Here is a 59,180-nt window from a genome sequence, read left to right as displayed (position 1 = left end):
AGTATTAGTATCCGATGCGCGGTCAATATTAAAGAATATTAATCATATTTAAGTTGTGACCGGACTTGTTTGGACATATTAGAATGTATTGCTTTAATAAATTTTCAGCGTTTTTTTTAATCCTTCTTTGTTGCAACTAGTCCTTCTTTATAGCAACTACAAGGTCAGTTGTTGTCTCACGATTTTTATTTTTATTTTTTTAATGGTTCTTTTGGCTCATTCCTTATAGCAGTTTTTAGTGGAATACATTAAAAACTGGACGCGAAATTATTCATAGTATTATATTCTGGATTATAATATTTGTGTCCAACTGAACGAACTCTTGTATACCTTTTTTCCTAAGTGTTCATCCTTCTAAAACGGCGATGTTTCATCACTCTCCTCCATCAACACTACTTGCTCATCCATGAGATCCAAATGCATGCAGAACAACAATGGAACTTTATTAATTACAAGTGAGATAGAATGTAACTATGGATGAAAAAACAAGGACTAGACTAGCATTGAGATTTACAAGTGACTGAAAATTTCAGTTGATTTGTTGTTCCTAACTCTAGGTGAGCTGAAAATAGCCAAAAGGCTTAGCATCCAAGATACTCAATACGGATACTATTTGCGACTTTCTTATAAGATTTGATTTTGGTGTGGTATAAATGTTTAATAGTATGCATAATTTTCAGAAACTTAAATATGCAAACAATATTTCTAGTCCGTTACTTCAAATTTATCTCTCCGTCAAAAACAGGCATATTCAAGTGAGAACTAGAGAATGAAGATTCATGTATGTAGTTGCTAATTCGGCCTTTAATTTTAATAGACTCGTATTGCAGAATTAAGTTGAAAATAATTTTAATAATAATTTGTTCTTTACCTCTCATCTTGAAGGAATCAAAAGCATATTTTAAATTGTTACAAGCTAAAGCACAATTGACCAAATCTTTGATCGCATTACTAATAATACACTTTGTTATTATTATTCACCATCTTATAACAGTACTACATTATAATTCGTGCATAACTTGTTTGCTAACCATACAACACCTGAAAAGCTACCTTTTGTAGATACAAATCGCATCCAGTTCCTGGATATATTGTGTTTAGACATACTATGAGAAGGAAGAAATATTTAACAAAGTGTAATTTTATCCAAATTTTAATACAATCAGAAAAAATTAATGAATTTGGTAAATATATGTAGAATAGCCATCCAGCGATTAAGTACCACGGAAAGGAAGTTGAAGTAGTCAGAAATGTATTTTATGCTGACTTTTAGAATATCACCACTTGCATTTGCATCTATCCATAATTACTAAAAGTTCATCTCATCTCATTGTCCAACTTTTTTAATTTAGCGTTGACAATAAATTCAAAATGCATCAAAGTAGGTGGAACATACACACAAAATTAAATCAATCAAATACATGCATGAAAGTAGGTGGAACATATACACAAAATTAAATAAATTCACTATATCTGGGCCCTCAGGCTAGACCTGTCCCTATCCTGATATTTTCAATCAAACATGGCGCTTATCAAACCTCTTTTCTTAAATGGACGACAAATAGCAAAGAGGCAAATAGATAGGTTAATTATAAAAGTTAATTAAATTAATCCACAAATGTTTTTATGCAAGACTATGGATATGATATCTTAATATCTTACGTATCTCCTTCATTTTTACCTTCCAAAAGTTGGTACCTTGAATATTATATTGTGCTCGGTGTAAAAACAAGAGAAGGTTCCTCTAAAAACGTTTATCAGTTATGTAAGCGTTCTATTGGTTTATCATCATTGTATTCTAATAATAGAAAAGACAGTGATTGGCACATATAAAAATACAAATGAATGCACACGTTGATGTTTAATTTCTAGCACTATACTCAAGCATGTTATCTAATGTGAATGAGACGAACAAAAGACATTCAAAAGTTAATTAGGGAAAATACTTTAAGTCTATTACATAAACTATTCCTTTTCTCCTTTAAAAAAAAACACAATTTCTATTTGTGTTTCACCATCTATTCTTTTTTAAAAAAATTGGAAATGACTTGAGTTGACCTTACATGCAGAGAAATGAAAATTGATCACATAGCCGATTTTAATCTGCTTGAGAATGGGGACATAGTTTTATTGTCGTAGCATTGTCCAAAGTTCCTGAGATCATATTTTTCCATTTAGATTCTACGCAATTTTAACTACTTTACCGATGCATTTTAATGGCAACGTTGGAGATTTTCTAAAACAGGCATAATATTGTTATAAAACATGTCATATCATACTACTCCAGTAACTTATTTTTTTCAAGAACTTATATTGAGATCGCAAAATATCATATTCTTACAAGGTATAATTGCTGAAGGGTAACACTGAAGACTATGGATGACAAAATGTCAAACAGAGGACAAATTGCCGACAAAGCTTATTCAAATAGTAAACATACGTTTTGATTTTAAAATTACTTGAAAGTATTTAAAGTTATTGTTAACAAAGCACCATATTTGATCTATTTGGTATTTTTGAACCTAATTTTAGTGATCGTACTTGTTTGTACTACGTACTTGGCTTTATAAGGTTTGTGCATTTTGTGTGCCACTGTTTAGATGTGCACATAATACCCTATTTGTTTAGAGAATATATTATTTTATAAATAAATGGGACATCCTATTAGTAGCATTACCTTTTGGACAAAAAATGGTTATTTTCCTTAGCATCGTGAATCATATGTTAGCCTTTCCAAGGCTCCAACTTGTTAAAAATTACAATAAATAAATTCTACCATAGTACTCATATTAAACAAAAGGCAATGAATCATTAGAACCTCAATCGTAAAATAATATTGTTAAACCAAAAGATAACTATTCATTAGTACACAAACGAGGAATCAATTACTTATTTGATAAGACAAAAGATACATAATTATATTTTTAAAATATCAATTTGTGTGTGCATATTAGGTTAAATTTGGAGCCAATTGATGGTTTTTATGCCCTCTCTATAGTTTTAGACGGCCTTTAAGCCCGCAAAATGCCTACTAATAAATAGACTGTGTACAAAGACACCATGAAATGGAGAACATGATCGCTCTGAATTTATACAATCCGTCCCAACTTGCTAGAGATTAAGGCGTAATTGTTATTATATAATATTAAGTTTTTTTTTTCCGATATCACGTACACATTTCAAAAAAGTTGCACACAAGAAGCACGACCCCTAAAATAGCAATATACATATTTAAAAGCAAGGGAAAATGCACGACCTAGCAAATAGGTGCAAAATATACAATTTACTCTTAACCATGGTTGAAAATTAGCTCCACGGAAGATGTGCGTTTTTTATAACTAGCCGGTTTTTAAAGATTATTGGCGCTATTAATTTGGATTTTCACGAAGTAGAGCCCATGCAAATAAAGGAATCCTTACTAACATTTCCACTTTAGGACTCAAATCGAGATTTTAAAAAGTTGTAAAATCCTAGACATTGCACCACATTCCTCGATAAAGAGGATTCAAAAGTTAAAATTTATGGTTCCTAAGTTTTTTATAATAATAATAATAATAATAATTGAATTTACAATTAATTTTAGAAATATCTGATAAATCTTTTAAAATGATTATAGCCTGAGCAAAAATTATTTCAGTCACGTGCACCCTTAAGAACTTCCTCCATCCATGTCCATGTTTAACTTGATACGCCCATTAAGAAGCAATAAATAAAATGATAATTTTATTATATATCACCCCTTTGACTATTATAATTTCAAAGTGTTGAGAAATGCATTGAAATTAATTAGTACTTAATAATAAGGATAAAATAGGTATAAAATAATAGATTATCTTTTAATTCTTTAAAACTGAACAAGTAAAAATAGACATATATTTTTATTATACCGGATGAAAAATGGAGGAGGGATTAGTGTATGAAAAAACGAAAAGAGGAAAAAGGGAGACAAATAAGGGTGTGGAGATGGGGCACTAGTTGGCAAAAACGCGTAACATTATTATAAAGCGAGGAAAGGAAGAAAAGAACGCGGTTTTGAATCAAAAAAGTCAGCCTTAACTTTGATATTCACATGGTCTCCTCTCCTAGTCAATATGATTTATACTTTGCACATATCTCATAGCCTATCTTTTTATTTTATCACACTAATAATATCATCATAGTTGTTTATATATTATCATTCCAAAATACATAACTACAAAGTGAAAGTATTTCAATCATGACTGGAGGAAGAGAAATCTTGCACAAGATGAAGGTCTGTTGTCTCAATTCTCTGCTCCTCTATAGTATTTGACTGGAAAAAAAAACCCATTTTTGTGTGTGTTTCATGTTTTTGTTTAGTTCTTGTTGAATATTTATTAGAAGCAAAATTGGTGTCGAAGAGTTTGATTATCTAGACAATAGTACTAGTAGATCATAGTAGCAAATCAAAAATAGAAATAACCTACTAACTATTTGTTTGGTCACCCCAACTTATTTGGGACTGAGATGTATTTGTTGTTGTTTGATCAAATATTAAATTTAGGCAAGGAAGTTGTATAGTCAAGTCTATAAGATAATGGGCTGTGCAAAATTTTAGCTAAAACAAGTTTGGAACTTTATTAGATCAGAGACAGTGAGGACTGTATGTTGCAATTAAGCCTACTGTGATTTGAGTGGTTTTTAGGGATCAGGTGATTTGGGAGTGAAAGAAGTCAATTAAGTTCAGCTTAATGTTAGCTTAAGAAGCAAGCACTGAGTATTTAAAGCTATTTGACATTGTATGATTGACTGTGATGTGAATTGTGAGTGCCTATGTTGATTGATTATGTTATTAGAGGCCTCTTTGTCATTGTAATTTTTTTAAATTAATATGAGCAGAGAGCAAGGGGGTGAAAGTGAGGGAGGCATGATTAATATCTGATTGAAAGAGTCGCGTAGAATTGGAAAGAAGAGGGACTTCCATTTTTCGACAGAATGGATATAAAGCTTTTTCGTCTATGTTGTTTGTTTATTTATGAGTGGGTATTTAAGTGTACCTTCATCTGAGCTTAGTGCTAATGGGACAAGCTAATTCCAGGTCAAATTTAGAGAATTTTGAGAGCATTTTTCTCCTATTTTGGTTTCATGAGTTTTCGTTCCTTTGCTTTGCTGCTTGGGGATGAAGGACGAACGAACAAATTAAAAGCGCCTTAATTTTGTCTTTCTCTGTTCATTGTGTGAGTTCAGCTGCTATTTGCAGATTGTGTTATATAGTGTTATCAAAAGCCAAAAGCGCAAAAAAAGCTCTAAGGTCCCTCGGGGCTTTAAGCCTAAAGCGAAAATAAAGCATGGGCCTTTAATGAAAAAAGGCGCAAATGGAGGAAAAAGGTAAATATATATATATATATATGTTTAGTCCAACACTAATAATTATAACTATGAATAACAAATATAAGGACAAAGAAACTGAAAAAATGTATTAGAGCCTTGTTGATGACACCAAAGCGCACACTAAGCAAGGCGAAGCGCTCAACACATTTTGAGCCTTGCTTCAGGGCTTAAGTGTGCTTTAAGGGCTCCTTTGACAACACTGTTATACATTCTTCCTAATAAACAAATAGAGTATGATGAAGCAGATATTGAACTTGTATGCTCTCAATAGAAAAGCAAAGTTTGTTTTTTTCAGTATGAAGATATTTGCAGATAAGATGCATCTATGACATAAAGAGACTCTAATGCTATTCCCAAATTATAGATTTATCATGATGGCGTTTGTTGTGTACATTAGAATCATTTTCTGCTAGCTGCTTTTCTTCCAATTCGACAAATCCTTATGTTGAAATGTGTGGGATCCTGTATCTGTCATTATGCAGCTAGGAATTAAATTTTTATCCTGGCCACGAGAATTTAGGAGACAAATCATCTTCATTGTACTTTATCTTATACAGAATCATCTTTTAATTGTGCATTACAGAACAATCATTAATGCTTGCTGTTTTCTATTTTTATTTTTGTTACTAGTTTGGAATTTCCGGTCGTGCTTTTCTTTGATGAGTATAATGAGATGGATAACAACTGAATAATCAATTCATACGCCTTAGAGAAGATGATATTGCCATACCGCTGCCTATAACTGGAAACGTGATTTCAGGCAAAGTTTTGGTTGTCACTGGAAATTTTTCACTAATTTGAATATCTATTCTTAAATGTATCTGTCAACTGTCTTAATGGCTAGCTGTCGAGTCAATATCTTAGGACATTTCTGTATGTAGGACCACTGCAAACTCTAACTCTTACTAACAAATTTCCACATTGCTTTTGCACTTCTCTAGGTTTCTGCATGATCAGTTATTGCAATTTTTCTTAGAATTCATTTAAAAAGAGACAGTGAAGTAAGCTAGAGAGAAGTGTGGTGTTCCTTTGTGATTTAAGTAGCTCACTTACACCAGAATTCTCCAAAATTTCTTAAAAACTGATTTCTAGTATATGCTATCTGTATTTATTGACGAGGTACTACTTTCCACAATTACTTAAATGACTTCGTTTTGGTTGTTTGGCCTTCGCCATTTGCTTTTCTTCCTATTAACTCTACAAACTTTCAGACCTTTCATGCAGATAATTAATTGGTCTAATGGTCAAGGAGTCATTGTTCTCAAGCTAATACATTTGTTACATATCTTGCTCAGGAAAAGGCATGTTTTATTTCGTCCATGCCAGACTCACCAGATACAAGAGGCAAGGGTGGAGCATCAAAGCGGACCACTCACGGGTCCCACCTGGTGAAGGGAAAGTCTAATCATGCGATGGAAGATTGTTTAGTTTGTGAGTTTAAGCAAGTCAATAACAACGAATTGGGCCTATTTGCAATCTACGATGGACATATGGGCCATGATGTGGCTAACTACTTGCAGACACACTTGTTTAACAATATTTTGAAAGAGGTAATGCATTATTTACAAAAAGAATTTGAATTGGAGTGACTCTGCTCTTATTTTCTCTCCTGCGCCTCCCATTTTTCTTATTCAATCCTTTTCTCTGTAAGCAGCATGACGTTTGGACTGATACTGTGAGTGCAACTCGTAGAGCTTATAATACAACAGACAAAGATATTCTGGAAAAAGCATTCGAATTGGGAAAAGGAGGTTCAACTGCAGTTACTGCAATGCTGATTAATGGTCAAACGCTTATAGTTGCAAATGTGGGAGATTCTCGAGCAGTCATATCCAAGAAAGGTGTTGCCAAGCAGCTATCGATTGATCACGAGCCAAACAGGGAAAGGGACATAATTGAAAGCAAAGGCGGTTTTGTTTCAAACATTCCAGGTAGCTTATGTGTTAATGATTAATATGCAATTGATGTAATTTATTGTCTAATCATATGCTAGTGAGTCAGCCAATGTGTTGCTTTACACAAGCTGATATTTTGGAATTTTGTAGGTGATGTACCTCGTGTTGATGGACAGCTTGCTGTTGCTAGGGCATTTGGAGATAAGAGTTTGAAGAGACATCTTAGTTCAGATCCAGATGTGGCAATTGAGTTGATAGATAACGATGTAGATCTCATCATTTTGGCAAGCGATGGTCTGTGGAAGGTGAGTTTTCCCCTGAAATGAGAGCTAACGTCATGTGTATGCTTCTCTTTTAGTTCCACTACTTAGGATACTTCCACTGATAGGGGCCTTTATTCAGATGCGCTTAAAGATATTACTGGCTTTATTTGCATCAGATGCTCTAAACTTTTGCCTGCTGGTATACGTTCAGGGGTTGTTTGGTTGCTGGTTAGAGTTATGCAGTTATTAGTAATGTAAGGGTTTAGTTATTCCATCTTCTACACTGCATAAATAATACATAGATTCGCTCGTAACTTATACATGAATTAGTTATGCGGGATTGTGAATTAATAACCAAACGCCGTACTTGGTGTGCCGTACTTTATACAAAGCAACTAAAAAGCTACCAAATATGGTATTAGTTATGCTGATTTCAAATCATGAATAACTCCATTCCTAACCAGCACCCATACGACCCCTCAAGGTTTTCCTGTCAGTGTTAAATTTTTTACCCAGACGAATAAGATATCTTGAGGAGGATATTGTGTTCGCTCCTGTTAGTCAGTTTTTGACATTTGCTTCACCTATTTGTAGGTAATGTCGAACCAAGAGGCAGTGGACTGTATTAAGAACATGAAAGATGCGAAAGCAGCAGCTAAACATTTGTCAGAAGTGGCGATTTCAAGGAAAAGCAAGGATGATATTTCCTGTATAGTTGTAAAGTTTCAGTGAAAGGGAGTCCTTTTGCAAGTAAAACTGGGCTGTACAAATTTTTTTTGAAATGATAATGTTTTCCTGCTGAATAGCGCTTTGTTAAGTTGAACATATTTCCACTGTCCTCCAAACATTTCCCCTGTATAAGAAATCAGTGTAAAATGTATTCATTGTTAAGTACTGTATATTCATTTTCTCAGACAAATATGTTACATCTCCTCTAAGCAGAGTCTGCGATTGTTTTTTCTAAACTGTTTCTGTTACCTAAAATTATTAATGATTCAAATAAGTACTTAGAAATATAGATGCTGAAGAGTTCCTCCCCTAACTTCCTAGCTGAGCTAATTCATCTTTGTAACTTGGTTTGTCTATTGACTTGAGAGCACAAGTTCATCACTGATGATAGGGCTGATTTAGGCAAATCTCCCTTGATTGATTTAAATTGTCCCTATTTTTTAAAGTAGTGCGAATATAAGCCTTGAAAAATTAGCCTTTCTAGTAACAATGTTTGCTCATGTATTGTTAAACCAAATATACAAACAAGTTGACTGTCATCTAACGTTGGCAATAAGTTATAAAGTTTTACACTGTGATCTAATATTTTCTTATAAGATTTTCATTTTTCTCAAAAGTGATCTTTAAACTATAGTTTAAAAAGTCCATAAATTGCCCCAAAAAAATAGGACTATTTATTAAACAGTTGCTCAAAAAGCAAAGGACAATTTGCACGATTACCCTTATTCGGGGGTGGTCTTTAATTTTTGCCCCCCAGATTGGTGGTCTTTAGTTTTTTGTCTTTAGTTTTTGTCCTTCGCTAAAAAACCCTTGGTTCCTGGTTCGAACCCCCGCTCAGTCAAAAATTTAAAAAAAAGTTCGCAAGGTAGAGTTTGGATTCACAAGGCAGAGTTTTTCCTACAAAACTCTATCTTCAGATAGAGTTTCAAACTTTATCTTAAGGCAGAGTTTGCCTCAAACTCTACTTGATTTTGACTGCAAACACTCCCTGATCAGGCAGAGTTTGACTGCAAACTCTACTTAAGGAAGAGTTTTGACTTCAGGCATAAGGTAAAACTCTGCCTTAAGGTAGAGGTTTGCATGTTTGCATTAAGGCATTTTTTTTTTTTTTTTTTTTACTTAGTTGGAATTTTGCAAAACTCAACCTTAAGACCTAACCTTTGCCCAAATAGGCCTAATTTTGCTATGAAACTCTGTCTTGCGATTTGTTTATTTTGTCTTGACTGAGTCGGGTTTGAACCCCAAACCTCATGATATTAGGCGAAGGAAAAAAATTAAAGACCAGCAATTTGAGGGGCAAAAATTAAAGATCACTGCCTTTGAAGGATAATCCGCACAAAAAAATGAAAAGGAATAAACATCAAAGACTTGATAGTACTTACTTAGAGCCTGTTTGGATGGGCTTAAAAAAAGCAGCTTATAAGTTGAAAACAGCTTATAAGCTTAAAAAATAGAGAAAAGGACAACGTGTAGCTAAAACTAATCTCACATTTTTTGGGCTTAATCCCAACTAGGTGTCAATAAATTCGGCCAGAAATTAACGCCAAAAAATAGCGGGTTAAAATTTGAAAATAATGCCACAATGTTTGGGCTTATTTTAAGCACAAAATGGCTTTAAAAAAAAAAAAAAGACTTTTTGAAAATAGCTAAAGGGGCCCCATTTGCGGCAATATACATATGTTGGAATTATATATAAACTTTATATACAAGAATTATACGGGCCTTTATAGACATATGTCTCTTAATCCTACACTATACATAAATTATACGTTAATTATACATTTATTATACATTTTGCCCAATAATGATATGATATTTTTATTTTTAACATTGCAATAGTGATACATATTATAGACCACAATGATAAGGTTTCTATAAAAAAATTTTTATAGGCAAGTTTGATATTTCTATATAAGACCGACGGCATATACACATGTTGGAATTATATATACACTTTCTGTCGAATGATATAGTTTTTATACCTTGTAAATGGAATTATATATACACTTTCTATACAAAAATGATATAGTTTATATACATATGATATATTTTATATACATATACAACGGGGATACATATTATTGCCCATACACATATGATACGCTTCTATACTATGATATATTTATATACATATTATCTGGGATACATATTATATACACATATGATATAGTTTTTATACATCAAAGCTATTTTAGTCCCGCAATGGCGTCTTCATATGAATCTGCCATTTTCGTAATTCCTAACTCACAAAGACAATTATGTGTCCTTTCGTACGTGCTCCTAAAAAGTTTTGGTTTTTTATCTTTTAAAAGTATATTTTACTCAAATATTGTAAAAGTAATTATCAAATAAAATTGAAAGGCGTCCCGGCATCAAATAAAATTGGAGAAGAAGGTGGAAGAAGATAAGAGGAGGAGAAGATGGAGAAGAAGGGGAGAAGATCCGAAGATAAAATAGTAGAACAAAAAGAAAGGAAAGTATAACGACTGAAATTATTTTGGTGGCTATAATTTTGATTTGTAAACCTTGTCTTGGGATTTTTTTTTTAATTTATGCTTGGCGGGTCCTTTGAAAAATAATAAGTTGGAACCTCAACTTATTTTTTTTTTTTTAGGAAAGCTCAAAGTTGCAAAACGCGAAGGGCAAAAATTAAAGACCAACAATATGAGGGATAATTTAAAGGCTTATAGGCCAAATATGAGTCTTAAAATTTAAAGCCTTTTCAAAAGAAGGGTCACTCTGTTATGTTCCAACAAAAGCTCATATGGGGTGATTTACTGAAATGTCCTTTTCCATGCCCCTATTTAGATTTTGATCCTATTCTTAAAAATTGTGCAAATATAATTTTTAGGAAATTACCTTTCCAGAAATGTTAGATCGAATCTATTATTTGCTCATATATTTTATAACCTTACATACAATATTAAGTTGTTGTCTAATGCTTATAATAACTTGCAAAATGTTAGGCTGGAGTTTTTCTCATTAAAAATTTTGTTTAATCAAAAAGAATTGTTTAACAATGATCCAAAAAGTCCATAAATTATCAAAAAAAAATCATTTATTATGCAGTTATCTTAAAAAGGGACAAATGTTGACAAACTATGAGCTCATCTGTGGAGTAGCGGGTCCAATCCAGTTGCATATTTCTTGAACGGTCCAATGTTTCTATGTTGACAAAATAAGGTTTCTATCTTCTCAGCAAACGAAAAATAATGTTTCTATCTTCTCAGCAAACAAAAAAATAAGGTTTCTATCTTCTCAATTTGAAAAAGAATCTGTTTTTGACTTTTCATTCAATATTAAATCGAAATAAAAGGGTCCAAAATTTAGTGCTTCTAATAACCAAGACATTTGCAGGAGTTTTTTCAAAAGTAGGTTCTAAATTTACTTCAATTATTTTGAAATATAATTTTTCGCATCCAAGGAAATTCGAACCAGAGTATAATTCTTGTCGCGTAACATCATTTTATTTTAATAAGAATACACATGCGCGCGCACAGACACACACAAAAAATATCAATGAAGGGGTGTGCGTTGATTATGCAAACTCCAGATTATGCAAACAAATAACATCAAATGTAGAGAGGAGTTCAAAATTTATACTAGTAAACAAAATCCATATGTATATGATTATATATGTCTGAGTCTTCTAATTTCCATTGCGCGCACACAATAGAAAGTGATGAATTTAATCTCATGTGTTGTCATCAACGACAAATTCAGAATTTAGAATAAACGAATGGATAAGTATATATTTTAATATTAAGCATTCCTTATTTGGAATCGCAAATGAATTAAACTGAAGAGAAGTCGTGCTAGTTGGGATTCTCAAAATGTGTCCAAGTTCGTCCAATAGACACCTAAGACCAATAGACTACGGTATCATTTTATTATATTCTTTGTGTGGTTATTTTATTTATTTATATATAATACCTTTTTTTCGCAACGAAGAGAATAGATGGTAACGCTTAAGCCTTAATGCATCCACTCTTGACTATACAAACAAATAAGATCAAACACAGAAACGAGTTCAAATTTATACAACAAGCTCCAAGACCATGTATATGATTTCTCTACGTTTTAATCTTCTATTCTCTTCGTGCCACACACATTAGAAAATGATGAATTTAATCTCATATGTTGTCATTAAAGTCGAATTCAGAATGTAGAACAAATGAGTCGATAAGACGATAAGTACAGATTTTAAAAAATACTTTACGATAATATGCATTCCATATTTGAATCGCAAAATAATGAATTAAATTGAAGAGAAGACGTGCTAGCAATCAATGAGGATTGTGGTTGGATAGATGGATAGAGTCCTCCCATCCTTAATCAGACGTTCCGAGTTTGAAAAATTTCAGTTAAGGAATGTCTTCCCTTAAATGAGTCTTACGCGAAGCAAATTTAAATTAATCAAAGATACTAATGCTAATATCAGACATCGGATCAGAAATAAAAAAGCCGTGCTGGCAGGGATTCTTGAAATGTGTTCATGTTAGTCCAATATAATTAGGCACTGCAAATGCCATGCATGAGACCACTTGTTTAGCATCGATACGTGGCAGCTAACCACGAATCCTTGATGATCCCACGTGAGACTCATATGAAGCTATAACAGGTGGCACCATTTAATGGGCAATTTGTTGAAACCAATTCCAAGCGATTTGCATAAAACGAGAAACCAACTCTGCTATGAAAGCATTTTTAACCTTTACTTGACCTACAAAACTTTGATTACATCACCCTAACTTACTAATCGACAAAATAGGCACTAACTTTCTTTCCCAAAAGCGTACAAAAACAATTAACTAACCCAACCCCTTCTCTATTCATCATTACCGTTCGCCATGTGTTTGCTAGAATGATTCTTCGGCTTTAATTTACAGGATATAATTAACCAAAACTTATAATTAAAAAGAAATTAATCTTAAATGTATCATAGTATTTGTATGAGTCTAAATATTGTAGGTTTCAATTTGTTAATTAATCTTAAATATATCATAGTATTTGTATGACTAGGTAAAAAAAATTAAAAAAATTAAAGAGAGTTTTGAATATTGTAATCTAAATAAAATAGTATTTAAAGTGCATTTGGATCTTGTGATGTTGAACAAATCATGTAGAGTAGTAGAATGAATTGACTATTGAGAATTACTTACCAGATATAGAATGAGATATCTTTTTTAGAAAGATTAAAAGAAAAGTAAGACATCTAAATTTAAATGAACAGAATATAGTATTTGTGTGATAATTCTTTTTATTAGAAATAGTATAAAGTTTAATTTATTGTTTGTAAATTTTTGTTTGTGGAACGAACCGAAGAAAAAAGGGAGTCACTGAAACGGAAGGAGTATTTATTTTGTAAGCTAGGAGGCTAAAATCAAAAATGATTTGTAACCTATATATATTTATGAACAATGGACAAGATGGATGCATTACTTGTTATTGCTATATTTAGGTTATGTCCAAGCGAGAAGTGTTAGGGTTTTAGGAGTCGTTTGGACATGATTTGAAATCATGTGATGAAATTAAGTTTGGACATGCAATTTGGATTTATTAAGTTGTATTTTTCTTATAGACATAAAAACCCCACAAGTTGTGAAAACTATCAAAACTTTCCTAATATTTATGCAATCTTACCAAATAAGCAAGTCATAGTTCATAACAAAATTAATACGCTACTAGAAGCCTTTTCTAAAAAATACAACATCAATTGATCAAACTTTAGTTCAATAAAAAGAAAATTTTAACACGAATAGTAATGTAACTACTCTTTAATATAATCCTCCCACATGGTACAAACATAAATAACAGTTGGTAGAAGTTAATGAGGTTGGTAAATGGTTGATGGAGTAATTGTTAAAAATATCTACTAATTTATGGGTCATACAAAATATAAACTTATAGGTCAAGTTTTACATTTAAAATTTTTGAAATCATGATTTGAAATCCCAAATGAGATCATGAGATGAAATCGCATGTCCAAATGCTGATTTCATCTCATGACATGAAATCGCATGTCCAAATACGACTACTAAAATTGAGAACTGTATACGGTAAAAACCGGATGTATGCAAGACCGGTGAGACCGGGGACCGGGGATAAGAAGAGACAGGCATGAGTGCCGAATATTTCCTTCGGACTGGTGGAATCGCACCAGCTGCGGCTGATATGAGAAAAGTGAAGTAAATCTGTTTAGTCCAGTTTCTCCATGACCGAGTTGATCGTGGCCGTTAGTCCGGTTAATCAGTTACAAAATTGCCACGCGTCAAGACCGTTCTGTCACATTGTACCGACAGTATATGCGGTGTCGACCGTCTTCTTGCCCAACCTTATCCTTTTAGGGTTTTCTTTATTCTAAAAGGGCTTTATGATGGTATGCAAGGCCCATAAGGCAAAACTATAAATAGGGGGCATCTCCCTACTTTTAAGGGTTGGTTTTTTGAGATCTATAACATTGTAATAGGAAATATATGCATTGAAGCTTTCTCTCTCTCTCATTTTCTAGTCCGAACTAGTGGAGTTGGGTTTATTCATTCAATATAATTTTAGCTTAATCATCAATATTTACGTATTTATTCAAGTTATTAACACATATACATACCATTGCACACGAATCCATATATACATTCCACATAAACCAAAAATAGATTAAAGTTTATCCACATATCCTATACCTCACTTACAAATTCAATTGATTACCTAAATCCGGGGTAAACAAGAACCACAAACAAAATTTTATCATTAACTGACACAACAAACATCTTTCAAGATAAGTACAAAACCTTGCTGGTATTCTGATTCAAGCAGGAGTTGAGAGGGGGCAAAAAAAATAAGACTTTATATGTACACTTTGTGCAATCTTAAAATTTTCCTCTTGTAGTTTCTGGAGGAAAGAAAAAGCACAAAATTGAAAAGGAAGTTCCAAAAATAAAGTTCACCGCCAGAGCATTAGTAGTTGGGTTAAAATTCTGCCAAAAGGTTGAAGAAAAAAGAGTTTTAACTCATATATACGATTGTATAAAGAATTTTTAGCATTATTCAGCTATTCAAATTATATCCAACAGGTATCTTTGGCGAAATGAGATTTGTGATTTAAAATAAAACGTATTATTTGTTACAATAAATAAAATTGATCTGATAGTATAAATTTTTTTACACCATCAACAAAATAATAAGTTAAGCTCAAAAAAGAAATGTTAGACCTAAAATTCGTAAGTCGCAACACATGATTTAAATATATTCTTCAGCCACCACTACTATTGTTACAAGAAGTGATCTCTGTCAAAAGATTCAATAATTTATATCAGTACAAAAATGGTATAATCTTTCAATTAAAAAAATTCAATTAACCCCCTCATCCATATAACACGCTACTCAAGGAGTCAAAAAAGAGGTCAAAATAAGATTCACGGAAGAAGGATGCTACCCCATGTGTGAGGATACATGACTGCCTTGAAAGAAACCCAAACTAGGAAAAAGGTAAGTTAAATTGTTTAATGAAAAATTTAAAATTAAATTATTTTAATATAAATAATATTACTTCCTCTGTCCCCCATTTTAATCGTGGTTTTAGTACAATATTCTCTCAAAATTATTATCACTTTAGGGATTCAAAACTAAAATTAGCAATTTTTTCAGCTAAACCCTTAGTATTAACTCATGTACCTTGTAGTTTATTACCTTTCCTAATAGGCCAAAGAACTAAAGCGACATATAAAATTTGACGAAGAGAGCACTTTTTAATCGCGTTAAAAATACCTTTAACAAGTAATGGGAGGAGGTCAATTATCAAGGAGTACTATGGATTTTAACTATTTTTTTCGGGTACATACAACGGATTTTAAGTTAGAGGTTATGTGTTAGAGCTTCAAGAATTGGATTTTTTTCTTAAAGAATGTATTTGCTTTCTCAATTAGGTCTCAGTGGCGCGATATTTACTCTAATCCAACAGTATTAGATTCGATAGATTAAAATATAAAAAGAGGTCAAATTGGATTAACGGAAGAGGATGCTACCCCATGTGAGTACATGACCTATCTTAAAAGACAACCAAATTAGGAAAAAGAATATATAAAATATACAAACAAAAGGGACTAAGAGAGAATACTGACTTTTTCACAAAAGACTAATATTGCATGCAGAAGAACTAAGTGTCAAGCTGCCACATATCTCTCTTTGCATGCCAATCCCTAATACTATTCAGCCACGCACCTCTTCGCCCATCCCTCACACCATCCTCGTCACCTCCCAAAAATATTGTCTCCCAAATATTAATTCATTTTATGTCATGTATATAATGATCCCCATTCTCATCTTATTTCCTTACAATTCATCATTTCTTTCACGTCCCCACATTAACCCACTCTCTACAACTTTCTCGAAAACACTTAGAAATCTTTTCCATCATGGAAGGTCTTTGTGCTGAGCAACATCATCATCACAAGTATCATCCCTCACACCAACTTTACCTCAACAAGAAATCCCTTCGTGACATTGACATTCCCCCAAGAAAACTCCTTAGCCGCCGTTCAACTCTCTCAATCGACCCTGAAAACATGTTTATGGACTCTCCTAAGTCTGTAGGAGCTGAGTCGGACACCCTTTTTCAGAAATTCTTACCGCACAACAGCCTGGACGACGATGATGATCCGTACTCGTCTGACCATTTCCGTATGTACGAGTTTAAAGTCAGACGTTGTACTCGTAGCAGGAGCCACGATTGGACTGATTGTCCTTTTGCACATCCCGGTGAGAAGGCTCGTCGGAGAGACCCACGGAGGTTTCATTATTCTGGTACGGTTTGTTCTGAGTTTCGTAAGGGGAATTGTAGCCGTGGTGATAATTGTGAGTTTGCGCACGGGGTTTTCGAATGTTGGCTACACCCAACTAGGTACAGAACTGAAGCATGCAAAGATGGGAAAAACTGCAAAAGGAAGGTTTGTTTCTTTGCACATACTCCAAGACAACTTCGTGTTCTGCCACCTAGTTGTCATGAAAGTAGTTGTTCACCAAGAAACTCGAATACTTCCCCTCTTGAGAAGAAGTACAGGAATTTGAACCATTGTTGTGTTTATTGCCATTCTGTTTCTGCTTCCCCTACATCTACTTTGATAGGCATGTCACATATGTCGCCGCCTATGTCGCCATCACTTTCACCACCACTTTCCCCTGCAAATAGAACTCAATTTTCATCACCTATGTCGCGTTACACCGATCGTTTTGGGAGTGTTGAAATGGGCCAGCTTGATCCAGCTGGGCTGATGAGTTATAAAGGTGCACTTACTGAATTGGTTAGTTCTTTGGAAGCTATGAATGTGAATGAAGTACCAAATTCTTCTTCTTCAGGAGGTGTTGTGGCTTCTCATTCTGGTAATTTTGATGGGAATTTGAATTTACCATGGTTGGATGTGAATTTTAGTAACAGTAACAGTTATGATGATCAGCAACAGTTCCTTCTTTCTCCTTCAACTCCAATGTCCCCAAGTCCAGTTTCTAGTTCAAGAACCAAGTTTTACACAAGGGAATTTCCATCTCCTAGTCCTGTTTCTAACTCAAGGTTGAGCTTTGGAGAAGAAGCCAATAATAATGGTGCAAACAAATACTACAATGACAATGGATTAGGTGGACCAGATCTTGGTTGGGTCAATGATCTCTTGACCTAAAAAAATTATGGAACTTATGAGCCATTGATGGAGCGGAGTTTTAATTTGTAGTCCTGTTTGATTGATGATGATGAATAATTATTCAAGATTTGAAGACGAAGAAGATTTTTGTACATACAAGTTCAAGAAAGTACTGTTTATTTTGCTAGCTGCTACTGCACCATCCATATATAATCAAGACTTTGTATATATGAGATGGATGAGGAGGAGGATGTGTGACTTCTTTTACTAATCCGAAAGCTTATTACATTTTTTTTTTTTTTTGCCTTATTTAATCAATGTAAGATTTCTGGGTTGTTGATTATGAAGATGTAACTTTCAATTTCAATTTCTATCTTGTTGAAGGGGTGAGAGTTGTGAGTCTATTGTGTTATATTCAAGTTCAATGTGAACCCATTAATGTTATTATTCTTGCATTCAAGTCAATAATAATTTCTTGCCTTTCTATAATTGTCTACGTTAATTTTCCCTTTACAAACTTCATTTCTTCATTTCTACTACTGGTGGTGAAGTGGAAGTAATAGGGTTTGTCTTGATCAATATGTTTTTACAGTGACAAACTTCTTATCTTGTTTCACCTTAATATTAATTACTTATTTTTAAATTATTCTTAAATCATTTTACGAAGTGCAAAATAATCTTTAAATCATTTTACGAAGTGCCTCACCGCATCGCAACTACTACTTTAGACTCCTTTTATACAATTATGAACATGAACTCCACTCCACGAAATTTTATCAATTGCAACGCAACTTAGAAGTCTACTAAGATTACAACTAAGTCTATAATTTAGAAGTCTATTAAGATTACTAGTTAAGAGTAGCCCTTGCTGAGCACGGGCTCAATAATACTATATGCTAAATGTTAAAGAACTACAATTTTCTTTTCATCATAAAAAAAAAAAATCATTTTCTTTTCACCATAAAAAAAAATTATTTACAACTTATGCTTTATTTAGATTACCATTTAATTTTATTCATGTTAATTCAGTGAGTTAAATTTTGCTCCAAAGAAATAGTTGAAATTTATTTTATGGACAAATCTGCCCCATTGAGCTAATGGGGTCAATTTAAATAGTGACTTCAAATCCTGAAAGCATTGCATATATCTACAATGTTCCAATTTGTAGTAGCTGCCTTAACAAGATACCACTAATTAAAATGAACCTAAGAATAGCACATTTATATTCTCAAGATACCACTAAGTAAAATGAACCTAAGAATAGCACATTTATATTCTGTTGCTACTCTAGAAGCAACTTTTTTCAATTAGTATATTTTATTTAGATGGACTTCATTAAGTCTCTGATATCCAATTGAGCTTCAGCAATAGTTTGAACTAAATCAAATAATTGAGTAATTCAGTTTTACAACAGAAAAATGCTTCTACAAGCGTCAATTATAATACGAAATTCAAAGACAGCAACTCTAATTAACTTACACAAAAAAAAAAAAAAATCTGAATAAAATTAAAAAACATTTATTTTTCAACAAAATTAAAGGAAAAAGAAGATGAGACCAAAACAAGCTACGTAGAGATACAATATCAAAATATTTACAGGTGTTTGCTGAGTTAGTGGGGTCCACTAAAACTGGCACCTCTATAGACAAAATAAGTCGATAACGGATGACATAAGCTACGGTAAATTCATTTCTCATTTATTTAGTGGTAAAAGCTTAAGTGGGAGCCATGTTTTGCAGCAATACTTTTGACAATTGCTGCTGAACCTTAAATAACCTTGTTACCCCTAATTGTATCACTAGAAATCGGAGGGCTTTCATCGACGGGAAGCTCCTCTCCCAATTCACTCTTTTTAAGAGTATATAATATAATATAAAGCTGATAGTGGATAAGTAAATGTCAAGTAGTATATATTTTTAAATATTTTATATGTTATGTAGATAATTACTCTTGAACTGCGAATATCGTCATACAATGTACAATTCCGTGCAGTTCCTGAAATTCTGCAATTCCGGAATCTTCTTTGAGAGATATCATAATAATTGTGTGAATTGGATATTTGGATTTTGTTAGAGATAATCACGATTAACAAACAAATTAGAAGAGGATGAGGTGGCGTAAAACCTTGAATGTCGTCCATTTGGCATGCATGCAGATTGTAAATATTTTGTTGGATTTTGTGGATATATTTTGTATTTTTATATTTTGGATCTTATGAATATAATTATGGGTTTTTATTTGATGTTTTATTTTTTGGGACCATTTGGTGATTTTTGTTTGATTTGGAAACAGCTTTTGAGTGTTTAGATTAATTTTGGATAAATTTAATTTGAGAAAATGTGTGTTTTGATGGGTTGTTTTTTGGTTCGAGATTAATATTTGTCGATCAAAAATGCTAGAACATAGAGCATATCTGTGTACCATTGAACAATTGGTCATATTTATGTAGTTTCTAAATTAAATTTAATCTCGGATGATCGAGGGGAGAGATAGAGCATATCTTTGTACCCTTGAGCAATTGTTCATATTTATCACTACTATATAAAATTTTAGACTCGTGTGAGGAGAAAGAAAAAGGAATTTTTCGATCACATACACGAAGAATTATATGTAGTTTTAACTGACTATGTAGTGTACAATATTATAGACGTCTGTGAACATAATTTAAACTCTTGTTTCGTCATAATGCACAAATCAATGAGTTTGAAAAGCTACCTGGCCTAATTATTTAACCTGCACATCAAACTGTATAGGCGTTTTACTTACACTACGCCTTAATTGTAGGAAATTAAAGGTATTGCTGGGCAACAATACGTTTTAAAATAAGCATAATGTTGCATCAACTACAGAAGAGATGAAGAAACTAACTCAAAATTATTGTATTATGCCGAATCTATAGGTGAAAGGTTATCCCGCCCTAAACGCAGGGGCGGAGCTAGCCCTTCGGGTGTGGGCTCGACCGAACCCAGTAGCTTTGATCCGAACCATATATTTGTATTAAATTTTTGGTCAAATATGTACAATTTATTATTTTAGAATTCAGTAACTTAAAAGAATTAAAACTCCGAACCCACAAGCTTCAAATCATGGCTCCGTCTCTGCCTAAACGTAGCTAGCACTAACTTTTGTTGTAACTTTTTCTTAATTTGGAAGGACAAAAACTTAAATATATCGGCAGAATCTTTCCTTGTCTTTTTTGTTTAGAAATCGAAAAGGGATAATGAAATCAATAGGCAGCTTAATTAGGACCTGAGTAAAGACCCCCGAGTTTATAGTAATAATTATTCTAATAATAGCTTGAACAGTCACGGACTCTTGAAAGTTACACTTTCAACTAGTAATTATTGTTTCCCTTGAACTAATTATCCATTAGTCCAACCTATACATCAGCAGCTTGTGCGAGACCACATGCTCCCGTACACTTTGCTATGATGGCTTTACTCGTTTGTCAACCTAAATCTTTCCTCTTTTGTCAACCTAAATCTTCTGAAATCTTTACTCTTTTGTCAACCTAAATCTTCTGAAAACTATTTGAAGTGTTTTGGTCAGTATTAATGAAGTCATTTTTATAGGAAAATAAGTTTTGTGAGAATCATTTTTTGGTTACGAGAGAATAATTTTCACTAAAATGGAAAAAATAGCTTTGGCGGTGATCGTGTTTTTTTTTTTTTTTTTTTGATAACTATCATTTTATTAATCACCAAGTGCAAACATTACATAACCATAGTTTAGCTATCACAGCCAACTATCTCAAACGAAAAGGAAAACTACATCAGCTACAACTAGCCTAGTTACATGAAGGAGTAATACAGATTAGAATTGATATTGCTGGAACAATTTGATAGTGCCTGGTCCAGCCCTCACATTGCAAACATATGCTATTTCTTTGGCAATACTCTCAATATCTCGACTTCTCTTTTCAACTACCCTCAGATTTCTTTCAATCAATATGGAATGGATTACTTCAAAGATAAAACATTCTCATGACCCAAGCACCTTGGGATTTACCTTTAGCACACTTAAGTATCCATGTTAGTTGTTGAGTCCATCTCTGATAACAAAGAAACAGGCACATCCAATTCATCAACCCTGCCCAAAGTTGTTGTGTGGCAAGCTACAAACAAATGAGCTCTATCTTCATCATGAGACTGGCAAAGGACACATACAGGTTCCACCCTCATCTCCTATTTGAGGAGCCTATCATCTGTTAGCAGTCGACCATGAAGGCCACATTGTAAATCCCCCCCCCCCCCCCCCCCCCCCCCCCCCCACGCATTTTGGTGAGCAGACCTTTTCCCGAGCAACTAAGGCTTTCTTGGTGATTACATTTACCTGCACACACATAGCTTCTACAAGATGAATCAATGGCTGATCATGAAAGGTAGTAGTATAAACAACAGCCCAGTAAGCTTGTATACCAAATAACACACTCTTAACCAGTTGAATTCTTCCTGCATAGGAAAGCTTTTTAACAGTACATGAAGCTATCCTTTTGGTAATCTTTTCAATCCATGGTAGCCATTAAATCAAAGTCAACTTCTTGGTAGCCAGTGGGATGCCTAAATTAAACCTGGCTAACGGGCCGAGCTGACCCGGCATTCAAATCGGTAAGAGCCCGGACCGAACCGGACCGTGTCGAACCGGATTGGGCTGGTCTGGTTTGGGAACCAACCTGGACCCGCATGGATTGAAGGCTTCACACCGGTGACCCAAATTGGTTCAAACCGGTAATGTCACATCATGACTTTACCGGTTAACCAGACCGGACTGAACCGGATCAACCCGATTTAACGGCTACTTTTCAAACTTTTTAAAAAAAAAAAAAAAAAAAAAAAACAGTATAGCAAGAAAAGAAGGCACCGACAAAAATTTTGCCATATGACTGTTTATTAACCAATACTACTTGTGCACCTTTTTCCTTTTTTTATTTTTTATTTTTTTTAAAGCCTATCCCTTTAGAAATTGTATATATAGCCCCCATCCTTCCCCTATTTTTTCCACACAATTATTATTGCTCTCTCATTATCAATTTTCTCAAAGTTGTAACATATTATTAGCTTTAGAGATAAAATATCTAAATATTTAGAAAGCTAATAATATTTGTTACAACTTTGAAAGAGAATTTTTGTCGAAATTGATAATTATAGAGCAATGATAATTGTGTGGAAAAAATAGGGGAAGGGTGGGGGCTATATATACAATTTCTAAAGGGATGGGCTTTAAAAAAAAGAATTAAAAAAAGGAAAAAGGTGCACAAGTAGCCGTTGGCCAAACGGTCATATGGCAAAAGTTTTGCTGTGGCCTTCTCAAGCACGCTTTATACTGTTTTTTTTTTTTTTTTTTTTTAAAATTGAAAAATGAAAAGTAGTCGTTAAACCGGTTGGTCCGGTCGTCGTCCGTTAACCGAAAGTCATGATGTGACATTACGGTTTGAACCGGCCCGGTCACCGTGTGAAGCCTTCAACCCATGCGGGTCCGAGTTGGTTCCCAAACCAGACCAGCCCAATCCGGTTCGACACGGTCTTGTCCGGTCCGGGCTCTTACCGGTTTGAACCGGTCCGGGTGTGGGTCAGCCCGGCCCATTAGCCAGGTTTACTTAAAAGGCAATGTTCGAGCTAAATAACCCAACTGCTGAAGTATCATGTTTTGTTCAGCCACATCAACCCCCTCCCCCCCCCCCTCTCCCTCCAAAAAAAATATACAGAACTCTTATGCAAGTTAACTTGTAAACCCGAGGCATTAGAAAATAGCACAAAAGCTCTATGCATAGCAAGCAGAAGGAAGGTCACCTCTGGAGAATAGCAGCAGGTCATCAGCAAAATTGAGATGTGTAATGCCCAGTCTTGAGCACCTAGGATGAAATTTAAAGTTCTTATCTGATCTCAGATTAGCCAGGCTTCTACTCAGATACTCCATCACTATTGCAAAGAGGAATGGAGAGATAAGATCTCCCTGCCTCAATCCTTTAGCAAGAAGATTGAAAGGGTTAGTAGGGGAACCATTAACTAAGCTAGTATAGTTAACAGTAGTGACACATTGCAGCAACCACTTTCTAAACTTGGTGGGGAAACCCAATTCCTCTTAGATCTGCTCTAAGTACACCCACTCAACAGAATCATAGGCTTTCTGCAAATCAATTTTCACCATACACCTAGCTGATATATGTTTTCTACAGTAAGCTTTAATCAACTCATGTGCTAGGGTAATTGTCACACCCCGGTCTTACTAGGGTGTGATGGGCACCCGACCCCATATTCGGAGCCGAGCGAACCCGCTAACTCTTATTACACATATGAACTTATGAATCAGTTAGAAATGAATACATAGATTTTTTATTTTTTTTCCATAAGTAAAATCTGACATCACATATGACTCGTGACACGAAACATAATAACATATCATTTGCTTTGGAGCGCTACGTATCGACAACAACCCAATACCCACGACTGCGTACGCAAAGTCTCTAACTTCGATCAAAGCATCATAGCATCTATACTCGACTCGCGCAGCTCCGGGACAAGTGGAGCCTACCAACTCTGCTGGGACATCCTTTATGCTAGATTTAGTTCATCTGGGTGTACCTGCGCGGCATGAAACGCGGCCCGAAGAAGAGGGTCAAGACGAGCATGTACCGAGTATGTAAGGCATGAAAAGTAACTCAGTAGGGGATGTAATCATGTGTAATAACGGTATGGAGATGTAGAACATATCATGTAGAAGAGAGCATCATGTACATATGAGACATGTCATGTGTAAGGGAGTAACCTGTACATGTGGAGCATATCATGTAAGCTGTAACCTGTACATATGGAACATGTCACGTAAAGTCGTAACTCGTATACGCGAGTGTCTCTCGGCGGAATCATGCATGCTCGTCTGGTCATGTCATGTCATAGCGCCGAACAAGTCGGCTCGCCCACATAGCGCCGAAATACGTCGGCTCGCCCATATATCCCGCGTCCGGGCATCCCGATAACGATAACCGACCAGTGGCAATGAAACATGTTTCCTTCCCATTCCCCACATATACATGTATCCCATCCCCCCAACCCATGTACATATACAGGTATGGCATGCATGAGAGCCCAAAGAAAGTCATGTATCCATCGGAGTAACGAAAGGTCGGAAACCTCCGATTACATTATGGAATAATCATGGTCGTCATGTCTCACCTTAAAGGAACGATAATCATAAGGCGAGACTACCAACGGAAAATAACATTAAGAGAACGTAGAACATATCATATCGTATCATGTCATATCATATCATGTCATATCATATCATATCGTGTCATATCATGTCGTGTCATGTCGTGTCATAGTCATTTTCTCATATCTGACATCATCATTGTCATCATAGAATCATAGCCATACAGGGCTCTCAGTATTCATGAAAGTCCGAAAAACATTGGATTTACCTCATATGCTCGTCACGACTACACGTGTTACACTTTCTTGCTTGCTTTCCTTTCCACTTTTCAACTTTGTATTTCAATCGTATATCAATACCATACTTGACATATAACTTTCATACCTTAACTTACCTGCATGCTTGGTAACTTCCAATACCGCTAGTCGTTTCCGCCGTCAACACCATTTTTCGCCGAAATCAAAGGTTAGTATCCGGAATCTTATTTCCTATAACTTGGCTCTATCGCACGATCACAAAGACACGAAAGAAGGTCAACAATCCTAAATGCCCCGCAGCCTCCTGTTTATAAATGTGGCCGGCTTCACACTCATAAACAGGACTCTACCGGACACGACTTTGCAGTAATGTTATCAGATATCCTTCTCCCTGGGATGAATCTTGACTGAGATGTTGCATTCTAAATGTCAGTACCTTAGAGTAGGCTTGTGCACGAATCGGTTTGGTTCGATTTTAGCCATCATCGAGTTGAAATTTCAAATTTTGACTTTCTAAAATTCTCAACCAAGCTCGATCCATTCTAGATTCAATTTGATTCGTTTTTTGTTATTTCGGTTCGGTTACACAAATCAATTTGTTCGGTTTGTTCGAAATTTAAGCAGGCAACTATTTTTATTTCAGTTTTAGAGCAAACATAATCAAAAGTAATGAGATCCTAAATTTTCAGCCCTATAACCAAGACATTAACCAAGAAAAAATCATAAACTTGCAAGCAAAATAGCATATAAATAGCAAAATAAGACTTTGACAACTTGTGCAAGCATACAAATCCGCATATAGCTAAACAAAATTAATGTTTCACCTGAAAAACACTTGAGAAGAAAAGACAGGGTATTAGGATTTAGGAGCCTGTGAGAGAGTATGAGAAGAGAAGACAATATTGAAAGGGAGTGAGTGTATTTCTGTACTAGAATATTAGGTCTACAAAATATTGGGATTTGGGCCTGTGGTATAAAATATAAAGTATTAGTGTATTAGAGTACTATTGGTCATTCTTGATATATACCCAATTCGACTTGTTCGGTCGGTTCGATTTATGAGTAATACCCAACCGTATTCGAATCGAAAAACCATAATATTTGACAATTAAATTTGTAAACCGAAATCGAATTGTATTTTCCAAATTGAATTATCTGAATTGATTCGAATCGGTTCAAAAATTCGGGTTGAACTGATTTGTGCACAGGCCAACCTTAGAGATGATTTTATACAAAATTGTGCAGCAAGCAATAGGTCTGTAGTCTTTAATTGTCACTGGACTAGCCACCTTAGGCACTAAAGTGATTGTAGTGCAATTTATGTTTTTACACATTCTCCCAGTCTCAAAGAACTCCTTGATAGCTTGGCATAAATCGTACTTAATAATTGGCCATGCCCTCTTGAAGAAGTGAGGACTATACCCATCAATGCCTGGAGCTTTATCATATTCAATCCCATTAAGACCCTCTCATAGCTCCTGATCAATAATATCATCACACAAACCATTTGCTGAGAGTGACTCAAAACAGGCCCTTGTTTCATGACTCTCTTATCAATAGCAGGAAGAGGGACAGCTGATGTTCCCATTAAACTCTTGTAGAAAGCAATAATTTCTTCTTCAATGTCCTTAGGATCATGTAGCTTTTTTTCAGATAGAGACATGAGTTCTGCAATCATTTTCCTTTGAGTTCTTTCTTTCATAATTGCTCAGAAGTACTTGGTACTACTATTCCCCAACTTAATCCAGTTTGCTCTTGATTTTGTTTCATCACACTTTCCTCCACCATAGACCATTTTTCCAGTTGTTGTACAAAACTCTTTCTTGTGCCACTAAGCTGTCAGTGCATTGTGTTGTTAGAGCTGCCTGTACCACTTTCAATTTCATTCTAGCATTATTAATATACTGCCTAATGTTCTTGTATTCTCTAGCAATAAGATCCTTAAAGTGAGGTTTCAGACACTTAAGCTTAGCCATATATCTCTCATCTTCCATCTTGACAAGGTTTAGTTCCATACTTGGCTAACAATGGTCTCCAAGGAGCTGTGATCAGCCCATATATTGAAGAATCTAAAAAGTATAGCTCCACTTTGAGGTGTTGCACATGGTTGCAGTATCATAGCTGAGTGATCAGAGATCATGGGAACATCATACTCAGTCTGTTCATGGCCCCACTGCATCATTTATTCTGAATTGCCAAAGGCCCCGTTTATTCTACTCCAAATCCTATCATTACCTGCCTGGTTATTTGACTATGAGAAGTATTCACCCTTCCATGCTAATTTTTGTAAATCCACAATCTGGACACAATCAATAAAATCATGAATTTCAGCTGCAGTCACAGGATTCCCCATAATTCTGTCATTCAAGCCCAACACAGAATTGAAATCTCGCCATACAAGCCAAGGCTTTGAGATCCCAACTGCCACCCTGCTTAGTCCTTGCCACAGGCATTTTCTCTGTTCCATACTATTGAATTCATATACTGATGTGACGTATAGAATAAAATCAGTTGACTTGCGTCTTACCAAGCAATGCATAAACTGAGCTTTTTCCTCCAAAAGTTGTACATCATAGTAGTTAGGATTCCACAACACCTAAATCCTACCATTCACAGCTTGAGAGTAATTATGTAAATTGTTCCATCCATGTACCAATTTATTAAGAACATCATCAGCTCTATGGGACTTTACTCTAATTTCTACTAAACAAGCAAAAGTAATCTTCCTACTAGCTATATAATTCTTCAGTTCCTTCTACTTATACCTTTTATTTACACCCCTAACATTCCAACACCAACCAAGTCATGATGCAACACTGGAAGGCCCTGCTATATCAGGAGGCCTGGTACTTTGTGCACATCCCTCATTACTCCCTTTGGTCACTGAAGTTTTTCTAGGAGTTGTGCCCTTATTAAGCACAGGAAAGTTACTCAAATTAAACTCCAAATTACAAATTTCCTGCTTATCCCCATTGATCTGTCCAAAGGTCCTTCTTGGGAATCTTGACTTGTGTACTTTGCTGTTGTGCTACCCCTATCATAGAGGTAGTTTGACTAACTTCTTGTTGTACAATCCCTGAATTAGTCTGAGTCCCCACCTGAGTAGGTATCAGGCCCCTTATTCTTCCATTCCTGTGTGATTGCTCTGCCTTGCCTTCTTCTCGTAGCTGGCCTAGGTGGTGGGTAAGGTTAAACAACTTTTGGAGCACATTTATGTCCCACTACCAGGCATTGATCACAGAAGTCGGGCTTCTAATCATATTCAACTAGTTGTGCAAACTTCTCCCCATTGTGATCAATAATGAAGATTTCACTAGGCAAGGGTTTAGTGACTTTAATTTCTATCAGCATTCTAGCATATGAAATCCTAGACTGTTTAGACATGCATTTATCTACAAAGATAGGGGTGCCCACCAAGCTAGCAGTCTTGCATAGAGAACCATAAGCCCAATAACTCATAGGTAACTTCAGAAACATTACCCGCAAAGGTATTTCTGATGGAAATTCCACACTAAAATCAAAGCTAGGACTCCATGGTTTCAAGCTGATAGGTCAGTTATTAATGGAGTAGGGTCCTGAGTAGTAAATCTCATTCATGTCTTCAACTAATTGAAACTTAACAACATAATAGCCCTCATCATGATAGAATACAACAGGATCGGCTACTTTGTTCCATGTAGTCATAATATACCTGCACATTGCATTATAGCCTGGAGTTTCACTTAGGAAATATGCTATCAAAGCACATCTCCATTTCTGAATCTCTGGTTCTACCTCAGTCTTCTCAAGTTGTGCAACGAGTTGCCCCTCAAGCACCTGGGCAGATATTGTTGACACCCAATTTTGTCCCTCCTTTATTTAATTTACTCGGGCTTCTAAATTTACTGACAAGCTAAATACCTTATTTTTCATTACTACTACTATTAATATCTCTACTCTTATTTTCAACCATTATGAGCATTACTTTATCACAAATTTTAAACGGTTAGTCATCGTTTCATTTTCGGGTTCGAACTCGTTAAATTAATTACAAGACAACATTTTGATAAAACCTTATTAACTACTAATTATCTTCGCATAATATATATTGTATTAGTTATCAAATTAGAAGCCCGAAAGAAGTTAATTAAAGGAAGAAATGGCCATGGAAATTCAGCCAAATTAAGCCAAATCAGTCCATATATTTAAAACTACCAGCCCATTTCTCAATTACCCGACCAGCCCAACACCTCTCAACACCGACCCGACCCATTTTTAAAACCTAAATCCCTATCTCTCTCTCTTTTCCTCAGCCGTTTCCCTCTCTCTCTCCCTGCACGCCGCATCTCCCTCCTCTCTCATACGCTCCCTCTTTTGTCTTTCTCATCTCTCTCTTTTGTCTATTTTTCAACCAAAACACAGTTCCCTTTCAACCATGGCAGATTCAAACAATGCCATTTTCGTGCAAACACTGTCTCTTTCCTCTTCCAAGCAAGAAACCACCTTTGTTTTCAACCATGGCAGACCTGTTGCCCCTACTTTCACAAAAATTGTCCTTCTCGTCTTCAACGTTCGAGTCAACACAAGACGACGAAGATTTTCTTTCTTTATCTGAAAAGCTGCGGATACAAAGCAGAAGTTTTCAGATTCAACGGAGGGTTTTGGATTCATTTTCGATTTTTCAACCCGTGACACCCTTCAAATCCCGCCCAAAAATTTGAAAACAAAAACCTTAGTCATTTTTATCACCTATATATACAGCCTTAAGCCATAGCCGAAAGGAGGGTTTTTTTGGGTCGGGAGAATACTCTAAATTTGGTACCACTTTATCCCTTAACATTTCTGATAAAAGCATTTTCTGGGTTTTTGATTTTGAGACTCTTGTTCTCGAATCGTTTGTCGAATTCGAGCGTAGATTTGGGAGACCTTCGACTACCCGTTCAATTGCACACGCAAAAGGTAACACTTGATACGTTTATTGTTTTTTCGGTCTTTAGCGCCGCTTTAGTTATTTAACCATGTAGTTCCCTGGTCATCATGTTGTCTGTTCGATGTTTGGATGCTGTTAGGGTAGGTTGATAATTGCTTAAATGAATTTAAAAGATGTATACTGTAATTTGGATGTTTAGACTGAACTTCAAGACTTAGAACCGATTTAGAGTCGAATATACATAGGATATACAATGGGATACCAAGGTAAAAAGAATTCGATATACACTTGATATACATACCACAGTATGTATATTGTGTTTAGGACTGAAACAGATTATGCATTATCTCACTATTAGCTCAGTTGCAAGAATGGTTAATCTCAATTTGCCACCTAACATGTTTAGCTTATTGTCTTAGTTTGATTATTAGATTAGCCTTGCTGTGTTTTCTAGTCTAATCTGAGTTCTGCTTCATAATTGTTATTATATGTGTAAATCAGTTCATTTTCTTGGTATTGTTTGGTTTAGTCTAAACCTATCCATACTTAATTTAGCTAGTCTGCGAGCCTGTTCAGGTTTCCTCCCTGTTTAGCGTGACTGGTAGTCTGGTTGAGCATGTGCAGTCACTTATCCCTGATTGTTCAGGCTGTTTGCATTTAAATGTTGTTTAGCTTGGTTAAATGTAGTCGAATATGGTTTATCCAAGCCGGCATGAATCAGTAGAATGACTACGTGTTTAGGCACAAGATAACCTGTTCATTAATCTCACTTGTCAATGAATTAATGGAACTCTGAATTCTATAGCTTAGAACCTTGCATGCTGCTGTTCGTTACAACATGGTGTGATTCCTCCCTTCACGTTGTCATTTAGCTATGTAGTATGGCTTGTTAGTTTGGTACCTAGTTTCCAGTTTGTTTGGATTTATCAAAGCTTTATTATGTCATATGCCTCCATGTCCATTCCAAAATCCCTTCCCTGCTTGACAGTCTGCAAAGAGTGTTTCATTGTTTAAGTAGACAATCTCGAAGGATATTCAAATGTGCTTGAGCATCTCATATCCCCTCCTAATTAACGAAGACCAATGTCCTTTGTTTTGTTGAGTTTATGACTGGAAATGCGACCAATAGATCGCTATAGTCCTTTATCAATTCCAGAAGCCATTTTCTGTCTTGCTTATATTCACGGGCTGTGGTGATTTTAGCCGCTCTATTTTTTGCTTTGAACAGTAAGCTACTGCCCTTTTAAACTGAGTTTCGGCTATGATCTTAGTTAAATTTCAGTTTGCATTCTGAGCTGAGTGATTATTGTGTTAGCTGCTGAAAGCATTGATTTTAAATCCACTTAGATGCTTTCAAGTTTGCAAATGGTGTGTCTTTGTCGTGCGTCCCAATCATGCGTAATTGTGCGGTGTCTTCCTTGGGGTTTATTTGTGGCTATGAATTGAATACTCATGTTTACTTTATTTTGTTTACTAGCTTTTGGTGTTATAAAATGATTTACGTCACTATCCTAACTCTTCATCATTTCTTTCTTTGTTTGACATGTACACCGGAGCCGAAGAGTTTCATTTTGAGACTCGACGACACCTCATACGAGCCCGCATGTCATCCATCATCGACGCTCCCTTACATTTCCCAAGCAACATATTGAAGAGCATTCCTATAACTTGTGAAAGTCGAAGTTACTTTCATCACTTTTTTTCGTTGTCATCTTTGCTTATACGTCGGTGTGATTGAGATTGCCATGTGATTAATCTTTATGTGTCTTGTATGTCTGACTTCGGAACATGACTAACTGTTTGAGACCTAAGATATTATAATTTATCACCAAGTTTCATCTAAGGCTTGCTTTAGTCAACAACAGGCTAGTTACTATTTTACATGGGATATAATATTTAGGTATAAGGGAATTGAGCATGCAAATAGTTATTTATGTTGTTACGAACTTTATCCTTTAGGCGGGAATTCGGGTAAATGTTTTCGTTAAAAACTGTATTGCATAAAGCAGCTATCACTTTCTCACTGGTCTAACTTCCTTTGAATATAAACGATTTCTCAGGTCACTAATTCAAGGCTATACTTTTTATTAAAACAAATAAGTTGTTAAAATTCAAAAGGTGCAGTACGTTATTTGCAAAGATTCTGCCCATATGTCTTTTGTAAAATAGCCTTTCCTTAAAATTATTTATAAAACTTTATCTTTAAAGGCATTATTATACTTCCATCTATAACTTTAGCGATACCTACAAAGCTATTTTCTTTTCTATAATATTAAATTTACACTTAGCCTAATTAAATTTAAGTCCTGTTTCGGATTAACCATCATTAGTGGAACTTAGAGGATGCCTAACACCTTCCCTCTAGGTTAGTTGAACCCTTACTCAGAATTTTGGTTTCGTAGACTTTAAATCAACTTTAGATAATTACTTTAATTAACCTTAGGTGCCCTAATTCACCGTAAATAATTAGGTGGCGACTCTTTAACTTTAAATAACCCCGGAATTACCGGGATGTTATAAACTATTTTGACCCCGGTTAAAATAGGGTATGACAGATATATAGCTCAAAGCCATACCCGAAGTAGCAGAACGATTGTTCTTAAAAAAATTGACCCACGTAGGACCGTGCTCCTCCATATGACCAGTTTTATCCTGGGTAATCTCCACCTCCTTCGATTTAATTGCAAGTCCAAAGATCTGAAGCTCCAACCACCTAAGTCGGAGACCTAATCGACAAATTCCCTATTCCATTTGCTCCCAAATCCCTAATTGGTGTATCACTCTCACTAGGGGTCTGAGAAGGAGTAAGATTAAGCTGTTTACTTACCCCAAAGTTAGTGCCATCCCCAGTCCCATTTGGTGTATTACTTGCACCAATTTGAGGTGAGGTCTCAACTCCCTCAACTGTATCACTCGTAAACAGTACCGGCGGGATGCACGTCCCCACTGAGCTACCAAACGTAATCACTGGTACTTTTCGAGCTTGTCCACGTCCACGACCTTGTCCTTGTGGCTGCGATTTTTTTTTTTTTGGCCGTTCGCCAGGGTTGTACTAGTTTCGGTGTACGTTAAATATGGTGCGCCCAGAGCATAGCTGAAAGAGTCCCTATTTTGCTTTTCACTTAGGTCAATTGGCAATAACTTTTCTCTCGACTTCAGAAAATTAGTTTTATGTTGCTTGGTGATCGTGTTCCTGACAACTAATTTTACTTTTAAATTCATATTACTTCTCCAACTAATAATTAGAGATATTATTGTTATTATTATTACTATCGTTCATCTTTTAATATAGTTTTTTTCAAAAGAAAAATACACGAAGCCAACTAAATATAGGAAAATAGTTTTTGAAAAAATATTTCAAGGAAAACGTTTTGCCATGCAATATTAACTCCACCGTACCAAACCTATTCCAGTGGACTTAAATTTTTCTCTAACTACCCTAATTAGGTGCAAGTATCCAAACCTAGCTAGCTAAGAGGTTAATTTTTTTTTTCTCTCTCTTACTATATGCTAGGAATTCAGGAGATCAGATTTTGGATGAAATTTGAAACTTTGACCTAACTATATATGCATATGCACTCACCATGGTTAAGGACTAGTGAAGTGATACCAAACATAGCACATGACACTCAAGGGTGTGGTCTAATAATTAATGAAGGGTTGAGAATCATGCAAAGGCGGACCTACCCCTAGAGTAGGGGGTCAAATGCCCAAGGTAACGTCGGAAAAAAATATGTATATATGTGATGTGTATATTACTATTACATATAAGCGCTGATCCTAATATTTTGTCGTCCTCACAGTCCTTAAGAATCCTATAGGAATCCTACACCTGGCTATTGCTGTGCAAAAATTTTACTCCATGTAAAGTTATGTGGGATAGTGTTATTTTTAGACAAGTGGGTTGTTGGTCCCACCTAACAACTCTATACCGCTCTAATTTTCTTCATATCTCATTTTCTTTTTTACGGTTCTTCTTTTAAGCTTTTTCATTTTCTCTTTCCTCTTCCTTATTCATTTCCATGCTCACTGGTGGCCATCTTCGTTTTTCTTTTGGAAAAAAATACGTTATCCTTTGAACACTACTAAAAAACTGTCAGAATTCGACGAACAAAAAACCCACGGACTGCTCATTTTGAAAAACTGACGGAAAACCGATGCAGTGCGTCGGTTTTATGTATTTCTAATTATTTATTTATTTTTTTAATTAAGAAACCGACGGACAACGTCGATTTTTTCCGCAGAATTTTGAAATTATATTTCGGCCAATTTTTTTCACAAAAACCGACGTCCCACGTCGATTTTTTTTTTTAAAAAAAATTAATTAATTAAAAATCGATGGATAACGTCAGTTTTATTTTTAAAAATATATTAAATAATTTATAATTCATTTTGTTTTTTAAAATATTAATAAACGAATTTTTTTTAAAGAAACCAACAGACTGCGTCGATTTTTTTTTTTTGGTCAAAGGCTGGTCAACATTTTAAAAAAACCGACGGACCGTGTGGTTTTTCCGTCAGTTTTTTTTTTTTTTTTTTTAACAATATGATAGAAACGGGTTTGGCATATCATTTGCCATCTTCCCCAAAAAAAAATACCCACTTCTCTCTAAAATAAAAAACCCTCACCCGCCGCCCACCTCCCTCCGCCCACGCCCTCCACCTGCTAGTAGCCGCCGCCCACCCGCCGCCACCTGCGCAGCCCAACCCCACCTACGCCAGCCCCGTTTTTAACTTGTAATTTGAGGTAATTTCTTTTAAATTAGGGCTTTTAAAATTCTTTCAATCTTAGTTTTATTTGTAGAGTTTAGGCCTAATGTTAGTCTATTTAGCTTTGTTAAACATCATTTGTAATGTTATTAATGTTGAATTTGTGAAAAAATGTAGACTTTATTTGACTAGTTTACTTTTCTTTTTTCTTTTTTTTTTCTGCTTGAGATTATGCTATATTTTATGTTCATTGTCAGTGTATTTGTGTTAGCTTAGTTATCATTGTTTGTAATATTATTGATGTTGAATTCGTGCAAAAATGTATACTTTATTTGACTATTTTTTATTTTTTATTTTTTTTTTGTTGGGATTGTGCTATTTGTTAGAATCCATAAGTTAGTAGAATTTTTATTGAGTATTCAAAACTAGAATTGGTTGATATTGTGCTTTTCAAAGTTAGAATTATTAAGTTATAATATTTCTATAACCTCAAAACTAAAGTGTAGACTCTATTTGACAAGATTTACCTTTTAATTTTTAGAATTGGTTGGGATTGTGCTTTTCAAAGTTATATTAAAGTTAGAATCCGTAAGTTATTAAAGTTAGAATTGTTATTGAGATTTCAAAGTTAGAATTGGTTGGGATTGTGCTTTTCAAGGTTAGAATGTTAAGTTCTAATATTTCTATAACCTCCAAACTAAAATGTAGACTTTATTTGGCTAGATTTACTTTTCAATTTTTAGAATTGGTTGGGATTGTGCTTTTCAAAGTTATATTGAAGTTAAAATCCATAAGTTATTAAAGTTAGAATTGTTATTGAGAATTGAAAGTTAGAATTGGTTGGTATTATGCTTTCTTAAATTATTGATGTTATATTTACGAAAAAATGTAAATTTTATTTGACTAGTTTACTTTTCATATATATATATATATATATATATATATATATATATATTATTAAAGTTAGAATTGTTATTGAGAATTGAAAGTTAGAATTGGTTGGTATTGTGCTTTCTTAAATTATTGATGTTATATTTACTAAAAATGTAAATTTTATTTGACTAGTTTACTATATATATATATATATATATATATATATATATATATATATATATATATATATATATTTGCTTGAGATTGTGCTATTTTTTATGTTCATTGTCAATATATTTGTGTTAGCTTAGTTAGAATTGGTTGGGATTGTGCTTTTCCAAGTTATATTAAAGTTAGAATCCATAAGTTATTAAAGTTAGAATTGAGAATTCAAAGTTAGAATTGGCTGTGATTGTGCTTTTTTCAAAGTTAGAATTGTTAAGTCATAATATTTCTATTTACTTTTTAATTTTTAGAAATAAAGTTAGAATCCATAAATTATTAAAGTTAGAATTGATTGTGCTTTTCGAAGTTAGAATTGGTTGGGATTGTGCCTGCCAAAGTTATAATAAAGTTAGAATCTATATAATAAAGTTAGAATCCATAAGTTATTAAAGTTAGAATTGTTATTGAGAATTCAAAGTTAGAATTGGTTGAGATTGTGCTTTTAAAAATTATTGATGTTGAATTTGTGAAAAAATATAAACTTTATTTGACTAGTTATATATATATATTTGCTTGAGATTGTGTTATTTTTTATGTTCATTGTCAATGTATTTGTGTTAGCTTAGTTAGAATTGGTTGGGATTGTGCTTTTCCTAGTTATAGTAAAGTTAGAATCCATAAGTTATTAAAGTTAGAATTGTTATTGAGAATTCAAAGTTAGAATTGGTTATGATTGTGCTTTTCAAAGTTAGAATTCTTAAGTCATAATATTTCTATAAACTCTAAACTAAAATATAGACTTTATTTGACTAGATTTACTTTTCAATTTTTAGAATTAAAGTTAGAATCCATAAGTTATTAAAGTTAGAATTGTTATTGAGAATTCAAAGTTAGAATTGGTTGGGATTGTGCTTTTAAAAGTTATATTAAAGTTATAATCCATAAGTTATTAAAGTTAGAATTGTTATTGAGAATTCAAAGTTAGAATTGGTTGGGAATGTGTTTTCTTAAGTTATATTTTAAGTTAGAATTCTTAAGTTAAACTATATTTCTATAACCTCAATAATTTGTGAGTACATTTTTGTAGATGGATCGTATGTGGATGTATAATATAAATAATAGTGATCGTGTGGGTGTACATGATGAATTTGTTGACAAGTTTATCACACATGCAATGTCACTTCACCCTTTTCAAAATGAAGGGGTAATTAGGTGTGCTTGTTCTCATTGCTTAGGTGTAAGAAGTATTTGAAACCGGAAGCGGTTAGGGTTCATTTATATAGTCGTGGGACTTACGTTTTAGTTTGGATTTCATAATGGACTTATGTTTTATGCTTTATGGACTTATGTTAAAACTATGTAGAACTAGTTAATGGTACTTTTGGTTGGACATTTAAATATTTTTAAATCGTGGGATAATTTATCCCACGATTAGTAACCAAACAAAGAATAAGGCGGTACTAAATTTTTATCCCATCACTATTTTTGCTTACCCATCATACCAAACCATCCCTAAAAGTAGAAACTATTGAGAGTGTTGAACATGAAAGCAGTGATATCAATCAAGATTGAATTATCTTTCAAATCTCTTCTATGTATTTGGTTAATTGAGAATAACTATTCTTCAGCATAAATTATATATGAAGAATAAATTATTCTTGAGGTTCATTTTGATGAATTTAATTTTTCCTTAATTTCATCTAAAACTATATTTAAATCATCTTATTTAATTAGCTTAAAAATTTGCCAAATGAAATTATAAATGAAATTAAAACTTAAAAGACATCAAAATAAACACATTTCTATCTATGAGTAAAGAAATTATATGCTCACAAAAAAGTGTAATACAAATTATATTTCTTTAGTTAAATGTCTATTTTTATATCTTGAACTAGCACGGGCCTCATGAAACTAGTATCTTAAATACGGGGTATGTATTTTGATTGGCACCCTCATTCACAAAGATTGGGTAACTGCACAAATGATCCATAAATGCGGGGTTCGATTCCCACTCCAGCATCTCCACTCAAAAAAATCCAATATTTATGTAGCCATAGACAGTAGTGCCCCCACTACTCTGTCCTGGGTCTGTCTCTGGTATCGTGATCGAGGTCTTATGTTCAAATTCCAACACTTCTCATTTGTCTAAGCTTGGTGTAGTGGCGAAGCCAGACATTTTATTAAGGGTGTTCAAGATTTGAAAGAGTAAATGATCAATTTTTTTATAAGTAGATTCATTGTTATGTTGTTCAACCAAGCGATTCTGCCATGAATGATTTCAACATTTATTTCTAATCGAGACTTTTTTATTTTTTTTCTATTGCGTTGCTTTTATTAATGAAATATATGGACTACTGTATAAAGTGAAATACTGGTTGAACAAAAGAGTGAGTCTAGATTTTTATTGGACACTGATCGGACAATCAAAGAAAAAAAAGGTTACTAAAAAAAGTACGACTTATTTATCGATTTTAGTTTTGGGTTTAAAGTTATTTATTGACTTAGCTTTTTTTTACCCGTCGAAAGTGCATCCTATGTTGGATAAATTTTTTTAACGCGACTATAACTCTGTATTGATAAAAATTGCAATATCCAGAAAGTTGACTAATAATTAAGAATCATAGGTAAACGAAAATTAACTAACTAAATAATTGTATTTGTTTGATGCAAGGATAGTGCAGGTTATCTGTAACTCATTAATGTATCCACGTAGCCTGTAGTGGTGTGTAGCTTGTGATTTTTGAGAATCAAATCTGTCAAAATAAAACAAAATAACGTTGGCGCCGAGAATCGAACTCGGAACCATGGACAGAAAATGAACACCCTTAATCATCGCGCCAAAGACTTGGTACAGTGTTCATATTTAAATACATATCTATTTTAATTAAGCAGAATTAAGCTCTGCCCCTTGCTTGGTGTTTAGAGTTACCCGGTACTTGTGCTTGTGACAAATAACAGGTATATACATCCCATAAAATTAGTCGAGGTGCGTGTACGTTACCAGGACACCATGCTCATAAAAAAAGAATACCAAACATGGCACGAGTAAGCAAGCTGATTTGTATATATGATTGCACATTGTATGTTCATATTCTATGTTTCCTAGGAAGGGTACTAATATAGCAAGGTGGGTAGGGTAGATAAAGTACTATAATTGAGCTTGATCTATTCATATATCCATATAGGGTAGAGCTGCTACCCTAATTGCCAATATTCTTTCTAGGGTTAGGTGAATTGTTGTCATAGATTCACAAGAAATGGTATGTGAAGTGGGGAAGAGCCAGTCTATACTAAAAGTGACCTATGCTTTGTAATTTTATGTAGATGCATGTAATATAGTATAATAATTAAGAGGTCCCCCACATGCCATTTCTATGACCTACTAACTCATCCAATCACATATATATTCACTTCCAAGCTATAGTTCCATCCCCATCACTAGAGAGATGTTCATTCTCGTTTGTTGGTTTTATGAAAGTTAGATATGAATGAGTGCTGCTAATGGGACAATAGCCCCATACTATACTACTATAGCACTCAAGTAAACTTTAATTTGTGCTGGGGCATGGCTCAATATTCCTTGAGTTGCCTTAGTTTGCACACTAGTCTTCTCATATACAGTGGCGTATGAAATTTTAGACAAGCAATGTATAATTGCAATTCGGCTTGTAAATGAGATTGAATCTAGACCTCTGGTGTGTATTATTTTTTGAGAAATAAAAATTGTTTACTCATATATAAAGAAAATTTTTATGAAGGGATGTCGGATAACATCTCTTATGTATTTACTCCACCACTGCTCGTGTATAATTGTACGTGTGGCCACCTTTGGAAATATCGCTTGTATGGTATTTCTTTCATGTCGCGTTTACTAAAACTCAAGCAGTTTGTAGACAACTGGCTTCAGATGTGAAACTTTGAGTATTGAGAGATACTCTTCTTATTCCCAATAAGATGACTTGGTAACAGATCGGTTCTTTCAAAATGCTGGCCCCATTTATTCTGCTCGCAACAATTCAATGAATTTTTCTGGTGAGAAAACAATATTGTATTAGATATTCCATCTTTTGAAACCAACACTTTTGAGGTGTATTATTTATCGTACAATAATTTATTTGTCTATTATGAATCTGTGGAAGCGATAAACTTATTTGATTTTAAGTTATTAATCAAAGAGATTTGACTTTGCGATATAATTAGCTCAGCACCAATATTCAAGAATCTCGGGATTTCGAGAATTTCTGTTATACATGTGTTCCTACCCTATTTTCTTGATTCATGAAGATTGAATCAATCAACTTTTTCACATTTCTTATCATAGAATATTTTTTTCGGACTTCTATAAAATGGCAAAAGTATGGGTAGACGTACAAATGAAAGGAGAAAAAAAATGCAAAAACTAAAAAAGTCGAGTACTTGTTCAATAGTAGTTGCTATCACCTCAGAAATTGAGAGAAGTACTTACTACTAATTCTTACTAACACTTGTTTATGGATCTTAATTAATTCCTATTGAGTTGGTTGGTCCTTGCCCATGATTCCACTAATTTACAAATCTTTTCGCTGCTAGAATTCTGAATAGTGATAAAAGAAAGAAATATAGTGAAATAAGTCTTAAAATACCAACCTCATAACAGAGTTGGGCAAACAGCCAACAACTACAATTATTTTATACCTGTTCTTCTTTCAACAAGCACATATAAAGTTTAGACTAAAGCACGTACATTGTCTTGATAAAATATATACTTGCATTAGTAGCACATATATAACAATTTGAATTTGAGGAACCATCATGTTACCATTTGTTCTTTCTACTAACGAGCAGATTGGTTTTCCTTACAAGATTTTCTAATGGTACTGCACATGAACTTATTTTAAAAGCGATGAGAGTAAAATAGTGCCAAATTTCGGGAGAAGGGATGCCTCCTCACAAAGGAGATCGCACTGATCAGTCCAGGGAAATTGTTTACAAAAAAAAAATAGGTACACGCAAAGTCGTAAGATTAAATATGTATGGGGGTTGACATAAGCCCAGCAGTGGCAGAGCAACATAGACAAAAGGGTGATCAGTAACATCCTTCATCGAAAAATTAAATTGTGTATATTGCATCTTACAATTTACACATACATGTCAAAAATTACTTTTTATGAATATATGTTAAATTGTGAACACCTTGATGAAATTAAATCCTGCACACCCTTGACAAAATTAAATCTTGAGCATCCTTGATGAAATTCATGACTTCGCCACTTTTACCAATTGCCGGAAGGTCAAGAAAGTTGGTGGTGTGATACAACTAAAGATTTTGCTTGAAACTTGTCCAATAAGAAATAAATGAATTCCTAGATGATCCAGACAGTGGAAATGTCATGTTTTTGACGTCAACTGCAGCTCAAAATGTATGAACAGTTGCTTGATGATCTTGTATTAAACTTCTGAAGGATATAGTTGTTGATAAGATGTTGTAACTGAATATGTAAAAGGTGGCTTCATAATTGAAGGAACCAACTTGGACATCAGCAATAAATTACGTAAACTACCCAAAAAATCATTGTTTCGTTCCTTGGAGAATTTATGTACGTAAACGTATATTTTCTTGGCTTCCGTATGGGCCTCAAACGTTTGGATAACCTACTTTGGGCTTCCAAACCTAGACCATCAACCCCATTTTTTTGTGCTGATTTCCCTTCAAAGGCGCTGGTCTTTAATTTTTGTCCTCAAATTCTTGCCTTTATTTTTGCCCTTCGCCTAAAAGAATGGCAGAAATATCCTGAGGTTCCGGGTTCGAACCCCATTCGAAAAAAAAAATTTTGCAAGGTGAGATTTCGCAAAAAATCTGCTTTGTAAGGCAGAATTTAGTTATGTCTCAAGGCAAATTATGTCTAATAAGGCATAACTTCAGTAGTTCTAATTAATATCTTATAAGGCAAAAGTTTTGTCTTTAGGCGTAACTTAGTTATGTTTTAAGGCGTAACTTAGTGATGTCTTAATGCATAACTGGGCATAACCTCTGCCTAAGTTATGCTTAAGGCATAATTTTTGCAACACTTTTGCCTTGCGATTTTTTTTTTTTTTTTTTTTTCTTGAAATTTGGGTTTCGAACTCAAAACCTCAGATATTTTTGACCCCTTTTTTAGAAAAAGGCAAAAATTAGAGACCATCAATTTGAGGGACAAACATTAAAGACCACCCCAAAATAGGGAGAGTCGTGCAAATTGCTCCATCAACACGTATCAAGCTGGTGGTAAAAGCCCGAGCCCAAATCTAGAACCGTCTCTTTTACTAATGTAGCCAGGTAGGTACTATCTTGGGCCGGTCTACGAAGAGAGGAGGCCCATGGGCTATGAAAATAGGAACAATGGGCTACAAGGACAAATGAGAGAGAACAAATGCACAAATAGCCGATTTCAAGACTCTCAATTAAACAATGGCCAGATTTGCAACCGCCTTTAAATCAACTTGAGGAGCAAAGGTATTAAGTTGAGATGTACGTATTTGAAGTTTGGCTTATCAAAGTCAAACTTCAACAATTTGGAACCAAATAATTTCAATCATTTTTGCACGAAAGTTCAAACTATATATGACTGAGCGTCAGATAGTTTTTCATGTAGTTCAGGGTATATTCTAAACTTCAAGCATTTTTTCTGAAGTTTCACTTGACAACCCTAACTTTCGATATTTTAGCCTAAATTTTGGCTTTCGAGGAGAACTTCACGGATGATTGTGGGGATTAAGAAAGAGAGACAATCATAATTGAATTTACACCTTTTATGTAAAAGATTTGATCCATTATCACTAGACAATAGGTGTTGGTTAAAATGAACATGTGCTTGCTCTCACCTTTTGTACTATTTCAACTATTATAAGATGATTTGCGCCATTATATATCTATAATAGTTCAGTGAAGCCCGTGCTGAACTCAAGCCCAAGATCAAGATAATAATGGACTTCATAATTTTTTAATTAAAAAAAAATGTGTACGTTTCTTAGGCACCACTCTTTTAAAATGATCGCTTCTTAATCATGTATTATTCATTAGTTTTTTGATCATATAATTAGATAATTTACTAAAAGAATTGTTATAAGAAAGCAAGTTTGCTAGGAATAAACAGGAATCAAAGAGACATAGACAACTTGATGTTTAATAACATAATTTAAAGTATGCAGAATGATTTCAAATTGACTATAGTCATAAATTGAAACGGACATTTTTATATTTTATGAATTTGTGAGCATATTTAGAGGTAGGAATAGCATGTTTTGCTATTCATTGATTAACTACTCATAATTTCATGTGACGATGGTTTATGCTAAAACAAATATGGTGATTAAAGTCTAGGTTTAGATAAAATTCAAAATAAATTGAATTCTTTGATTTAGTTTAAGAATTGATTTAGTTTGTCATTAACTCATTGATGCTTTATTCTTAAAAGAAAACTTCTTTACTAAACCAATTAAGGATTACAAGATTTATGACAAATTAAATTATTTGCAAGAAAAGAAAGATGTGATTATCAATATTTAATAATTATGGGATTGAGGAGGTTATAACTTGGTAAGAATCTTTTTTCTTTTATATCCCACTTAATTAAGCAAATTGAATAAAATTTAAAGGTTCTTTTTCTTTTATTTTTTAATATTTTAATCTATTAATTGTTAAAAAGTTTTAAAATTAGTTTCTACTGTAGAGTTGTGCTAAATCGTTAAATCTAACTTTATATTTTTAGGATAACTTTTTTTTTTTTTTTTTTTAAAAATAAGATCAAGAGAAATTTAATGGTATTTTAAGAATTACTAAAGAAAATTTGATCGACAGAGTACTCTTCTGGTACCAAATGTGTTCTTCACAGTCAGAGGCGGATGGAGCTCTATAACTTGGGGTTCAATTGAACCCCAAATTTTCGATGCGGGATATAAATTTATGTGTAAAAATTTACTAAAATTACAATAAATAGTAAATTTAAACACATAACTTTAGAAATATAATGGGTTAGTACTAAAAAATTAATATGTTGAACAACTAGAATTTAAATTCTAGATTCACCTCTGTTCAAAGTTATTATTATTACTATTTTAGATTATCTTTGTGCATAGTAATTTTTATCAGATGACATCATTACTATTAACAATTTTTTTAGCATTTTAAAGGGCTCAAAATTGATTAAATTGACCAAATTGATTGTGTCAACCTAAGTAAAAAATGAAATAAAGTAGGGACAAAAATAAGACAAATAAAAAAGATATGCTTGTCAAAAAGGGTTTCAAAGTATCTTGATTTATGGGGACATACTTTGATGCATGAAATAATAAGTGACAACTCTAAGGATAATTTAAAAGGCAAATCAATTTGGTTAGGCCAGCCAAATAGTTATAATATAACTAAACACTACAAAACTCATTACATTACCCTTTATATATAGTAGTAATATTCGTAGTTTTCTAGAAATGGTGTTTGTTACTGTACAAGTTTTTAACTTTTGATGTAATTTTTCAATCTTTACTTTAATATTTCTTCTACCATTGTTACTCTAATATATTGTTAGATTAAAAAAATCAGGGCATCATGCGGAATTAAATAATTACAAAACTTGAGTAACGATAAAGCAGACGACACAAAAACTATATTAAAGAAACATAATATTTAATATTTGGTCAAATGACCTACATATTGGAAAAATTAATATAAAACATAAAATCCTATTGAGAAAATAATTTCCTTCTAAACAAGATTTTTTAATGACTATATTGTAGATGCTATTATATTATGAATGAGAAGAATAAATCTTCTATTTATAAAAATTTAAATCTTCTCTTATAAGAAAAGAAATAAATATGATAGAATTTTTTTCTCTTTTGAAGTAAAACATAATAATGATAAAATTTAAATAAGATACTAATAAAATCAGGGCAAACTCCATATGAGTCAAAGTTTAACCCATTTAAACTTTGGATCCAGTCAAGGACTGCGAGCTAGGCAAAGGACTACAACCTAAATCCAATTGTATCAGATATTAGAGTGAAGAGTGTTGTGTTCAGAGTAGATAGGATAACATATAGTGGGATAATAGCACTTGTCGTTCCTCAATAATTGACAAATTCTTTATTTTTTATTTTTTATTTTTTATCATTGTGGTATTTGGCTAAGCACGTGGAACCTTCGACTTGTGACTTTACACAAGTTTATCGAATTACCAACCATTGCACTACTTAATTATTCATATATAATGTTAAGCTTGTATTGTTACAAATATTTGAGGATAATATAATTTTAAAAACATTCTAGATATAGCATATATATTTTCTACATAAAAGATCTAATAACCACATACGTCTTGTTAATTGAAGATTAAATACACAATAACATATCCCGTGTAATTTCACAAGTCCGATCTGAAAAAGATGGAGTGTACGCAGATTTTACCCCTATCTTGTGAGGTAATGAAGTTATTTTTAATAGACCCTAGGCTCAGAAAAACAACTCAAAACAAGTCGAGGAAAAAAAACTGCAAAGAAGATTAAACGTACTTAATCAAATATTCACAAGGGTCAAAATTAAAATTTAACAATAATCAAGGGTTTAAAATGCTACCTAAATAAAATACTACTACTCCCTCCATCCCAATTTGTTTGACACTTTTATATTTTTGAGTGTCAAATTTTTTAATTTTAATCGTGTGTTTGTACATAGAATTTTTAAAATTTTCAAAATAAAATTTATATATTTGAAAGTTATGTTAAAGTACTATAAGTCATCATAAATAATAATTTAACATATTTAAAAGACGTATAATAAAAAATTAACTCGTTTAATTCTCGAAAATCTGAAAGTATCAAACAAATTGCGACGGAGGAAGTAATAATTAATGTGGATATGATCTGATATTACCCACTACTTTATTTAACCATTTCATTTAACAAAACAAATACTTTATTTGATTGGATCGAGTCAATGTGATAGCACATTGACTATTACTTTTCAAAAACGTAAAACAATATATATCCATCTGACAGACAGCACTTTAGTTTTGAAAGGAAGAAAAAGAGGTGTGGGGGCAGCCGTAGCCGCCCGGCCTCTCTCACTCAATGCAAATGGCAGTCTTTTAATGGCAGTGTTCACGTGAGACCTGGCGATTAAATACGCAATTGTCTCATTTAAACCCCCGCCACCGCTGATGTGTATAGACAGAAAATTAATTTTATAAGTTCCGAATTTTAAAATATTCACCCTTAATAATTATTAGATTCTAGACATATATTTTTTCTGTCTCAATTTATGTGACATGTTTTTCTTTTAATTTGATTCAAAAAAATATTACATTTCTATATTTAAAAATAATATAACATTATGAGATACTCTTTCTATTTTTACATTTTTTTTAATCTGTGCTAAAAAAAATGTCACCTTTTAATATTGCATTTCTATATTTAAAAATAATATAACATTATGAGATACTCTTTCTATTTTCACATTTTTTTTAATATTTGGAGATCATTTAATTTTATAGAATGATTTACTATCACATAAATATTTAAGGTTATTTTAGATCAAAATTTCAAAAGTATTTTTTTTTTTTATAAACTCTGTAACAAATCAAACATAAATTGAGACGAAGAAAGTAATTTATAGCTACACAAATATTATGGCTTGTATTGGATAACATTTCAATTTTTTTTTTTAAAATTACGCGCTTTGATGTCATATAAATTGAAACGGATGGAGTATGAATTATTCTAGCTCGGCCCCTGGTGGTGGGACCCACGTGCTGCGTACCTTTTTTGAGAGGGAAAAAAACAAAGGTGGCAAGGCGGCGATTGATTTCAATGTGTCGACACGTTGCCGTTATGCCCCACGCGATTCTGCGCCCATCTAGCGCCGTACCCACCACCCTCCCACGTGCTTTCTTGTACCTCTTTTTGTCCCCACCCCCCCACTTCCCTTTCTCTCACGCACTCGAGCGGGCGTGTTGTTCTAAGCATCTTTGTCACCGCTTTGATATTTTAGCTCAAAGAGTTTCAAGAAATTGCTAGAGTTAAATGAAATTTCAGATGAGCAAAAAATATTCTATGATACATAAACGAATTTTATTATTCCTTCTGTCTCGATTTATGTCGCTTTTTTTGTTTTGAGAAATTGATTTAACTAATTTTTAGAGTTAAATTGATATATAGCTTTTTAAAATTTAAATATTAATCAAAATTTATATATTTAAATCTAGAAAAAATTTCTACATAAATTATGATAGAGCAAGTTCCTGGAATTTTCCTTCAAGAACCTTGCATTTTGCAAAAAGATTTTTTGTCGAATACACAGATGATTTTAAGATTTATGATTGAAGTTTCAACCCTTTCACCTTACGCATATGTTGTGTTAGATCCAAATTTTATCAATAATTTTCTTCTTTTTCCTTTCTCTTCAATCCACGTATTGTTACGCTAAACCAACACACACAAAAAACTTAATTTGTCAGCACACAATATATCCAACAATCTCTTAATTATTCGAATTAAGTGCCATATCACAATCATTAACACTTATGGACTTGCTTGGAAAATCATTATGTCATCATCATCCTAATTTTTATGGCTACAAAACTTGTTGCTGGGGATCTTTGTCACCATTTTATATTCTACGAGTTATTTGTATTTCGCACCCATAATATAGTCGGAGTGGATTGATTGTGGTAGTTGAACAAATAATTACATTATGTAGTCATAGAGAGTGTAATTATTTTCCTTTAATTAATTTTATTAACTAAATCAAATTTGATTAGATATTAAAATTATATAAGTACACTAATTATTTTTTTTCCTTTAATTACATCAAATTACATATTAACTAAATCATTACTCTATTTGATTAGACAAATATATTAAAATTATATAAACAAGGAATACACCCATTAACAACATATCAACATACTTACACTCTCTTATGTATTTTCAAACAAAATAACATCTTCACCCAATACACCCCATAAGTAAATGTAGAATTAGATAAACTACAAGTTCTTAAAAATAAATCATAAATTTCATATTTTTCTAAGACACATTTATTGGAATATGCCAATATATATGTTGAAAAATATATTTGTGAGTTATATAGTTTGAAAAATCAAGACATAATTTAACATTTTATACATTTTACCCTTATTTTTTTGCTTATTAAGTCCAGCGAAAACATGACGGAGGAGTAAACAAAAGAAATGAATTTTGATCTCAATCCAAAATCCCCTATTTAAATACTCACGTATTTGAGATTAAGAAAAATGCTTAATTTAAGAGATTACATGAAATCTATAAATAATAAAAAGATAAATAAAAATTGGAAAAAGAGTAACTTGTACGCGGATATAAAAAACTTATTAATTTAAAAATGCCATAATGGATCCGCCACTGCCAATATATCTCACCAACCATTTATTTACTGTCCAGCTAGTTACATGAAATCTTAACTTGTACGCGGATAATACAAAAATGATAATAACCGCTCTCCTCATGGCCGCCGCATGGCGCATCCATAGGAAACCGCTTCATAAAAGAAAGAAAAGAGATAAATGTATTCCACAAATTGCGGCTGCGAAGGAAGTAACAAAGTCCAACAACGTGGGACCTATAAACCCGCTGTCTCCTTCCTTCCTTGCTTCTTACGAACATACATTATTATCCACACTTTCTACGCTCCCTCCCCAATATCCAAATGATTCTTCTTTAATTAATTAAAATAAAGATGGACGGCAGGAATAATACACGTGCCGTCCACCTTAGACACGACATGTACCCTTTCCACACGGAAATCATATTACAGTGTTTTGGTTGCTGTGTTACCCAATACTATTACTGCCACCACCAATTGCAATTGGGATGGGGGCGCATATTCTGTCTGCCTTTAACTCCTTATCTCTTCGTCGGTGACTTGTTACATTTGTTTGGGGAAATAAGTACATATATTTTATGATAAATATTTATTTTTTCATCAATTGGAGGAGTTAAATTCTTCCATCTTTATTTATATGTCACTATTAAGTAGACACAATTTATTCTTTTTAAAAAATAATTAAAATTTATGATTTAAAATAAATCTTAAATATCCGTGTAGTTATAAGGCCATCTCCAACCATTCACTTTAAAACTTTACTCCAACATGAAGTAAGCTAACTCCAACCATTGCTCCAGTTTTTACTCCAAAAAAGAAAAAAAAAATTATACTCTTCTCTCTCTTCTATATTATATTATTATCTTTTATTTAAATTTTATTTTCTTATTTCCATTAAACAAATCCTATCTTTTTTTTTTATTTTTTACATATTCATCCTATATATTTCATATTTCTTTCTTATATAACCATTTAAAATAAAATTATTTTATACCATAAATTTTTAAATAATATAATTTGTAAGCAAATATTATAGATTATACATATTAATGGATAATTCAAATAAAGGTGAAATCATTGAGATACAGGATAATTCAATACATATTACATTATGGTAAAATTTAGTTTAAATACTACTTAAATATTCAACTTCCATCTAGTATGCTCCCATAAATGATCTATTAACTTTCAATTTTACATAAAAATAATATATGCACGAAAATTAATTTATCAAAATTATACATCAAAGTTAAGATGTAAAATTAATATTATAAAGATATTACATAAACATAATTAGGCATATATAATATGATAAATTAAAAGAGTTAAATAATAAAAAATAATAGGGAATAGTGATGGAGTGGATTAATAGTGTCACTCTAAATTTGGAGTGAAACTGTTCGCCCTCCAAAATGGAGGCAAATTTGCAACTGGGTTGGAACAAAATTCCTCCATCTTTAACTCCAAAATGGAGTTTGGAGGTAAAAATGGAGGTAGGTTGGAGATGGCCTAAACATTTTATTAAAGTTAAAGGCAACAAATTTAAAATTAAGTTATTTCTATTTACATAAAGATAACATTCTTTTTTTAACAGGCTAAACGGAAAATATGACACGTAAATTTTGACAGAGATTTATAAATACAAATTAAAAATTGAACTGGCAAATATAATTATTTTACTATAATTAAGTAAATACAATATGTCAAATAAAATCATATATAGTACTATTGTAAATATTGTGCAATCATTGCTAGTAAACTTTAACCTATTTATTACCCAAAAAAATTAAGTATTTATATGCACATTAACATTTTTTTCCCCCTCCCTTTTCATTTATTTTGATCTTAAAAAAATGTGTCAGCCCTCTTTCGATTCATTTGGTAGCTTTTACAACTTAATTGACCGTATCACGTAGTATTAAAAAACATAGTTTATAAATGTGAGTTTAACTTAATTCTACAAAATTCGCTATCTGTTCACCTCTCTTTCTTGCCGTCAGATTCGTGGAGCAACTTCACATTTCAGAATTGACACCTGCTACAATGGCGCTTTCAAATCGATCTACTCTTGGGACATTAACATATTGTACCAAACTCTACTAACAAACTGTATTTTTCTATTTGTCAAATTCTTCATTAGTCTCACAGATGGCCAAACACCACCTACTTTGACATTGCAACCAAAAATATGAATCTGGATGGAAGTTGAAATGCTTTTTCCAGTTTTTCTATCTCACAAAATATTACGTAGTTTACAATTTTTTGATGTCTTTTTAAATTGGTTTCGGATATGGCCGGCAACTTAAATGTATTTTTCTCAATTGAAAAATTGCCATTTTTAAGACCTGTGGGGAAACTTCACCACCCACCTCTAAATTTGAAGCTTGTGCAGTTTTAATGAATCTTATCCATCGTTACTTGCCTTCATTTAATAATAATTAAAAGATCTTAAAGGACTGGAATGATAAAATATAATAATAACTCTCAATAATAGGTCGCCGGATCTGGAAGAAACAGAACATAGAAAAAAAAAACATGCTTGCACATTAGTAGCTGAGAAATAGAGTGAAGATAAACACTAGATAAAAATTGAGGAGAAAACACGAATTCTCTCATTAATCATAAGGTCTAAAAAAGGATTTGAGTTACAAATGGTAAAAACAGCATAGAGAACATCATAACAACCCCTCAGCTGCAAAAAACAAACAGATCCTTTTAGCGTATATACAAAAATCAGCCATTAGTACTCTGTCACTCTCTCTCTCTCACACACAAAATTACATCTGATTAATTATCGTCGTCATCAAATTAAACTAAACTTCCATGGGTGGCGCAAGGTTAAGGTCAAGATCAAGTCCTCTTTTCCCAACAACACTGTTCTCTTCCACAACAGAAGACGAGTCCGACACACTAGGAACAGCTCCAGCACCGACACCGACACCGTTAAACTCCATCGCTACAGGCGCTACCTGGTAAGGCAACTGACCTCTGTTAACAACACCTGGCCGCCACATAGAATCAAAAAGCAAAACCGGCTGGCCGTTTGGTAGAACGGCCACCGTTGGCTGCTGGTGGAAAATCGGGTACCCGTTTCCACCAGCACAGACGCCGCCTTCACCAAGACGACGCGTGAGATCCAGCTCTAGCGGAGCGTGAGGGGCGTGAACACCACGCGCCTCACCAGTCTCCCCGCTAGAGCTCTCCACGGTGCTGCTGTGGCTCGGGCTCTGATTCTCAGACGGCAAAGGAAAGTTCGTCTTGGCTTTAGGCCCACGGAACTCTCTGGCCGCCGTATCGTAAGCCTTCGCAGCTTCCTCAGCAGTGTCGAAAGTACCCAACCAGACCCGACTCTTCTTACCCGGGTCACGGATCTCAGCTGCGTATCGACCCCATGGCCTCTTTCTTACACCTCTAAAGTGAACCTCCTTAACTCCATTCGCCTTCACATTATTACTAGTTTTATCCTTGACAGCCATATTTTTTTTTTCCAAAACTGTTTAAAATTCTATGTGAAAGACAAAGGGTGGTTTGCTTTAACATTGAACCATTAGGAGTTGTTTATATAATGGAGGGAGGAAGGGAGAGTAATGACGGGGGTGTGGGGTAGGGGCACGGTCAACAAGGGGTTTGACTAGAGATGAGAAGGCGCCGCCCAAGTTATAGAGAGAGTAATAATAATAACTGAGAAATGGGGATGTCACGTGGCACGCGGTAGACAAAAGCGGTTTAGAGATGTTAATTGCCGGGCCTGCCGGCTTTATATTTACAGATTTTAGACGGCCGTTTTGTTAGGAGTGATGTAATCCTTGTTTATTCTCTACTCCACGCATGTTGTGGACACGTGTTAGCTACTGTTTTGTACTACAACTTGCGTAATTTTGTTCCATAAGATTCGTTTAGATTTTCCCTTTGCCAAAATTGGTTGTAATCATAATACCAAATTTTAGTAACTTTTAGTATAAAAATAATCTATTAACAATTTAGTAGACAAACTAATTAAATATTTAAATGAGTATTTGAGTGTGAAATATTTTCTTATATTATTATGCAATTTAAAAGATATTTACAAGTAAATACTCGTAAAATATGAAACTTATGTTTTTTAAAATATTTTTTCTGCTATAATAGGTACTTGATATTGTGAAAAGAAATATACCTATAGTGTCAATAAATTAAACACAGAAAACTTCTCTATATCTGTTTGTGATAGTGTAAAATATAATTTCGATCCAACATTACTACGTTTTCTGGAAAAGAAAAAATTTGGAAACTTCAAGAAAATGAAATAAGGGAGAATTACTGGAGCGTGGGTGGCAAACGATAAAGAGCAAAGGAGTAAAAGGAATTTTGTATTGTAGTAGGGAATAGATGACGACCAATTCAAAAAGAGAGCCGTCTAATATTACTTAGAAAAATACATATACGGCAGCGCCACATTTCACGTACCAATAGCGGCTGACTATGTTGTTATTATAACACATGTTATGACGCGTAGAGTACTACATGTCGTAGTTCTAAGTAGTAGGGGTACTAATATTACTAAAGTATATATTCCTTCTGTTTCAATTTAAATAAATCTATTTGTTTAATTCGAATCAAAATAAATGATCTTTTTTTTAATTTAAAAATAAATTCACTTTATGAAATGATTTACAGTCACACAAATATTCAAGACTTATTTTGAATCACAAGTTTTCAAAGTCTTCATTTTTTCTTAAATGGCATACCCAGTCAAATGGGTTCAGATAAATCGAAACGGAGAGAGTAATTACTAATCGGAGTAGTTTAAGTTTTTTTTTTTTTTCCTTTTTTTTTCCTTTCCGTCCAGTGTTAGATATTAGTTTTTGGGGCATATTAATCCAAAGTTGAGTCGAAATGTCTCATTTTAACGGTGAAGCGTTTCTTATAAAGAACGGTTTCATACCAAGGTCGAATTTGAGATTTTTTAAAAATGATAAAGGAGTACTTAGCAATTTACCATAATTTTTATAGTAAGTAATTTACTCTATCCGACCATTTTAATTTGTTCACAATACTAACAATAAAGTCCATTTTTATTTTTCTTTTTCGAATCTATAGCCTACGAAACAATCTTTTATCCATCGTGTAGAGATAAGGTCTACGTACCTTCACCCTTTCGCACCCCACACGATGAGATTATGCGAATATGTTATTATTACTAATATTTTTAATGCTTTAATTATTTTTATTTATTTTTAATATTAAAATGATTTATATTAATTAGAAATGATATAATAAACTTATTGTATGATTTATTAATCTTTTAAGAAATGTGTCAAGCCAAATCGTATCGATGTAAGGAGTATAATTTGCTATATGAATTAGAGCCCGTATAATTTGCTATGTGAATTAATGTAATTAAAAAAATAATTACATCGTTGGCTCCAAAAAAATAAAGAATGTAATTAGCCGTCGTTGGCTCCTAAATGGATCAATGTATTCACTTTTCAGACCGACAGATTACTGAGGGACCCACTCACTATGTTAAGCAGACACGCGTCCTTTTTCCGCGCTCTACGCGTCTTTTTTTCACAAGGCCCCTCTTGTCCCTATGTGCCTTGACCAAGTAAACTCTTGTTTTTAAAAAAAAAAAAAAATTAATTGAAGCAAACAGCTGTTGAGTAACTAATATACTTGCAGCATTGTGACTGATTATGTTTCGTGGCAACCTGCACTTCACTACACATTTTCTACCTACTATAAATGTTAAGTAAATAAAAAGTAAAAGCCCCGTGTGATCGCGGCAGAGTTAGATTTTGGCTCGTTTGGTGAGCGAAATAAATTATTTCGGGATTACAATTATTGATATGAATTTATTTTATTTGGAAGGTCGATAACATAACACCAAATTTGACGAGATAATGTGAGATATTCAGGACTAAGACTGAAATTAAATTACTCCCTTCGTTCACTTTTACTTATCCACTATGGACTATGCATACCTCTTAAGAAATAATAAATGAAGTGTATATTTGATCATAATATCCATATTAATTAGTGTATAATTGTATTGGATTTGAAAAATGATTTGGAATGAGTAATTAATGCTAAGGGTAAAATAAAAAAAAATGAATTATTTTTCTCTTAGTATGCGAAAGTGAACAAGTAAAAGTGAAAATTTATTTTTGAAATAGTAGTCAAGTAAATGCGAACGGAGAGAGTGTTATTTTATTGGTTGAAGATATATATGATTGCAAATAAATTTTTTGACCTTTTATTTTATTTGATGTGATGATGACATGAATTGAAATTTCAATGAAATAGGGAGAATTCATATCGTTTGACTCAAACTTATTCCGGAAATGTAATTGTTACTGTTGTCTTTGAAGTTAGCTAAAATTAAAATTTCCTATGCTCAAGTGTTTCATCAGTTCATGTAATTTCTCATTCAGTTTTTTGCGTAGACAAGACAAATTATTTATAGAAAAAAGTTGGAGTCTACCAATTATACCAATTTGTGTTGGACTCTTTAACTCATTTGGTCTTTGATTGATCCAGAATAATATAAGTGTGAAGTGCGCAGACATTCTTAAACCCCATTTAAGTTATAGCCGTTCAAAATTCTATAAATTTAGTCTTCTTATCAAATTCAGACGCGCGAATGAGAAGTTCAGATATACAAATTTGAAGTTTGGCTTGCCAAAACATAAATTCGGACAATTTAAAAGCAAGCTACTGCAAACATTTTTGCATGAAGTTTAGGCCATATATGATTAAACTTCAACCATTTTTGCATGAAGTTCAAGCCAAGTATGACTGAACTTCAGCCATTAGAGGTTCATGTCATATACGATTGAATTTTAGTTACTTTTGTTCTGGCAATATATGACTGAACTTTCATCATTTTTCCATGAAGTTCAAACTATATATGCCTGAATGCACTTGATGTTAAATTTCTACTACTAATAAATAGATATGATTCTTTCTCTATTAGTGTGATACTTCTTGTAGGCAACACAATAACGCAAAAGAAACATGCCTTGCCACCTTACAGGAAAAAAATTCGACATCCCAAAAAGAAACACAAGGGGAAAAGGAAAAGTAACGCCTAATGGGACAAAAATACAGAAAAATTTAACAAGTGATTGCATTTTAAATGGGTTGTGCGCCTCACCAAATTACTTCAGAATATAACCACATGAGCAATTCGTTCCAATATGTAAGATAGTTATACATACTAATATAACAATAATCTTAAATCAATTTCCTTATTTGCTTAGGATATAAATTGGCAGTGAGTTGAACTAAAAAAAGTTATTTAAAGACATTCCTCAACACCAAACAAGGGAAAGAAAACTTGCACATTTTCCCTTTCATAACTGAGATATTTAGTTGGGCCATGCTGTGTTGGATCTAATGCACATTAGGCTTGGCCCATTCTTTTACTAGGCCTATCTTTTTGCTCATACACTCTTTTCTCTTCCTTTTCCTTATTACTGGTACTATTGGCACCCATGCAATCACACCACCACCGCCGGAAATGCTCATAACCTTTTCTTCTTTACATTATTGACAATTCTTTCTCTTATAATTTATTTGATAATAATTGGATATTATTGACTTGAGTATTGGAGCAAGCAAGCTCCAATTTACCGCGGCTCATACACACGTACTTAAGATCAGAATTAGTGTTGGAAATGGATGATGTTATGCACCTAGCTAGTGCTACAACACTAAATCAACACTAATCTATATATATATATATAAAATAAAGCTAGGCATCGACAAAGTGATGGTACCTCTCTATGGCCTAGAATCACATTTATCTTTTTTCTCCTTCTTTTTGCCTATTTCTCATTATTTTTTGATTTATCTTAATTTAAAAAGTCTAAAAATGCCTAAATAATTACTCAATTAATTAGGGAATGACAGTTACTCAAATAATGAAAGAAGAAAACTAAAGACATTAGTTTTTAAGACTTTTCAGTTTTCCATAACTCTTGTCATTTTAAATACAAAAGTCTCATGTGCTGAAGCACAAAACAGAAATAACGATAAAAAATGAGTTTATCAAAGAAATTTTGAGCTGTGGCTGAAGCATTAAGGATAATCTGCCTTTTAAAATACTTTTTTGTTTCTATTTACTCACCCCTCCTAATTTATGTGACACTTTTTGCTTTCCGAGAGCCAATTTGACTAAACTTTAAAGCTAAATTGGATTAGATTAACTTAATATTTTAAGATTAAAATTTATATATTTGAAAATTACATAAAAATTACTATAATTTGCAACTTTTCTCATATCAATTTGGTGAAAAATTACATCTTAAAATGTTGGTCAAAGTTCGTACAGTTTGAATTTCTAGAAACGAAAAGTGTTACATAAATTGGGACAGTACAGTATTGTTTACTATACACGCCTATTATGCATTTATCTGGGATATGTTTGATTTAACCCTTTTATTGATGACCTTAGAATTTCATGTTATCAAAAGTCTTTGGCATCTTTGCAGGGTCAGATGATTTGCGCAAATTATAACCCAAAAAGTGGATTTGGGTACCAAAATAACCCATAAAAAAAAGTGAACAAAGTACCTTTTGCACACTATAGTGTGATACTTCTTGTAGGCAACACAGTAACGCAAAAGAAATATGCCTTGCCCCCTTACAGGAAAAAGATTCGGCTTCCCAAAAGGAAACACAAGGGGAAAAGGAAAAGTAACCCCTAACGGGACAAAAATACAGAAAAATTTAACAAGTAACTGCATTTTAAATAGGTCGTGCGCCTCACCAAATTACTTCAAAATATAACCACATGAGCAATTCGTTCCAATATGTAAGATAGTTATACATACTAATATAACAGTAATCTTAAATCAATTTCCTTATTTGCTTAGGATATAAATTGGCAGTGAGATTAAACTAAAAAAAGTTATTTAAAGACACTCCTCAACACCAAACAAGGGAAAGAAAACTTGCACATTTGCCCTTTCATAACTGAGATATTTAGTTGGGCCATGCTGTGTTGGATCTAATGCACATTAGGCTTGGTCCATTCTTTTACTAGGCCTATCTTTTTTTTGCTCATGCACTCTTTTCTCTTCCTTTTCCTTGTTACTGGGCTGAACCTACTATTGACACCCATGCAATCACACCACAGCTGCCGGAAATGCTCATAACCTTTTCTTCTTTACATTATTGACAATTCTTTCTCTTATAATTATTTGATAATAATTGGATATTATTGACTTGAGTGTTGGAGCAAGCAAGCTCCAATTTACTGCGGCTCATTAGTATTATATATACACGTACTTAAGATCAGAATTAGTGTTGGAAATGGATGATGTTATGCACCTAGCCAGTGCTACACCACTAAATAGCACAAATCTATCTATATCTATATATATATAATAAAGCTAGGCATAGACAAGGTGATGTACGTAAAGACCTCTCTATGGCCTAGAATCACATTTATCTTTTTCTCCTTTTTTTGCCTATTTCTTATTATTTTTTGGTGTATCTTAATTTAAAAAGTCTGAAAATGCCTAAATAATTACTCAATTAATTAGGGAATGGCAGTTACTCAAATAATGAAAGAAGAAAACTAAAGACGTTAGTTTTTAAGACTTTTTAGTTTTCAAGGTATTCAAATTTCACAACTCGTCTTTTTAAATACAAAAGACTCATGTGCTGAAGCACAAAACAGAAATAAAGATAAAAAATGAGTTTATCAAAGAGATTTTGAGCTATGACTGGAGCATTAAGGATAATCTGCCTTTTAAAATACTTTTTTGTTTCTATTTACTCGCCCGTCCCAATTCATGTGCCACTTTTTGCTTTTAGAGAATCAATTTGACTAAACTTTAAAGCTAAATTGGATTAGATTAACTTAATATTTTAAGATTAAAATTTATATATTTGAAAATTACATGAAAATTACTATATTTTGCAACTTTTGTCATATCAATTTGTTGAAAAATTACATCTTAAAATGTTGATCAAAGTTCGTACAGTTTGAATTTCTAGAAACGAAAAGTGTTACATAAATTCGGACAGAGGCGATTGTTCACTATACACGCCTATTGTGCATTTATCTGGGATATGTGTGATTTAACCCTTTTATTGATGACCTTAGAATTTCATGTTATCAAAAGTCTTTGTCATCTTTGCAGGGTCAAATGATTTGTGCAACTTAAATGACCCAAAAAGTGGGTTTGAGTATCAAAATAACACATAAAAAAAAAAAAGTCACGAAAGTGCCTTTTGCAATAGGACTAAACTGTAATATTACAGTTAAGTCCAATTGCGCACTAATTTAGTGCCCAAAAGGTGCTTAATAAAACGCCCACACTTGTGTAATTTCAAACTTTTGAAATTTCACGTTTTTTTCCCCATATTTTGACCAAAGATTAGTCATGTTTCTTATGGCAACTTATGCCGCATAAGGCAGACTTTTCTCAAGGCCTTGCCTTGCGAAATTAGTTTCATTTTTATGCCTGAGCAGGGATTCGAATCCAGAACCTCAGTATTTTCGGCCACCTTTTCAAGCGGGGCAAAGCTTACCACCACTATTTGAGGAAAAATTTAAACACCACCCCAAAAAGAAGGCAATCCGCAAAAAAAAAAATGACTTTTTTTTTTTTTGCACGATTGGCTTCATTTGGGTGGTCTTTAATTTTTGGCTCTTCAAATCGTGGTCCTAATTTTGTCATTCGCCTAATACCTCTGATTCTCCGGGGTTCGAATCCCGTGTCGCTTAGAAAAAGAAGAAATTTTGGCAAGGCGGCAAAACTCTGCCTTTGAGAATCCAACCTCTACCTTGCGATTTTTTTAAAATTTTTTGACTAAGCAGGGGTTCGAACTTGAAACTAAAGAATTTTTATCGAAGGACAAAAATTAAAGACCAGCCCCCAGCTAA

General features: G+C 33.4%; 3 protein-coding genes across 3 annotated transcripts; 2 read left to right on the top strand and 1 right to left on the bottom strand.

Annotated features, from left to right (window-relative positions):
* The first annotated feature begins 4,045 nt into the window (after positions 1–4,045).
* Positions 4,046–8,426, top strand: LOC132036136 (probable protein phosphatase 2C 58). Its single transcript, XM_059426376.1, has 5 exons — positions 4,046–4,252; positions 6,645–6,899; positions 7,004–7,280; positions 7,395–7,549; positions 8,102–8,426. The coding sequence occupies exons 1-5, from the start codon at positions 4,217–4,219 to the stop codon at positions 8,237–8,239; spliced, it is 861 nt and encodes a 286-aa protein (XP_059282359.1). The 5' UTR covers positions 4,046–4,216; the 3' UTR covers positions 8,240–8,426.
* Positions 8,427–16,552: 8,126 nt separating this feature from the next.
* Positions 16,553–18,309, top strand: LOC132037018 (zinc finger CCCH domain-containing protein 2-like). Its single transcript, XM_059427451.1, has one exon. The coding sequence runs from the start codon at positions 16,648–16,650 to the stop codon at positions 17,902–17,904; it is 1,257 nt and encodes a 418-aa protein (XP_059283434.1). The 5' UTR covers positions 16,553–16,647; the 3' UTR covers positions 17,905–18,309.
* A 32,581-nt stretch (positions 18,310–50,890) lies between these two features.
* Positions 50,891–51,847, bottom strand: LOC132036243 (ethylene-responsive transcription factor 4-like). The gene has a single exon (XM_059426523.1). It carries the CDS (start codon positions 51,775–51,777, stop codon positions 51,115–51,117), a length of 663 nt encoding a protein of 220 aa, XP_059282506.1. The 5' UTR covers positions 51,778–51,847; the 3' UTR covers positions 50,891–51,114.
* Between the last annotated feature and the right edge of the window lie 7,333 nt (positions 51,848–59,180).

The sequence above is a fragment of the Lycium ferocissimum genome, chromosome 11, assembly GCF_029784015.1.
Source record: "Lycium ferocissimum isolate CSIRO_LF1 chromosome 11, AGI_CSIRO_Lferr_CH_V1, whole genome shotgun sequence".
NCBI lineage: Eukaryota > Viridiplantae > Streptophyta > Magnoliopsida > Solanales > Solanaceae > Lycium > Lycium ferocissimum.
Note: the sequence above shows the minus strand (reverse complement) of the source record. Positions and strands in the feature narration are given on the sequence as shown.

What these genes read in the sequence shown, in the direction of transcription:
- LOC132036136 (XM_059426376.1), top strand. Translation starts at nt 4,217, where the DNA reads ATGACTGGAGGAAGAGAAATCTTGCACAAGATGAAG. An exon ending in AAATCTTGCACAAGATGAAG is followed by an intron (nt 4,253 to 6,644) that starts GTCTGTTGTCTC and finishes TATCTTGCTCAG; the next exon opens with GAAAAGGCATGTTTTATTTC. An exon ending in CAAGCGATGGTCTGTGGAAG is followed by an intron (nt 7,550 to 8,101) that starts GTGAGTTTTCCC and finishes ACCTATTTGTAG; the next exon opens with GTAATGTCGAACCAAGAGGC.
- LOC132037018 (XM_059427451.1), top strand. Translation starts at nt 16,648, where the DNA reads ATGGAAGGTCTTTGTGCTGAGCAACATCATCATCACAAGTATCATCCC.
- LOC132036243 (XM_059426523.1), bottom strand. Translation starts at nt 51,777, where the DNA reads ATGGCTGTCAAGGATAAAACTAGTAATAATGTGAAGGCGAATGGAGTT.